Source organism: Capra hircus, chromosome 6 (assembly GCF_001704415.2).
Source record: "Capra hircus breed San Clemente chromosome 6, ASM170441v1, whole genome shotgun sequence".
Taxonomy (NCBI): domain Eukaryota; kingdom Metazoa; phylum Chordata; class Mammalia; order Artiodactyla; family Bovidae; genus Capra; species Capra hircus.
In genome coordinates this window covers 10,505,062-10,577,150 of record NC_030813.1, presented here as the reverse complement: position 1 = coordinate 10,577,150, position 72,089 = coordinate 10,505,062, and positions in this window count along the sequence as shown.

Genomic DNA, 72,089 nt, shown 5'->3' with positions numbered 1-72,089 from the left:
TTTTGATAATATATGTTCTTCTCTGTTAATATAAGAAAATAAGGAAATAAAGATTTTTCACATTTTCATTTTAAACCAACCAATGGTATGCAAGTATTTATTGATTTCAATTTGGAGCTGCGTGTGGGTGAACGAGAACAAGGGCTCTGCATTTCATTTTATGAGAAAATGGGAAAAGTTTACATAAAATCTATTTATACTTGAATTCAAATACTGGAGTTAAGAATCAAATAATCAAGAATCAAGTTCAGAATCTACAAACTTATGTGAAGACATCACTTCAACACAAAAAATTCTCAGCTACGCTATTCAGAATGGAAAAAAAAAATAGCTGTCTCACTTTTCTTTGAAGTTTGAGCATCAAATAAGATAATACTATATACAATTCTAGTTTTACAATATAAATGTGATATATACACCAAAAATTGTGTTGTTTTTATAATTTCCATATAAAGCAAAGATTTATTATTATTCTGGTGGGTGGGAGTCACAAGGATTGTGAGAGGAGGAAATTGTTAATAGATTGATTAGTATAAATTATAATTATCCTTCCACATGCTTTGTCAAGTGCAACAATAGAAAGAAGATTGCAGAACTGAATTTTAAAATATGCTTCCCATGTATGTAAAATTCTAGCTTGTAATTAATTTCACAAATTTATACTTTATAAAATTGGAATGAAAATAAAAGACCTAACAGTGACTTCCACTTACCTTACAGTCATTCACCTTTCTATTTGCTTTTACACTTGATTCATACACACATTCTTAAATATTTCAAGAGACATTTTCTTAACTAAAGTCAAGATAGCAATGAAAAGAAATAGTTTCTGCCATTGCATCATTTGCCCACTTCTATGCAGCCACTTTGTTTGCACAATTATTTCATTCCAAGGATCTTTCATTTACTGACATTTAGTACTCCTATGATCCTTGCATACTAGCATGCTATATATATGCAACAGCTAAACACGCATTGTATTTCATTCACTTGTTGTTCAGCTGCCCAGTCATGTCAGACTCTTTGTGACCCCATGGACTGCAGCACCCAGGCCTCCCTGTCCCTCACCATCTCCCGGAGTTGGAGTTTGCCAAGTTCATATTTATTGCATCAGTGATGCCATCCAGTCTTCTCATCCTTTGATGCCTTCTTCTCCTTCTGCTCTCAATCCTTACCAGCATCAGGGACTTTTCCAATGAGTGGTGTATCCACATCAGATGACCAAAATACTGGAGCTTCAGCTTCATCATCAATCCTTCCAGCGAATATTCAGGCTTGACTCCGTTAAGACTGACTGGTTTAATCTCCTTGCTGTCCAAGGGAAAATGAAAATGAAAGCAAAAGTCGCGACCAACTCTTTGTGACCCCATGGACTATATACATAGTCCGTGAAATTCTCTAGGCTAGAATGCTGGAGTGGGTAGCCTTTCCGTTCTCCAGGGGATCGAACCCAGGTCTCCCACACTGCAGGTGGATTGTTTACCAACTGAGCCACTAGGGAAGCCCAAGAATACTGGAGTGGGTAGCCTATCCCGTCTCCAGCAGATCTTCCTGACCCAGGAATTGGACCGGGGTCTCCTGCAGTGCAGGGGATTCTTTACCAACTGAGCTATCAGTGAAGCCTGGGAAGAGGTTAATTATTAAATAATTGATTTTTCATTATTATTTAAATCCTGAGCACACATTGAGGACAGAGTAAGTGGGTCAATTTTAGAATATTTACCTGTTACCCTATATGTGAGACAGAAAAAGAGACACAGATGTATAGAGCAGTCTTTTGGACTCTGTGGGAGAGGGCGAGCATGGGATGATTTGGGAGAATGGCATTGAAACATGTATATTACCATATGTGAAACAGATCGCCAGTCCAGGTTCGATGCATGAGACAGGGTGCTCAGGGCTGGTGCACTGGGATGACCCTGAGGGATGGGATGGGGAGGGAGGTGGGAGGGGGCTTCAGGATGGGGAACACATGTACACCCGTGGCTGATTCATGTCAATGTATGGCAAAAACAAACAAAAAAAAACAGAGTATTTACCTGTTAATTTGCTTGAAATTGTGATCTTAATTTTTCCCTCATTACCCTTTAAATTTACAGGTCTGGAAATCAGAAACGTATAGCTTTTTATGAATGAGGATTGATAGTGATCAACAGTTACACTTTGGCCTGGTTTACACGTCTATACAATGTGTTGGCTAATATCTGCTTTGGTCTTCCCTTGTCCTCAGGCTCAGCTAATTAATGTTTATCCACACTAATAATTTTGAGTTACGGGTTAGAAATGCTATTTAGATATATTTTAAAATAATATCAGAAGATTGGCATCCTGTATTCTTAACTAAAAAATAAAAACAAAAAACAAAATCAAAACAACATAAAAGCACAGACGTGTTCATCAGAAAAATGTCAATCCATATGACCTAGAATTCTGGTCAGTAAAGTACTTTGATTTCAAAATATAGCATATGTACTTGATATAACATATACATAAATAAATAATATCCATGTAATGTAGACTGTTTAAGGTACATTGAGTGGATGGAGAACCAACACTTGGGAATGCTGTTCACTCTGCTTTTCCTTTACCTCTATATGCACTGGTGGTCCTCAGGGGAAGGTCTTTTGCATCTGTCTACAACTTCCCTCCCTCTTTCTCTGGAGAATGGATTCTGAATTGCTTTTCAGAGGATATATATTTTCAGATTACCCCTCCTCATTCTAACTCCCTAATACAAGGAGATTCCAACCATCAGTATAATAATAAATATCTGATTTTAAAAAAAAGAATTAGAGATGTTATTCACATTTAACCACTAAAAATTTTATCCCAAGTTTCGAAAAGTGAATATATATATATATAAATATATATAGAGAGAGTTCATTGTGAATATAAAAGAATATTAACACTATTTCCATTATGTGATTGTTTTTCCATTCAGTTCAGTTCAGTCGCTCAGTCGTGTCCAACTCTTTGCGACCCCATGAATCGCAGCATGCCAGGCCTCGCTGTCCATCACCAACTCCCGGAGTTCACTCAGGCTCACATCCATCAAGTCAGTATGCCATCCAGCCATCTCATCCTCTGTCGTCCCCTTCTCCTCCTGCCCTCAATCCCTCCCAGCATCAGTCTTTTCCAATTATGATTGTTAATGAATAACAGAGTGGGAGAAAAAAAAAAGCTTGTTAAGCTGTTAAGAAGAGCTTGTGTTACATATATTTCAGCTATGTATATCTGTTAAGAAGCTAAGAATTTTGATTCTCAAAATAAAATTGATATCTATTTTAATTTTGTAATCCACGCAGACCACTACTCTGACTACTCTAACCATTCTGAGTAGAATACTACTTAGAATATTGCTACTAGTTTTTGGACTGAGTAACAAGATTTATAGAGAATTGGTGATATTTGAAGGTGAACAATAATGATGTCTATATTTTGAAATCTGATTTCTTCATAGGATGGCATCATTATTACAGAAAATGAACCCCCTCAAAAAAAGATAATAGTGTGAATTAAATGCATTTAAGTGTTTCCTTAAGTGCATGAATATTCAAGGCCTATTGACTCTAAAACATGTATATCCAAGAGGAGTTTCAACACTAGTGTGAAGCATATATTAAAGCTTTCATCACATTTATTTTGTCTCATCTGGCTATTCTTTTAATTTTTATCTGCATGTAATATGTATATCATGCATGCTCAGTTGCATTAGTCATGTCTGACTCTTTGTGACCCCATGGACTATATCCCATCAGGCTCCTCTATCCATGGGATTCTTCAGGCAAGCATACTGGAGTAGATTGCCATGCCCTTCTCTAGGGGATCTCCCAACCCAGGGATCAAATATGCATCTCTTGTGTCATCTGCATTGGCAGGTGGGTTCTTTGCCACTAGTACCACCTGGGAAGCCCCAATATATATCATATGTCTATATAATAATAGATAATTGTATAAATAATTAACTTAACATTTACATGCTGCTGCTGCTGCTAAGTCGTTTCAGTCGTGTCCGATTCTGTGTGACCCCAGAGACAGCAGCCCAAATCCCAGGCTCCCCCGTCCCTGGGATTTTCCAGGCAAGAACACTGGAGTGGGTTACCATTTCCTTCTCCATAAATGTAAGCTAATTTTAAACAATTATAAAGTTAGGAGATCAATGGTAGAGAAAATTCCCTTTACACATTACCCAGGTCATAGAAAATTTAATAGAACACTAGAAAATGTTTATTGTGCAAGAATCAACCTCAATTTAATCACTGAAAATGATGAATAAATTGTTTACTTCTATAGGGAAAAAGGAGAGATGCACATTTCTTTAATCTTTCAATGATGTAAGTATGATTTTTTTATACAGGATTGTGTAAATCATACACCATGAATATGATTTCATTATATATGAAAGCATATTATCATGCAAGCAAAACCCAAATGCCATGAAAACACATTTATGAATTTTTTCTGGTAAATTTTCTTCTTTTTTAAATCTCTTTTAATTAGAAATTAGGCTATTTTTATCTTTTTAAAATCACATATTTGTGAAAATGCCAGGCCTACTCTTTGGAAAAAGATAGGATAATTTATGGGTTTCCTTCTTGCTTTCAAAAACCTGTTATTCTATTTAAAAATATGAATAGAGGGCTATTACTCAATCTTAATTTATTTTTCTTAGTCTTTGAATAATTCTTTTTAAAAATCAATATTTCTATGTCTATGTCTTCCTAGATAAAACTGAATAGTTCTTCCTATCAAGTGCTAGAATCTTGGCAGAATTAATTCACAATTATTATCTCTAAGATCTGAAAAGAGTCATGAATGGGCTTGCTGAGGTGGAATTAGATTATTCTTCACTTGTCAACTGATCATACTCATTATATTTAGCATAGTATTTCTTCTATGGAGATTCTTGGTTGCCAGTTTTTGCATATACTGTAAGAAGTTGTACTGACTAGATATTATAGGTAGTCAAACAAGTGTATTCTGTTCTATATTAGGGGTAGCAGTTCTCATTTACCCTTGGGAAGTGGCTTCTACAATCACAAAGAAACTACGAACAGTCATATGTATGGTAGCCTGCTTAAAGAAAGATTTAAATTTTTGAATATATTTTATTTTAAAAAGTATGTTTTCATTTAGGGTAAATAGAAGATTGCCCAAATTAAATTTACTTTCTCTAAAGTAGGGAGAAAAGGAAGAAAGTACTATGTAGTGTAAAGTGCGACTTTACATTTTACGGTATGCTTTCTGTGACAAGATGGGCATATATACTCATGAGCCCAACCATGACTTCAAGGCAGGAGCCAATTTTTCAGTGGACACTGAAAAATGAAGTTTTAGAAATGTCACTTGTATATGCATTTCTTCTTCTTTCCCTTCCTTTTCTTTTTCTATAGAAAAACTGATTTTTTTAGCTTTTATTTATTATTATTATTATTATTTTTTTAGTTTTTTATTTTTTTAATTTTAAAATTTTTAATTCTTACATGCGTTCCCAAACATGAACCCCCCTCCCACCTCCCTCCCCATAACATCTCTGTGGGTCATCCCCATGCACCAGCCCCAAGCATGCTGTATCCTGCGTCAGACATAGACTGGCGATTCAATTCTTACATGATAGTATACATGTTAGAATGCCATTCTCCCAAATCATCCCACCCTCTCCCTCTCCCTCTGAGTCCAAAAGTCCGTTATACACATCTGTGTCTTTTTTCCTGTCTTGCATACAGGGTCGTCATTGCCATCTTTCTAAATTCCATATATATGTGTTAGTATACTGTATTGGTGTTTTTCTTTCTGGCTTACTTCACTCTGTATAATAGGCTCCAGTTTCATCCATCTCGTCAGAACTGATTCAAATGCATTCTTTTTAATGGCTGAGTAATACTCCATTGTGTATATGTACCACAGCTTTCTTATCCATTCATCTGCTGATGGACATCTAGGTTGTTTCCATGTCCTGGCTATTATAAACAGTGCTGCAATGAACATTGGGGTACATGCGTCTCTTTCAATTCTGGTTTCCTCGGTGTGTATGCCCAGAAGTGGGATTGCTGGGTCATACGGTAGTTCTATTGTAACACCCTAACAAATTCGTTTAAGGATAGTTTCTTTTACAAAAAATAATAAAAACTGATTATGGTATCAAAAGAGATTATGGCCATACTAAGCACATTTTGTGCGTTATTCTATTTTCTTTTCTTGAGCCGTAAGTATCAGAATACAAATTCACTAGATTTTTGAGAAGTTATAAAACTGAATAGCATTAATTGGAGAGTTTAATGTCAAGGATAAGATTACCATTTGTGATTCACAGTTTAGACTAATTTTGAAGAGATAGCTAGATCGCCCTACACAGTATTTCTATCAAGTGACAGCAGTTTCTTTACATTTGTAAGATGTCTCCAAGATAATGCATCGAAAATCATTCAGCAATATAGCAAAGGATGAGTTTAATCTCGACTTCTTGAGTTAGCATTTCTCATTATCACTATCAGAGGGAAAGAGTCAATCATTTACCGCTTAATTCAAGTTTTTCAAAGTTTCTCAGCCAAATTAATAGTGTCACTTTGCAACAACAGCAATCTTATTTGTAGGCCTCACCTGAGTTCCTTGAAAATCTTATTAATAGTCAACTATTTAATACATCCAAATCTTATTCTCCTTTTCTGAGTCTGGAAAAATTACTAGGTTATATTTTCTTAAGGTTTTTTTATTGTGCAAGTAATGTTTCATACTTGGAAGCAAAAATCAGAAATATACTACTCTATCTACTAATAAATTTAATTAAGAATTATTTTAGTATCTACTTTTTATATATTATACTGCACAAGGAAACATAAACATATAAGACTCTAAACATATAATATCTGACCTCACTCACTGGCAGGTATTTTTAAAATCCAGTCATAGAGAAAGATGGATATCAATAAATAATTGTATCTAATTCAGTTATGTTAAGCATCTGACCATAAATATAGTCAATATATGTGAAAAATTCAAATCTTTACATATAGAGCTGAAGTAGCTTGAAGCTCATTTAAAAAAAAATTGACAAAATTTAGCACATTTATTTGACAATTTTAGATATTCAATAGATGTTTTTTTAATTGGAATTGAATCCTCACCCCTATTGCCTTAATTGCCCAGATTTAGCAGAGTACCTTATTTTCTCCCATTATGTTTCAGGAACATAGGGCAAATTATACATGCCTAGCAATTGAATATGCTGAAAACAGCTTTGCTAATCAGATATGGGCTCCGTTCCAAGCACATTCATTTGACATTTACCCTGAAGGCCTTTAACTTTCAGCTTTCCCAGGTGAGTGACATTCAGGATGTAATCGGTCGTTGAATTTTTCTTAGCTTATATTATTTTTAAATGTGGCTATATGAAAAGAATAACACAGAAATAAACGTATTTTTGCAAGTTGCATTTTCAGTGTTATTAGATGCATCTGTAAATAAAAGTGTTGTCTTTTCAGGCAAGTTAGCCTTTGCATTTCTATACTTAAATCTGCAAATTAAGACTGTTTTGAAACCCTATAGTATCCTTTCTATTAGAAATATGCCTGAAGGCTGCCAAGTGATTGGAACATCCAATATGCCTAATAAATAATAGATGCGTGTATTGACTATGGTTAATGTGGACCTTGTCTTCCTTCAGGATATGGAAAAACATTCAATTATTAATTTTAAAATTACATTCAAGAAATAAACAGTCTTTAAGGTTTAATCGGAGGATCTTAGAAGATCTATTGCTAAAAAATTGGAGTTTTTTCTAAGGTGTTTTTCTATATTTGTCTCAAATAACCCCTTGTAATATCTTCTTGTGTTTATATTTGGAATCTCCTAAATGCTAGGTCTTTCATGTCCTTTGAAATGATATGTTTTAAATATAGGATGTTACACATTATATGCATGTGTTTCTTATTTATTTATTTATATTGGCATTTTGTATTTTGTTTTGTGAGAAAGTGTGATTACTTCTTTCTCAGCTAGATATTTTAATACTAATAAAATTAGTTTACAGTGTACTCCTATTTAGATTTGCAAAATACCCTATATTTTAGACAATTTTGTATATGCAAATAATAATCAGCTTTTATTATGTTTAAATTCTGTGACTGGAAAAACATTTATTTTGTTATTACTATATATGCTAAAATTTTCTATAAATGCCTACACTCGCAAGTAAACACTTGGCAATTTCCACGCCTGAAGGCCTTTGCTGGCTTCCCATTGTACCTATGAAACATTCTCATGATTGTTAACATCCTCCCTGTATTCCCTATATTTCCCAGTTCATTTACAATTAACTGGCTGCATATCTTCACAGCAAAACATCAATGATTTCATGATTCTTACTGTCTGAATTGGCCTGTTTATCCTGGACTATGATATGGCATCCCTTCCTCGTTGTTTTCATGGCAAAATATTAATACAAGTTCCTCTTCCACTTCATCATCATAACTATTTTCCCCTACTATGTTCCAGGCAGTGCTGTAAGAGCTTTATGTTTGTTAAGTCATTAATCCTCAAAGAACCTGATAAAATAGTTATCACCACCACCTTCATTTTATAGATGGGAAAACCGAGGCACAGTGAAGTTAAATGACAGCTGGTTAGTGTCTGTGTTAATCCACTTGGGTTGCTACAAAAAAAAAAAAAAAATTGCCTGAGTGGTTTTAAACATTTATTTCACACAATTTTGGAGGCTGGTAAGCTCAAGATCTCACTAGACAGATTCTGTCTCCTTGTGTCCTCACATGGAAAAGCAAGCTCTTTGGGATTTCTTTTAAAGAGACACTGCTGCTGCTGCTAAGTCGCTTCAGTCTTGTCTGACTCTGTGCGATCCCATAGACGGCAGCCCACCAGCACCCCCCCATCCCTGGGATTCTCCAGGCAAGAACACTGGAGTGGGTTGCCATTTCCTTCTCCAATGCATGAAAGTGAAGTCGTTCAGTCGTGTCCGACCCTTAGCGACCCGATGGACTGCAGCTCACCAGGCTCCTCCCTCCATGGGATTTTCCAGGCAAGAGTACTGGAGTGGGTTGCCATTGCCTTCTCTAAAGAGACGCTAATCACTGATAAAGAATCCTCCTGCCGACCTAGGAGACATGGGTTCAGTCCCTGGGTCAGGCAGATCCCCTGGAGAAGGAAACAACAACCCACTCTAGTATTCTTGCCTAGAGAATCCCATGGACAGAGGAACCTGGCCGGCTACAGTCCATGGGGTCACAAAGAGTCAGACATAATTTAGCGACTAAACAACAACAACAAATCACCTTCCAAAGGCCACACCGCTAATACTATAATACCTGGAGTGAGAATCTCAACATATAAATTTGAGGTGAACACAAACTTTCAGTTCACAATGGTGGCAGAACAAATATTTATGTCCAAAGAATAAGCTTCCATAATCAATATCCTTAACTACAGTCTTCTCTAACTATAAGCTCCAGCCTAAGAATACTTTTGTTTGTGAAGTACCCTAATATCTTAAGACCAAAAATACTTTGCCTTTCACTGTAGAGTTTACACCCTTTACATTTCTACTTTTCCTCTTATAGTAATTGAGGTTTTACTGTAATCATTCATGAATGTGAAATATACCAAACACGTGTAAGACTTGTTATAATAACAAGTAATTTAGAATCAAGTATCAGCAATATTTAAAATTTGAAAGGCCTTCTTGGGACCCTTCCCTCTCACCTCTTGGCACAAATACTCTTTCACCTCATTAAATTTTCTTAAATAAAAAAAGCTTTATAGAAATTGCCTATACAAAATGAAATATTAAATGATGAAAATATAAAAAGATTAAACTGCTTGAAAAGCATTACAAAGCAAAATGTCCCAAAACTGTATATATTTGTCCTTTTATCATGAAGTAGTCAGCAGTAGAGAAATCTGTACTAAATTACCTCCTTGACTTTAATCAAAATTGCAATTTTGACCAAATTCACATGTAGCTATCTTTTAAAATATTAGTTCACTTCTCCAGTACCTTTATCTGTATTCTGTACATCTTTAGATATTTAGTACATATTTTCCAAAATTCTTCCCAAGTCTAGAAAATAAGGTAGCCTACTTCTCCAGATTTGCCTCACATTCATTGAATTTCTTTTTCCTGCTTCAAATCAGAATTAGCTTGTCTTCCTTGACATTACCAAAGCAGATATAGAGATTCAGGTACCAGAAATACTTGTTGGTTGCAGACAGACATTTTTTTTTTAATATGGTAATATGATACTAATTATCTGGCCCCAGTTGGAGCTGAGAGCAATTAAAAATCCAACAGGTATTGCATAATCAGAATTTGGCAGTGCATAGCATACAGTTGCAAAACAAATAAATAGTAATATGTGATCATCTGGAATTGAAGGGCACATTAAGAAAAGACAAAAAATTAAGTAGAAACTGATTAAAACAGATAGTAAAACAACACACCACAGCTGTTTTAGAGGAGGAGAGTATTGGAGATAGATTGAATTCCTCTAATCCTTATAAATAACCAGAATAATGAGAAAGATAAGCTCAAAACCTATACTTTAATCTCAAAGTATACTGAATCCAAGGACTTCCTATAACTCTTTTAATTCGCAGCCATAAGGCCAGAGCTGCCAAAATTCATATGCAAGGTCTGAATTAGTTGCTTGCCAATTTGTAATCGTTAGTAGGATTTACTATCTCACAGGTTTTAGAAATGAGATTGAGGTTATTTAATAAAATAGAGGGGGTTACTAAGAACTGGAAGGGAGCTCTTGGTAATTCATCTTCACAAACCCATGGGGGATTGTCACCCAAAGAGCTGGTTCCTTATTACTCAGGGATAGTGCTTGTGTTCTTGAAGCATGTGCAATAGCTCAATGTAAGCAAATTACATATGAGGGAATGCCAATTTTTCGTCTTCCAAACATCTCCCTTCTATACACAGCTATGGTCAGGATCTCAGAGCACTAATGGGTGAATTATAAAGTTAAGAGTAAAAGTAGAAGACTTGCCTCACAAAAGCATTTTAAGTACAATGAAGGTAACATCCAAGCCTTTAATCACTTACTGCTAAAGTTTAGTCGCTCAGTCGTGTCCAACTCTTTAAAACTCCATGGATTGTAGACTACCCGGCTCCTCCATCCATGCGATTTTCCAGGCAAGGGTACTGGAGTGGGTTGCCATTTCCTTCTCCAGAGAATCTTCCCAACCCAGGGATCAAACCCGGGTCTCCCACATTGTAGGTAGACACTTTACCATCTGAGCCACCAGGGAAGTTCCTGCTAAAGAGTCAGCAAAGAGGCCAAACTGGTTCTCCTAGTGTCATATTTTCCCACACAGAACTGCACTGGGTGAGGGGCAGATGGACCATCTCAGACACAAGGATTCTTCTCCCTGCTGAGGGGGTCCCAGACAAAGTCTCATGCTCTTTTATAGACCTGAGAAAAGGAAGAGGAGAAAGGCCAGGAGTGGAAAAGTATTTAGCCAAAGCGGAAGGTATTTTCAAAGCTTCTACTTTCTCCTTCAGATCAGAAGGCCTTGGCAGAGGCACAGGGGGTAGGCCTTTGCTGAGGACTCCTTTACCTTCAATACACGCTTAAGGAGGTCTCAATACGGGAGCACGCGGGTTCTGAATGCAGCTATGTGCAAGGCCATGCATGGGCTGTTAGCTCCTGAGTCTTTGATTGCAATTCCTTTCAGAGACTTGAGTGCACTCACTACGCACAAAGTCTGGTGTAGGGAGGACAGTTTTCTCCAGTGAGGCCTTCCAGATAAAGGCTTTGTAACTGACTAGGGTTGGACTTGAAAATCCACACATAGGATTTGACCTCTTCAATTTTCCTTTACATGCTGCAGTTTTGTTTTATTTTTTAAAAATGTCTTAAAACTTTTTTTGTTTTATTTTATAGTTGATTAACAATGTTATGTTAGTTTCAGGTGTACAGCAAAGTGGTTCAGTTATACATACACATGTATTTATTCTTTTTCAAATTCTTTTCCCATTTAGTTTGCTACAGAATATTGAGCAGAGTTCTCTGTTTTTTAACGTTGAGTAATTATTATTTTTGTCTGGGCCATATTGAGTATTATACTATAAGTCTCTGATACTATTTGATTCTCTAGATGCCACTAATATTTTATTTTTCTTTTATTTTGCAGGTTTCCCAGATAATAACATTTTTCTTTCATTGCACAAAGTTTTAGTAGACCGAGCTGCTTTAGAAGCTGTTTTCTTTAATGATTGACTGAAACTGTGATTCAATAGTGACAAAATCATGATGGACTTAAAGTCCTAGATATTACTTGATATAATATAGAGGAAAGCAGTTATAAGATGTAAGGAAATGTTGGTGTGGAAGAAATAGTTGAAGATAAAGTAAAAGAAAAAAAGAATAAATAACAGAAGAATGACATCATCTGTGACAGCCTTACCCTACTGACGTTTAGAGAAGTGAAGTGATAACTGAGAGCTGTGTGCTGTACCAACATTTCTTCCTGTTGCATAACATGTATATGTATGTATCATATATAACCTATTGTATTGACATATATATCACATGGATGGATTATATATGTACTGAAAGTGAAAGGGTTAGTCATTCAGTTGTGTCTTTGTGACCCCGTGGACTGTAGCCTACCAGACTCCTCTGTGGGCTTCTGGGATTCTCCAGGCCAGAATATTGGAGCGATTTGCCATTTCCTTCTCCAGAGGATCTTCCAGACCCAGGAATCATACCCGGGTCTTGCACAGTACGGGCTTTTTTTTTTTTTTTTAACCATCTAAGCCACCAGGGAAGCCTAGATCTAATACAGAAATAGGAATAATACACATATATTATTCTGATGTATATTTTATCTTATATAATAGATATAGGTCATATCTATTTATCTATGGAGTGAATTTTTTTTTCTTTTCCTTTTTTTGGCTCAATTTCTGAGTCTAGAGAACTAAAGAAAGAATAGTCATCACCCAGATGTATTTAGCTAGGAGATAAATGTGGAATTAATGAGCCTTGAGATGTACTTTGTATTGCTTGAAGATAATTGGATTACATTAGTGGGAACACAGTGGGGGAGAGAGAAATGATAGGGAAAAAGTTTATATTGACAGTGTGAAGCCTGAGTTGGAATTACTTAGGACATTTTTTCCTTTTCGACTTCCCAAAATATGATCTCTTTTCTTTGGGAAATTCTCTATACAAACAAATATAGAATTTAACTCTAATAATATGAAACTAAAGAAGACTAGATATTCAGTTCCTTAGATGCCCTTTCAACTAGAACACACAGAAATTGCTTAGCCTCAGAGGTTCTTACTTGTATTTAATTATGCAAAGAAGCAGAACCATGAAAAAACTCCTGGAGTCTACCCAAATCCATGTCCATTGAGTCATTGATGCCATCCAACCATCTCATCCTCTGTCGTCCCCTTCTCCTCCTGCCCTTAATCTTTCCCAGCATCAGGGTCTTTTCAAATGAGTCAGCTCTTCACTTCAGGTGGCCAAAGTATTGGAGTTTCAGCTTCAACATCAGTCCTACCAATGAACACCCAGGACTGATCTCCTTTAGGATGGACTGGGTGGATCTCTTTGCAGTCCAAGGGACTCTCAAGAGTCTCCTCCAATACCACAGTTCAAAAGCATCAATTCTTCTCCACTCAGCTTTCTTTATAGCCCAACTCTCACATCCATACATGACCACTGGAAAAACCATAGCCTTGACTAGATGGACCTTTGTTGACAGAGTAATGTCTCTTGGTGAATGACAGTTGGCCAATAGCTCTGGCTGGTCAGCTTTCCTTAACCTCTTGCTAACTTTCTGAGCCTGTTTCTGCCTCTTTCTAGAGATTCAGTAAACTGTAAACATATCAATAAATTATTTTCTGTTTAATTCAATATTATTCACAAATAAACAATAAACATGACTAGTGTGCACTTGAACTTTTGTTATGCCAGGGGAATTTGTAATTTCCTTGGTTCTGTCTCATCACAACAAAAATTTGAAATGATGGACAGACCAGAATTACAGCCCCATGTAATTTCCTCGGATGAGTCAGTGTTACAGCTCTGTGTTACAGCTCAGTTTTATTTAGAAAGTAAAGGAAAATACATCCTTGAGGCTGAGGGTGGGCTGACCCAAAAGATGTGAAGAGAAGTCCTGGCTCAATTTTGGCTCCTCTTTTAATATGTTTTTTCTCCTCCGACTGAGCTTGCCCTATGTAAATCGGGCTAGCCAGGAGGGCTATTTGTTTTACTTGAGGTTCTCACTCCGGTCCTTGGACCTGCCTTTGTTCTATTTTCACAGGCTTTTCCCTTCTTTGTCTATTAACACCACCATTCTGGACTCCTTTTCCCTATTCTAACTACCTAATGGTTACAATTTTGATTATTGTATATGCTCAATTTATTTGGGTCATGAGCACATATTACCCATATCATAACACTGTACTTTTTTCTTTTAATTTTGATTATTGTTGAATATATATATATATATATATATATATATATATATTTAATGGCTGTTTCTTTCATCTATCTGTGAAATCTTCTCTGGTCTTCTGTATTACTCATTCTAGTTTTCATGGTATCTTTTTTTTTTTTCTTAGTGTTGTCAAGATGATATTACAATGGTGCTAAGGAGATTTTTTAAATTTAAACAGTTTACATTATCTAATAAGGAATGCTTTTTATTTTTTATTGTTACTTTTTAAAACCAAGCAAAGGGAACTGAATTCCTCTAGAGCCATTAAACTTTTACACTTTTATACTTTTATTTGCAGTGTAATGTTTTCCCCTGCTGTCTCTAGTTGTGTTTTTCTGATATTCTGAATGCAACATATATACAATTCTCAATGCAAAAGGCCCAGCACTTAAAACTTATTGTTGCCATTCTATCATGCTCTAAAATTTACTTTTGGAGGTTATGAGTCCCAGAATTTTCAAAAAGCATTCCATTGTTGCTAACTCCTTTCATTTTTACTTTTTGAATTTTAAAATCACTTGTGTTATAGCAAATAAAACCAAATGAAGAGGTGGAGGAGTTAGAAATTGGGAGAAATACTTAATTAACCTCACAAGAATGTGTTCTTCTCAAGCCCTACATCTTGAAACCATAGGAAAAACTGAGAAGATTCTAGGTTCCTCATCTGATCTTTGTTTCACAAAATAAATCAATGTTATGATGGGAGCTGGTAGATTTTTCTTATCCTAGTTCTGTTTGTCTTAGAATTGCTACCACATTTTAAATTTAGTTATCTGTCACTTTTAGATTTCAGTGTTATGAAGGAGTTTTCATCATTTTCTGTTTTTGTGAATATGTAGAAACCAGTAAAATATCTAAAGAAATTCTAGCAAAATGCCCCTTTTCAACTGATAATTGCTTTTAAACAAATTATAATTGAAAGGTTAAAAAAAGTAAATGGGGGCTATTGTTTAGATGAACCCAGTATCTATTTTTTCAGATTAGGAGCATCCACATTTTAAGAGAAGAATTTGTATTTAAGCAAAACTAACACTTCATGGGAAATAGATGGGGAAACAGTGGAAACAGTGTCAGACTTTATTTTTGGGGGCTCCAAAGTCACTGCAGATGGCGACTGCAGCCATGAAATTAAAAGACGGTTACTCCTTGGAAGGAAAGTTATGACCAACCTAGATAGCATATTGAAAAGCAGAGACATTACTTTGCCGACTAAGGTCCGTCTAGTCAAGGCTACGGTTTTTCCTGTCGTCATGTACGGATGTGAGAGTTGGACTGTGAAGAAGGCTGAGCACTGAAGAATTGATGCTTTTGAACTGTGGTGTTGGAGAAGACTCTTGAGAGTCCCTTGGACTGCAAGGAGATCCAACCAGTCCATTCTGAAGGAGATCAGCCTGGGATTTCTTTGGAAGGAATGATGCTAAAGCTGAAGCTCCGGTACTTTGTCCACCTCATGCAAAGAGTTGACTCATTGGAAAAGACTCTGATGCTCGGAGGGATTGGGGGCAGGAGGAGGAGAAGGGGGCGACAGAGGATGAGATGGCTGGATGGCACCACTGACTCAATGGACGTGGGTCTGAGTGAGCGCTGGGAGTTGGTGATGGACAGGGCGGCCTGGCGTGCTGCGACTTACGGGGTCGCAAAGAGTCGGACACAACTGAGCGACTGAATTGAACTGAACTGAACTGAGCATGATCTCTTAGTTCATTATCGTCCAATGCGGGGTGCGTGTGTGTGTGTGTGTGTGTGTGTGCGCGCGTGTATGAGGAGGATATTTTTTATAATTCATAGTCTTTAGATTGTTCTGAGGTCAATTTGATAAGCTACTTCTAAAGTTCCTCAAGTTATTCAGAAACTATTTAGAAAGGACTTTTTAACAAGGTACAACTGTCTTGGGTTACAGCATTGTTTTTAAATTTGGTAAATGAAGAATAGTCCTATATTGATTGCAAATTATTGACTATTCAATTGAATTATATTCACTCTTAAATAAACTTTTGTATTATTTTTAAATGTAAAATGCTCATATTTAGTCTTTAGCTCATTGTTTTAGCTCAAGAAATTCTCTTTATTTTAGATTCCTTTGGAAAAGGCAATCTTGACTGCCAGGAACCATTGTATTTCTCCTGCCAAAGTTACCAACACTATACATTCTTGTTGAAATTTTATTTCAAGATAGTAAAATTTGACAAACTGATGGCAAGACCTGGCAAATACACAAATAAAATTCCAATTCATACTTTCATTTTAGAAACTGCTATAGCTAGAAAAGATAAACAGATATTTCAATAACTGGTATTTATGTTCTTGCATTGTTTTCAGGACACAGGATGCCATTGATTCAGTGTATTCTGTTGTTAAATCATTCTTAAAGCTAGAAAAATGTCAGTGACCTTTCTCTAGATATATAGTTCTCAAGTTATGAGAACATTTAATAGACTAACTTTGACAATAGTAACTTGGTTTATATATCAGATAAGTCATATATTATCTTTGGACGAATAAATGATGTTGATTATAGAACTTAAGACTAATTATGTTAATATTGCACATATAATATTTTGGATATTAAATTTAAAAGACTTATTAATTAGTATAGAGTATGTAGGACAAACATTTGTTAGCAAAATGGATACCCCCCATAAAAAATTAGCTATATTACTGGCATATGAATTATAGTAAAATAGTGTACTTGTCTCTATGATGCTTATTATTAAAGAGACAGAATTTCTAGAATGAAGTAAGTCATCTTCTACTCTTAGGACAGTTAGATAGGATACTTAGCTTTTATTTTGGGAACTTATTTTATTATTGCTGTTCATTTTCATATTCTTTGCAGAGTGACTTGATTTAGCAAAATACCAAGCTGCTGGTAATTAAAAGACCCAATAATCAGTTCAGTTCAGTTCATTTCAGTTCAGTCGCTCAGTTGTGTACGACTCTTTGTGACCCCCATGAATTGCAGCATATCAGGGTTCCCTGTCCATCACCAACTCCTGGAGTTCACTCAAACTCATGCCCATCAAGTTGGTGATGCCATCCAGCCATCTCATCCTCGGTCGTCCCCTTCTCCTCCTGTCCCCAATCCCTCCCAGCATCAGGGTCTTTTCTGATGAGTCAACTCTTTGCATGAGGTGGCCCAAAATATTTGTGTTTCAGCTTTAGCATAAGCCCTTCCAATGAACACCCAGTATCTTTAGGATGGACTGGTTGGATCTCCTTGCAGTCCAAGGGACTCTCAAGAGTCTTCTCCAACACCACAGTTCAAAAGCATTGATTCTTTGGCATTCAGCTTTCTTCACAGTTCAACTCTCACATCCATACACGACCACAGGAAAAACCATAGGCTTGACTAGACGGACCATAGTTGGCAAAGTAATGTCTCTGCTTTTCAATATGCTATCTAGGTTGGTCATAACTTTTCTTCCAAGGAGTAAGTGTCTTTTAATCTCATGGCTGCAGTCACCATCTGCAGTGATTTTGGAGCCCCCAAAAATAAAGTCTGACACTGTTTCCACAATAATAAGTGACTTAAAAAAATAATAATGTTTCTCTTCCCATAACACTCCTGCAGTGGTGACCCAAAATAGTGGTGCAGGCCTGATCAAACAATGTGCTCATCCAGGGATACAGACTGTTTCCATTATGTTCTAGGGAAGGGATCTGTGAACATTTTCTGTAAAGGCTCAGAGTGTAAGCATTTTAGGCTTCACAGGCTATATGGTGTATGGTGCAGCCACTCAATCCAGTCATTGTAGTCATAGACTCTATGCTATGAATGCTCATGGTTATGATACAATAATTTTTTTTTTAAGAGGCAGAAGGGAGAATTTGACTTGTAAGCAGCAGTTTGCTAACTACTGTACTAGGGCAATGCTATTATTGCATGGTTGAAATTTGGTCACCGCCATGTCTGAGTTTCACTGTGAAGGAGAGGAAAGGAAGTATGGAATCAGTATAGTGGTTTTATAACATCCAAACATGGAAGTGACAGATATCACTTTGGTTTACATTCATTTAGCAAACATTTATTCACCATTTCTAACTATAAGGAAGGCTGGAAAGGATAGTTTAGCTGAGCAGTAATATATCCAGCTACAGTTCTTTTTTTCTTTTCAAGGGAAAGTGTAGAGAAAGGATTTTAGTGAAAAACAGGCAATCTCTTCACAACAGTATATAATTTGGTGAGAAAAATACAGAAAATTGATATCATAATATTCTATCATGATTTAGCCAGACAACAAATAGTATGAAGAATGATGTGTTATTGATCTCCAAAATTTATAAAATTGGCTTTACTAAGATTTTATATATTATAAAAACTATCCCTCATAAATTGGTATCTTTGACACACTGAATAAATTAGCTCTAAGCTTAAATGCTTAACAACTGTTCTAGATATTACAAAATCAGTAGTTTTTAACTGTCAGCTCAGCTCATTTTTTTTTCTGAGTTTGTGTGCCTAACAAAGTCTTAAACAGAATTTATAATTCACAGTCTGCAGAAATTGATAAATGTATCTATGAAGTTTGGTGGAGAATTTATGCTATTTGAAACAGCTGAATGTAAACTGGGTTGTGAAGCTCTCCAGCTGTCAGTAGTGTGCTGAGGAGTGTCATGCTGCCTACAAATGTGTCAATGTTTTATTCAATATTTTACCAAAATGCACACTTTAAATCAATTTTCAGAATTTTTAAAATCTAAATGACAATTAAGCACTAAAAAAGCACTCCTTGAAATTAGTAGACTATATGAAGTTAGCTGCCTATACCTGCTCCATGAATAAGATTAAAATGCCGAGGCTATATAATCATGTAGGAAAGAAATGTGCCACTCAGTGTTTTATTTTTATGCTTAGACCTAAAGTGTAAAAACCTGTGGGAATCATTTATACCGTCTATAATTGTTCCAATCACTTCACAATTTTTCATAATATAAAATGATAACCATATGTACTCACTGCTCTCAAATGGCACCTTGCAAAGATACAGTGTTTCTACTGTCATACTGAATGTATATTGGGATCCACAGACTTCCATTTTACTTTTGTTTCATGTCAGATTCCCTCTCTTTCCGTTAATTCATGCAGTGACTCACACACTGAATTTCCTCATATTTTTACTGTACTGTTAATAGATAAACCCCCCACTCCTTGTTGAGATATTTGTTAAATTACTGCTGAATTTTGATGCCATGGTATACAATATTTAAACTTACATCTCTTTTTGTCTCCTAAAAGTTTCCCTGTGTTGGTATGATTTGTCTGTACATGATAGGTTTTAAATTAATTTTTGCTTATCTGCCTGACTCCAGTACAATGATGACATTTTCTAGAGCAATAAACATATCTAACATAATGAGCTATTAAATAAAATCTGTCTTTTTGGAGCAGAGTAAAATCTGGTTCCTATTTTATTTGAAAAGAATAACTTAATCTAATCATACATCTGAGTATGTGTAACATACTTTTCCAAAAACTTCTAAGATATTTCTTATATATCTTTTGGAATGTGCATTATGTTCTGAATTAAAACAACATCAGAATGGTAGATCCTGGTCTATTTACTCCTGTTTCCACATCACAGTGTCCTTGAGCACAACAAAACAATAAAAAATACTACCACACTACCATGGAAATATAGTGAGATTATGCATTAAACTTTAACAGTTAAAGTGATGAAGGTTTTGAATGTTAACGCATTGGATATACATAAGCATTATTAAATTGGAAGTAGAAATAACAAGATTTTGGCCTTAACTACTTTCCCTCCTCCATTAAGATAAATATTTTGATGAAGAAATTGAAAATGATTCTATCAGTCCTTATTAAATGATCAATACAGTATCCTTTTTAAAGCTTCTTTCTCACTTCCTCTTTTTTCTTAATGTGCCAACCATACTTTTATCATCCATCCAGATACTGCAGTATTTAGGCTCTCACCATGTTATAGCTGGAGAAAATGAGGATAGTACTTGCCACGTAGAAAGGTGTCATCAAAGAGCGTAAGATGTTGCTCATCTGGGTAGGTTGAATGACTCTTTCTTAATCAGGGCTCTGTCTCAACTGACCCAGACCAACAACACCTTATGCTCTTGGATGACACATTTCTACAGGCAGAGCCCTGATTAAGAAAGAGTCTTTTTCATTCTCTGCATGTTTGGAAAATAACTAAGATTTTTAAGATATTTTGAAAGATACGTTCTTCTTTTTAACTTGAAGGAAAGAGCAAAAGTGTTGGTGACAACCTTTTATTTGAATGAACTACATCAATGAATCACTGCTAGAGACACCTGAATCTAAGGAACAAAGGGGAGGATAATAAAACCAGGCAATGGATAAGACTAAACAGTGCACTATGGCTGGTGACACAGAGAAAACTTTTAGTCACTTAGAAAAATATATAAACTTGGACTTATAAGTAATGTTGACATTTGAAAGGAAATATATTGAAAATAATTAGAATAGCAAGGAGAGATAAGAAAGCCTTCCTCCATGATCAATGCAAAGAAATACAGGAAAACAATAGAATGGGAAAGACTAGAGATCTCTTCAAGAAAATTAGAGCTACAAAAGGAATATTTCATGCAAAAGTGGGCACAATAAAGGGCGGAAATGGTATGGACAGAACAGAAGCAGAAGATATTAAGAAGAGGTGGTAAGAATACACAGAACTATACAAAAAAGATCTTTGTGACCCAGATAATCATGATGGTAGAGCCAGACATCCTGGAATGTGAAGTGGGCCTTAGGAAACATCACTATAAACAAAGCTAGTGGAGGTGATGGAATACCAGTTGAGTATTTCAAATCCTAAAAGATGATACTGTGAAAGTGCTTCACTCAATATGCCAGCAAATTTGGACAACTCAGCAGTGGCCACAGGACTAGAAAACATCAGTTTTCATTATAATCCCTAAGGAGGGCAATGTCAAAAAATGTTCAAGCTACCATAAAATTACACTCATCTCACATGCTAGCAAATGATGTTCAAAATCCTCCAAGCCAGGTTTCAACAGTATATGAACTATAAACTTCCAGATGTTTAAGCTGGATTTAGAAAAGGCAGGGGAACCAGAGATCTAATGGACAACTTCCGTTGAATCATGGAAAATGCAAGAGATTTCCAAAAAAACATCTACTTCTGCTTTATTGACTACACCAAAGCCTGTGACAACAACTGTGGAAAAGTCCTAAAGAGATGGGAATAGAAGACCACCTGACCCGCCTCCTGAGAAATCTGTATACAGGTCAAGAAGCAACAGTTAGAACTGGACACGAAATAACAGACTGGTTCCAAATTGGGAAAGGAGTATATCATGCTGTATACTGTCACTCTGTTTGTTTAACTTATACGTAGAGTACATCATGTGAAATACCTGGCTGGATGAAGCACAAACTGGAATCAAGTTTGCCAGAAGAAATATCAATAACCTCAGATATGCAGATGACACCACCTTTATGGCAGAACTAAGGAGCCTCTTAATGAAAGGGAAAGAGGAGAGTGAAAAAGTGGGCTTAAAACTCAGCATTCAGAAAACTAACATCATGGCATTGGGTCTCATCACTTCATGGGAAATAAATGGGGAAACAGTGGAAACAGTGTCTGACTTTTTTTTTTTTTTTTGGCTCCTATTTAGTTGACTCATTGGAAAAGACTTTAATGCTGGGAGGGATTGGGGGCAGCAGGAGAAGGGGACGACCGAGGATGAGATGGCTGGATGGCATCACTGACTTGATGGACGTGAGTCTGAGTGAACTCCGGGAGTTGGTGATGAACAGGGAGGCCTGGCGTGCTGTGATTCATGGGGTTGCAAAGAGTTGGACACGACTGAGTGACTGAACTGAACTGAACTGAACTGAAATCTCTGCAGATGGTGACTGCAGCCATGAAAGTGAAAGATGCTTACTCCTTGGAAGGAAAGTTATGACCAACCTAGACAGCAAGTTAAAAAGTAGAGACATTACTTTGCCAAAAAAGGTCCATCTAGTCAAAGCTATGGTTTTTCCATTAGTCATTATGGATATGAAAGTTGGACTATAAAGAAAGCTGAGTGCAGAAGAATTGATGCTTTTGAACTGTGGTGTTGGAGAAGATTCTTGAGAGTTCCTTGGCCTGCAAGGAGATCCACCCAGTCCATCCTAAAGGAAACCAGTCCTGAATATTCATTGGAAGAACTGATGCTGAATCTGAATCTACAGTACTTTGGCCACCTGATGCGAACAACTGACTCATTTGAAAAGGTCCTGATGCCGGGGCAGATTGAAAGTGGGAGAAGGGGATGACAGAGGATGAGATGGTTGGATGGTATAACTGACTCAATGGACATGAGTTTGAGTAAGCTCCGGAAGTTTATGATGAACAGGGAGGCCTGGTGTGCTGCATTCCATGGGGTCACAAAGAGTCGGACATGACTGAGTGACTAAACTGAACTGAACTCAGCCTTCTCAGTCTGGGTGTGAAAGCCTTATCCATCCTGTGAATGTATCTACCATGACTAATAGGTATTTATACCTTTGAGAAACTGGCATCTGGGGAAGTCCATCTGCCAGTCCTCTTCTGGGTAGCTCCCATATCCTTGGATGAGCTAGGCCAGCTGGGTTCTCGGAGCTCCCTGGGGGTTGTTTAATTGGTAAGTGGGACAAGAGGAGACCACTTGCCTTATAGTGGTCCCTCCTTTTGGAACCACCCCATGTGATCTTCTTGAAGCCCCTCCTCACTCTTAGTTTTAAGAGTCTCACCTTCAGTATATGAAGGAGTTTCTGGCAACTTAATCTATGGAACTAAGGTGGCAACCCCTATTAGGTCATTGTTCTGTGATGCTGCTCTCTTAGCTGCCTGATCGGCTGCTTGGTTCCCTCATGCCACTTCCATGCTCCCTTTTTGGTGTCCTTTACAAAGGGAGACTGAAACCTCAGCAGGCAGATGGACTGCCTCCATGAGTCCAAGGATCTGATCACCATATTTGGTTGGGGACCCTCAGATGGTCACGTGGCCTCTTTCTTTCCAAATAGCAGCATGTGCATGTAGCACTAGAAAGGCATACTTGGAGTCAGTGTCAGTGGCTACTCTTTTTTCTTTCCCCAGCTCTAAAGCTTGAGTCAGGGCTATGAGCTCAGCTAATTGGGCTGAAGCACATGGTGGCAAAGGTTTAGCCTCTACTGCCTCAAAATTGGAGACCACCTCATATTCGACTCTTCTTTTCCCATCAAGACAAAGCTGCTTCCATCAGTGTACTAGATTTCCTCAGGACTGGTCAGAGGATCTTCTGACAATCCCTTTTGGGGCTTTGTCCAGTGGTTCAAGGTTTCTAGGCAATAGTGAAAGGGGAGAGAGCCCTTGGGGGTAGCCAGAAGGGTGGCTGGGTTGAGAACCTCACAAGGGGATGTAGTCAGGCCTGGATTTTCCATCAGCCCTACTTGATATCTGAGGATCCTTTGATCAGACATACATAAATGGCCTCTCCTATTTAGGAGTTGTCTCACTTGGTGGCTGGAAAAAATAATTTGCCTCCAGGAGAGAGTTTTAAAGCATCTTCTATCAGAACTGCAATAGCTGCAAGATTTCAAAGGCAGGGAAAGATTTCTTCACAATAAGGGAGTAGGATACTCAGGGACTGCCAGCAAGTGGTAGGAAAATGTTTGTCTATCCCAGCAACAAAGAAGTGCTCGGGTGACTCTTTTTGTAACTGTTTTTCCTGTACCACTCCAAATTGTTTGGGTTTGGGAGGAGAAGGCTCCCGAATAGGAGGTCAGGACAGAGTAGGTAGTCCCTGTGTTAACCAAGAAATTCTCGGAGCTACCTGCCACATCCAGTTGCACCCCTGGCTCCAGCGCCATGATGGTTGTCTGTGACAGGCAGGCTGGCTGGAGCCAGCAGCTTCCTTCATTCCTTTTGAACCATCATGAGGGAAGGCTTGACTCTTGACCTTGAGGCACTTGGGTATTGAGAACAGAGTGCCGCCCAATGTTCCAGTTGATGGCATTTGTACCAAGCCATTTTAGGAGACTTGTCATGGTTTGGACATTCTTTGGCCCAATGTCCCATTTATCTACAGATCAGGCATTTGCGTTGTCTTCAAGGACTCGGTACTTGCCATAGGGCTTCTTTGGAGGGCAGCTAGCACATAGGCATGCTTTTTCTCCCGTTCCTGGGCATTGGCCTCCCTCTCCTGTTCTCTGTTATGAAAGGTATTGGTGGCTGTCTGGACTATCTCTTCTAAAGAGGCAGCAGGGCCCTGCTGCTGTAGCTGTCGTAACTTTATCCTGATGTCTGATGCACATTGGTACAGGAATTTGTCCTTTAAAGTCACCTGTCCCTCGTAAGAGTCTAAGTCCAGATTGGTAAACTTTTTGAGGGCCTCTTTTAGCCTTTCCAGAAAGGCAATTAGGTTCTCATTGGGCTCCTGAGTTATCGCTGAGACCAGGCACAGTCCCACAACTAATAGGCTTCCTTCTATTTCCATGGGTGGACTTCCTTAGGGGTGAGTCTTTCTGAAGCTTATCCTACCCAGTACTGTTGCAACCTAAGAGCCAGGCATCTCCAGGTCAGGGTGCATGTCTCCAGACAGGCTGAGGCATGATAGCCTCCTGGAGATCAAATCCCCAGAAAGGTTGAGGCAGGTCGGCCTCCTGAGAAGTGAGTCCCTGTGCAGGTTGAGGCATATCGACCTCCTGGACCCCCAGACTGGTGGATCCCCGAGCAGGTTGAGGTGTGACGACCTCCTGAGGACTAGATCCCTAAGGAGGTCGACCTCCTGTATTCGAGGCTGGAGTTGGGCGTCCCCAAGGCCCCCAGCATGACTAGTACTGGGTAGGATTAAGTTATTGTAATCTTAACTCACTGCTGTTTCGTCCACCGCTGATGGGAATAGATATGAGGCAAAGCAATCCAAGCCTGTGCCCTGAGACTGGGAACCTGGTGAAATAGCCATAATCCTTATCCTCTTACTGTTCTGAGGGAATGTAAGCCATTGATATCCTTCCCTAGTCCTTCATAAAAGCACTTTAGGGTGTTTCCAAAAGTAAACATTTCATTGTCATAGACCCACTTTAGGTAATAACAGAAGTAATGACAAAGGAGTGGGTTAGCTGGTCCTGTTAGGGGCATTAAGTGAAATGCAAATCAAAACCACAATGAGGTACCATTTCACACCAGTCAGGATGGCAGTGATCCAAAAGTCTATAAGCAATAAATGGTGTGGAGAAAAGGGAACCCTCTTACACTGTTGGTGGGAATACAAACTAGTACAGCCACTATGGAGAACAGTGTGGAGATTCTTTAAAAAATTGCAAATAGAACTGCCTTATGACCCAGCAATCCCACTGCTGGGCATACACACTGAGGAAACAAGAATTGAAAGAGACACATATACCCCAATGTTCATCACAGCACTGTTTATAATAGCCAGGACATGGAAACAACCTAGATGTCCATCAGTAGATGAATGGATAAGAAAGCTATGGTACATATACACAATGGAGTATTACTCAGCCATTAAAAAGAATACATTTGAATCAGTTCTAATGAGGTGGATGAAACTGGAGCCTATTATACAGAGTGAAGTAAGGCAGAAAGAAAAACACCAATACAGTATACTAACACATATATATGGAATTTAGAAAGATGGTAATGATAATCCTGTATGTGAGACAGCAAAAGGGACATGGATGTTTAGAATGGACTTAAGGACTCTGTGGGAGTGGGAGAGGGAGAGGGAGAGGGTGGGATGCTTTGGGAGAATGGCATTGAAACATGTATACTATCATGTAAGAAACGAATCGCCAGTCTATGTTCGATACAGGATACAGGTTGCTTGGGGCTGGTGCATGGGGATGACCCAGAGAGATGATATGGGGTGGGAGGTGGGAGGGGGATTCAGGATTGGGAACTTATGTACACCCATGGCTAATTCATGTCAATGTATGGTAAAACCAATACAGTATTGTAAAGCAAAATAAAGTAAAATTTTTTTTAAAAAGTATTTTGATAATAAGCTGGGTGAAGTGATGTTGCTACAAGGGGGCAGGGTCCTGGTTGTAGGAGTTAGTAAGTGGCTTAAGAACAGAGTGATAAGAGGCAACAGACCAGATGTTCCATAAAAATGGAGTGGAGATTTGGTCTGGGGGTATGTTTGTAACTTTAGGAAAAGGGTGGCAAGGGTTTTGGCCCAAATGGCCTACAGGGCTAACTCCCAAAGTGGCAAACATTATCCCTGGAAGCTGAATTGCCCTTGAAGGGATGCCACCAATATATGGAGTTCTAGCAGGCATTGAGTGCCTGTCATCTGCCCTGTGGATTCACTGAGAGATGCTGTTGTTGCACATGTTGTAGGGAAAATGGAAGATGAAGACCCGAATATCTACAGAGATTGGATATTATCCAGAATTTCTCTCCCAAAGACCAGATATTTTCTGTCTATCTCTCCTGAAGATCGTAGAGGCAACATCGTGGGCCCGAACAGGGCTCAGGAAAAGAGCAGGAAACAGAAGGGAAGGGGGCAGGGCACCACTTTTGCAAAAATTACATAGTCCAAGGGCATAACATAAGCCAACTAAAATCAAATGGGCCCAAGATGACAAGTCAAATTCAACGAAATTTTGGTCCTTAGTCTGCAAGCTAAATGACATCTCAGAGGTGCCAGGTCAGTTCCATGTCCCTGTTAAAACACAGAGGAGTGGGTGGTTCCCCAGTTACTGGGATGATCCTTCCACTTATTAGCATATAAATTCACCCAGCTCAAAAACCTAACCACACCACATTCCATGGCCACTGCACTCTCCTCTATGATGGCCCACACCCTGTGGGGTGTGCTTCTCTCTGAATTCTAACAAATCCACCTCTTACCTATCGCTGTGTCTCTCACTGAATTTCTGCAATGAGACATCAGAGCCTGAGCTTCATTAGGTCCTGACGCTAGGTGCCATGGGTTTTGACTGGGCTCAGGTCTTGGGAGAGAGGAGTTGAAGGATGAGAGGAAAAAGCAGTGGGATAAAATGTGCCAAGGAATCCCCTTCATAACCTGCTGGAATATCTGCTAAATGTCTGACCTAGGCTCACCGTTTTCATTGGCCTGATCCTTTTCACAAAGATTAAGGCTAGAAGAACTCCCACCTGCTTGGCCAACAGCTACTAAGGCACAACAGATAGTAGAGCCTTCAGGACACGGGGACCCACTGCCACTCACATGTTGGGAGGGGATTCGAGGGAACAAGAAATGAGAACTTGTAAAGGAGTTAAGATTTTGTTAGTCATATGTACTTTTGGACATAGCAGTGAGTACTTCCTACCCCAACTGGAGGTCTTCTGGAACCTGAGACTGAGCTGTGTGAGCTTTCTGTCGAGTTTGTTTTTGCTGCTCCAGGTTCCAGTATGCTGGCTTCTTGTCACTTCCACTGTGCTGGGATTTCTTCACATTCAGTTTCCACAATAGGAGCTTTTGCCATGTTGGGCTTCTGCTGTGTTTGGCCTCCGCCTTGCGGGGGCCGAGCTGAGGTTGTTTCAACCAGGTTAAATCCAAGAAACGGCACTGTAGATGTCGGGGGAGTTTGTAATTTCCTTGGTTCTGTCTTCCTGAAGCAAAAATTTGAAGCAACAGACGGACCAGTGTTATAGCTCAGTTTTATTGGCAAGCAAAGGAAACTACATCGACAAGGTGTGAGGGTGCACCAACCCAAAGACTCATAGAGGTGAAGCCCCCAGCTCAAGACTGGCTCCTCTTTTTATGTGTTTTTTCTCCTCCCCTTGATCTTGCCCTATGTAAATTGGGCTAGCTAGGAGGCCTGTTTGTTTTACCTGAGGTCCTCACTCCAGTCCTCAGACCTTCCTTTGTTCTATTTTTGTGGGTTTTCCCCTTCTTTGTCTTTTAGCCACCACCACTTCGTTGTTGTTGTTTTTTTTTTTTTTTTTTTTAGCCACCACCACTTTGGACTTCCTTATCCCATTCTAACTATCTAACAAAATTAAAAGATGCTGGCTCCTTGGAAGAAAATCTATGACTAATCTAGACAGCATACTAAAAAGCAGAGACTCAGCAGAAAGTGAAGAGGAGCTAAAAAGCCTCTTGATGAAAGTGAAAGAGGAGAGTGAAAAAGCTGGCTTAAAGCTCAACATTCAGAAAACGAAGATCATGGCATCTGGTCCCATCACTTCATGGGAAATAGATTGGGAAACAGTAGAAACAGTGTCAGACTTTATTTTTTGGGGCTCCAAAATCACTGCAGATGGTGACTGCAGCCATGAAATTAAAAGATGCTTACTCCTTGGAAGGAAAGTTATGACCAACCTAGATAGTATATTCAAAAGCAGAGACATTACCGACTAAGGTCCACCTAGTCAAGGCTATGGTTTTTCCTGTAGTCATGTATGGATGTGAGAGTTGGACTGTGAAGAAGGCTGAGCACTGAAGAATTGATGCTTTTGAACTGTGGGGTTGGAGAAAACTGTCCCTTGGACTGCAAGGAGATCCAGCCAGTCCATCCTAAAAGAAATCTGTCCTGAATATTCATTGGAAGGACTGATACTGAAGCTGAAACTCCAATTCTTTGGGCACCTGATGAGAATAACTGACTCATTGGAACAGACCCTGATGCTGGGAAAGATTAAAGGCAGGAGGACAAGGGGACCACGGAGGATGAGATGGTTGAATGGCATCACCAACTCGATCCACATGAGTTTGAGCAAGCTTTGGGTGCTGGTGATGGACAGGGAACCCTGGGATGCTGCAGTTCATGGGGAGTCAGTCAGACAGAACTGAGCAACCAAACTAACTATAATGAAAACTAAAAAGAAGAGCACACTTTTAAAAATGAAGAAAAAATTATTTGTATATAATCTGTTCTATGTTCTCCAGTAGGATTAAAGATATGACCTCTATTACACAATGTAAGGGATAATGAATAAATGACATAATATGCTGAATCAAGAAAACAGAGAAATAAATTAACTGATAAGAACAGAAACCCTCCCAAAATATTGGAGGAATGAAAAAGGAAACAAAATTATCTATATAGAAGCCAGGTAAACAGATTTAACATTGCAGAAAGTCCAGCCAAATACATAAAGGATAAAGTTGAGACACATTGCTAAAATAAAAAATTAAAAGGCAAAGTAATATGGATGACTGGGATAAGAATGAACAATATTGTTGATGAATTTCTTGGGATTTTTTATTGCCTTCCATATAGACCAGACAGAAAACTGCAGAGGTCCTCAATCAGGAGCTGCCAACAGACACAGACAAAAATCTCCAAGAAAACTCTAGGGCTGAGATAACAATGGTCTAAGGCCAAGGATACCTTTTTTGCCAATATCTATCCTTCCTCAAACTAATACCAATGGAAATCAATCCCCACACATTTCCCTAAGGGGTTGTTCACCCCTCATCTGGCAGAAACAGGCAGTATTCCAACTCCCCTGCCTAGCAGTGTCTGTGGCTCAAGGAGGGTGCATATATTCCCTCTCCTATCAACCTGAATAAAGCAACCCTTCTCTGGTAGAGAAGGCTGTGCTCCGATCTCTACCAGTACCCTGGTACTGGTAGGGTGCTGGTAGAGGGGTCCAGTGGGAAGAAAAAGAAATGATTCATGTTAGAGCAATTGTGTTGAGGCAAGGAATATGATATTCAGAAAGCCTGCTGACCAAGAAGATGGCAGACAAATGTCTCAAATTGATCATGTTTTCAGGGCCTGGATGTCAGATTCTTTTATGGATCAGAGATGGGTGGAAGTGAGGAAACAAAGTAAAAAGACCATTTAACTTTTGCAAATATCTCCTAGAATGACAAGCCTCAGTCAGAGGAATGTGTTAGTTTCTTCTTCTTGCAGTAGTTCACAGGCGGGCAGAGTCAGATTACCTCCCTGTTAGCTAACAAAAAGGTCAGGCAGAGGAGGTGGGATTCTCTGAGGCAGGTCCTTAGGTATGATTACAATAACAAAAGAGCAAAAACAAGGGTTAAAGTCAAAGAAGCAGACCCAGCAGGGAGTCAAAATGAACCCTTCCTGGTTACAATTGGACTTCTCTAGGCAAAAAAGAAGAAAAAGAACCTTGACATAAACCTCACACTTTATAAAAAATTAACTCAAAATGGACCATGGACTTAAAAGGTAAAACTATTGAACTTTCTGTAACAACAATAGAAAAAATGTTTGGATATTCACTGAAGAAAATACACAGATGCGATAATACATAAAATTATGTCCTCTATCACCAATCACTTCAGTTCAGTTCAGTTCAGTTCAATTCAGTCGCTCAGTCCTGTCCAACTCTTTGCGACCCCATGAATCACAGCACGCCAGGCCTCCCTGTCCATCATCAACTCCCGGAGTTCACTCAGACTTGCATCCATCGAGTCAGTGATGCCATCCAGCCATCTCATCCTTGGTTGTCCCCTTCTTCTCCTGCCCCCAATCCCTCCCAGCATCAAAGTCTTTTCCAATGAGTCAACTCTTCGCATGAGGTGGCCAAAGTACTAGACTTTCAGCTTTAGCATCATTCCTTCCAAAGAAATCCCAGGGTTGATCACTAGTGAAATGCAAATACTATTGTAATGAGATGTTACAATCAACCTATCAGAACAACTAAAATTAAAAAAAAAAATGTTAACAAATGCTCTAAAGGAGGTGGAAAAAAAATCAGTCATGTCTTGATAATGGGACTATGTTCCTCTGAAAAATGGTTTGACAGTTTATCATAAGGCTAAACATACAGTTAATATATGACATAAAAGTTGCATTTCTGGACATTTATCCCAGAGCAATGAAAAATTATGTTCACCTAAAAACCTGTACATAAATATTTATAGAAGCTTTATTTGCAATACCTCAAAACTGCAACAACCCAGATGTTATTCAACGGTTGAATAAACAACTTGTGCTACATTCATACCATGGAATGACTTAAAAAAGGAACAGACTTAACATGAATCTTTTGGAAAATGATGTTGAGTTAAATAAACCAATTGGCTTGAATACTGGTTACATACTCTACTGTCCCATTTATATTAAAATTACAAAAGAATGAAATGCTGTGTTTTGTTGCACCCAACTCTCTGTGACTTCATGGACTGTAACCAGCCAGGCTCTTATGTCCATGGGGATTTTCCAGGTAAGAATACTGGAGTGGGTAGCCTATCCTTTCTCCAGGGGATCTTCCCAACCCAGGAATTGAACTGTGGTCTCCTGCATTGCAGGCAGATTCCTTACCAGTTGGGCTACCAGGAAAGCCCCCAGAATGAAATAAAGAACACATTAATGGTTAGACATGTGAGGAATAATTTGCGAGTAGCCAAAAAGGATCACAGGAGTGATCTTGTGATGGAAGTGTTCTGTTTCTTAACTGAATCTGTGTTAATATACTTTTTGTGATATTGTACTATAATTTGAAAAAAAAAATAACCATTAAAGGAAACTCTGTAGACTTACTCAGGATCTCTCTGCATTATTTCCTACAACTGCATGTACATAAAAATTATCCTATTGGGTAGTTCCTTGTTAACATTTGTAGTTGAAGAATGTGTCTATCACACAAGTTAATTATTGCATTGGGTTTCATGCTTAGAATTATATAACTTTAATGATACAATCATTTGCTCTCTTCTGTGGAATTATTACAATAGCTAAAGAGAAAAAGAAACAGAAGGATATTAACCAAATGTTGAAAATTATGGAAATCATGAAGTTTGTTCCTATATAAGATAGATTATTATCAGTCAACAGAATGTGTTTAAACTTTTATTTTTAAAAACTATACTCATTAGTGAAAAGACCACTTTATCCATTGAGATATAATTATGTAAAATACAACATATTTATTATTTAGTGAATAAAGAAAATTTTTTAAATGTAGGTTACCAAACAGAAGGAAAATCATACATACCACACATATTTTCACTTTAAAATAACCAGTTGTGACGTTAATGGAGAATGAAATGGCAACCCACTCCATTATTCTTTCCTGGAGAATTCCATGGACAAAGGAGCCTCCTGGCTAAAGTCCATGGGGTCACAAAGAGTTGGACACGACTGAATAACTGACACTTGTGATGTTAAACAATTGCCACTTGTTTTCAACAAATGCTTTTGGAATAAGATTTCTGCACAGAGTAAACTCTGTGTGTGCTAAGTCACTTCAGTCATGTCTGACTCTTTGCGATCCTATGAACTGTAGTCTGCAAGCCTGCTCTGTCCATGGGATTCTCCAGGCAAGAACAGCAGAGTGGGTTGCCATGCCATCCTCTAGGGGATCTTCCCAACTCAGGGATTGAACCCATGTCTCTAAGTCTCCTGCACTGGCAAGTGGGTTCTTTACCACTAGCACCACCTGCACCAGGTCAAGTAAAGACATGCCCTGAGAAGGAAGCTTTTCACCAAGCTTCTAGACAAGTAAAAAAAAAAAAAAGCAGTGAAAATGTCTGAGGATAGGAATTTTGAGGAGTTCCAAACTTCCTCTGCCCTGTTCAGGGACCACTTGACAACTTGTTCTCAAAGTTACTGTAATTGCGAGGTCCTGGTTTTTAAGACTGCCACAGAACTGGGAATGAAATATAGAATTAGGACACTTTAAAATGCCATGAAGATTACTGTTTTGAGATTTGGCCATTTTTTTTTATTAAATAAACACTGCTGAAAACGTTGATTTTTATATTCTTTGCCATTTTCTCATGACTTCTATTTAGGAAAGGACTTTTTCTTCTATCAAGATTAATGCTAAAAATTCATAGGAATTTCAGAATGGATTGGTGAGTAATTTCAAATATTTATTTATAGTTTGCTATATAGTCAAAATTTCCTACATTAAATTTATTTAAAAAAGTATTTTTGCTTTTATTTATGTGTTGTGTGCTTATGCTCTATAACAAGGGAATAAAATTGCTCTTATATAATTATTCTGTGTACTGTTCTCTGTACTAGGAGCACTGCAATAAAATCTCTTTTTAGAAAGAGACTTTTTCTATCAAGTTTAAATTTCTAGTAATATTTTTATTAAAATTTCTATTAAATTACACACACTCTTACACTATTGGTGGGAATGCAAACTAGTACAGCCACTATGGAGAACAGTGTGGAGATTCTTTAAAAAACTGGAAATAGAACTAACTGTATATGATCCAGCAATCCCACTGCTGGGCATACACACCGAGGAAACCAGAATTGAAAGAGACACGTATACCCCAATGTTCATCACAGCACTGTTTACAATAGCCAGGACATGGAAGCAACTTAGATGTCTATCAGCAGATGAATGGATAAGAAAGCTGTGGTACATATACACAATGTAATATTACTCAGCTATTAAAAAGAATGCATTTGAATCAGTTCTAACGAGGTGGATGAAACTGGAGCCTATTATACAGAGCGAAGTAAGTCAGAAAGAAAAACACCAATACAGTATATTAATGCATATATATGGAATTTAGAAAGATGGTAACGATGACCCTATATGTGAGACAGCAAAAGAGACACAGATGTAAAGAACAGACTTTTGGACTCTGTGGGAGAAGGCGAGGGTGGGATGATTTGAGAGAATAGCATTGAAGCATGTATATTATCATATGTGAAATAGATCACCAGTTCAGGTTCGATGCATGAAACAGGATGCTCAGGGATGGTGCGCTGGGATGACCCTGAGGGATGGGATGCGGAAGGAGGTGGAAGGGGAGTTCAGGATGGGAAACACATGTACACCCATGGCTGATTCATGTCAGTGTATGGCAAAAACCACCACAATATTGTAATTAGCCTCCAATTAAATAAATAAATAAAAATAAAAGGACAAGAAAAAAATTTACACACTTATGCTTGATCTTATTAATCTGATAAAGCAAATAGGTCAATACAGTTAATATCATTTTCCAAATACATATTCTAGTTCTAAAAATGACACAATCATATTTGGAAATATAAGGAAGGCCAAATGTCAATGACCAATTAAGGACTTTTTATTAGGAAATGATAAAAGATGGAAGACAGAGAAATTAAAACCTTAAGTATATTATGAAAGATTACATCTTCCACATTAGGGCAGTAGAGATGACTTTCAGGTTCTAATTGAAGGTTTAATTGTCTGAAACACTGTCTGTAACACACTCTGCCTGACAGACTTGATGATTTAGAAATGCCTGACAGCTATTTATCAAAGACTGTCCTCCATGGTGCTTGCTTCATGTTGCAAAAAAATATTAGACATGATATACCGCTAACAGATGCACAGCGTGCCACTAATGAAAAGAACACTAATTTCATGAGGTTTTCAGCCATATGCTAACTTTAACACCTCTTATTCTTAGGTTTTCTTTCTATTGGGTTGCTTTGAGAATGATTCCCATCTTAGTTCCACATAATGTTGTATTTAAAGTGCTTAGCTCAGTGTCTTATTGCCAGCTCAATAAATGCTTAACAATATGTATTCTTGGTAGTAGTATCATTATTTAATATTTTTATGAGTTTAAAATTCAAAGATACTACTAATAATTTTATTTTTTAAAATTCACATTTATTTATTTAATTAGTTATTTTTGGCCACACCACACAGCATGTGGGGATCTTAGTCCCTGACCAGGGATCAAACCTGTGTTCTCTGCAGTAGAAGCGTGGAGTCTTAAACACTGGCCGGCAGGGAAGTCCTTTTTAGTTACTGCCAATAATTTTAAAGAAATTTCAAAGTGCATCTGTTGTATATATCTATAAACCCTATCAATGATACTACTTTATAATTTGTAAAGGCCCAAATGATTATTTGATTGATATAGCTTTATGTTATACATTGATTTTATTAAAATTATTTAAGATAATAATCAATAGTTATTATTTTATTTTTGATAAACAAGGATTTATTATCTTTTTTCAAAGAGTCAAAATCAGGACTGAAATTTTCTAAACCAGATAAGAATCATCTCACAAAGATGCTTATATAATTAAAAGTGGTTTTGCTTACCAAAACATACTAAATAGATAAAATTATATTTTGTAATATTATGTGAGAATAAATATTTATCTTAACATAGCTAGGTTATGAATGCTTATACATATTATTTTTAAACGATGTGTACATTAAAAATACTAGCCTACAATTCCATGAGAATATTGTTGTAATATTGTTAAAAATTCACATGTAGATGTGATTAAAAAGGTAACCAGAAAATCACACTATAATCCTTAACAATAAAATTAACTTGCTTTAACTGATTTCTGCATCTATCTCTAGAAAAATAAACCACGTTGTCACACTTTTTATTTTTTGTCTTTTCATAACTTTTGTTTTTACAATGGGATCATACATATACTTTATCTTGTCTACACATCACTTTTTAATTATAACAATACATTTTTTAAATATTCCGTATCAGTACATGAGTACAAGCAGATATGCCTCATGAGCATGTTCTGTGTGTGTGTGTGTGTATGCTCAGTTGCTTTGGTTGTGTCCAATTCTGCAATCCCGTGGACCGTAGCCAGGCTCCTCTGTCCATGGGATTTTCCTGACAAGAATATTAAAGTACTATAGTTTATTTAATAATCACTTATTTAATTTATTAGCTCTATTATTTATTTCAACTGCATCCTAATTTTGCTATTTTGTGCTAATCTACATTATAATGGAAAACTTGGAAAACTTTTATAAGGGCATGCTCAGTCACTCCTGTCCTATGTTCGACTCTTGTGATGCCACAGACTGTAGCCAGCCCCAGGCTCCTTTTTGAGTATATTCACAGGAAGTCATTGTAACAGAATTGCTAAGTCAACAATTTGTGAATTTTACATGGTAGTAAATGGTATTGGATAGCTCTCCAGAAAGTTTACACCAATTTTCACTCCCAACTAATTGTTTGACTCTGCCCATTGCCCCATATTTCACTACAATGTGAATATCTAAATCTAAATTATACTGTGCTAAATGAGAGTGCTGATACTATACTTAGAGACTGAAAGCTCCCGTGTCATTTTTTCTGCACACCTTTGGACTGGGACGTCTATAATAAAGCATATTCTCACAAGAAGTCTCTATTTTTCTTTTCTATGCATTCACTACCATTCTTGTATATCCTGTTAATCATTTAGATATGGAAGGAAGTATAAGAAGCAGGGCTTATGAGTTTTACAAAGCCTTGGTTAAAGCTTGGATTGTGGCAAAGCTCATTCAATCTACGGTTGCTTAAAAATACTCTAGCTTCATCTGAGTGGGTTGCCTACATAAATTTCACTTGAATTCCTTTTGTCATCCATTCTGCTTACCCAGAATTGTGTCTATCAAGAATATTGGGAAATATCTAGAAGCCTGAAGCTTTCCCAAGGCTGCTTTATACTTGAATGCAAGGCAGTGATTGATACGGGATGCTATATCCACACAAGCTCTGCAAAATAAAGATTAGTTTCTCCACCAAAATAAGTTTAACTTTCACCAGGGGAGTGCTCAGGCAAGTTACAATAACTTCACATTTTTCCTCAGATTATTTTCATGGGCAGTTGAATTATGCAGCTATTGGGAGGTTGGTGCACTGACCCACCCACGCTCAAGTTCATTTTATAGCACCTAAAAATGTCATAAATCACAAGACATAAGACAAAAGTTTTGAACTGAATATTACAGCTATAAGATGGACTATTCATTATAGAAATAAAAAAATGTTAAATCCTCCATGTTTAGGGATGAAACAACATAAACTTTGATTTCAGAGATAAGTTTTTAATTTCAGGCATATTCCAATTAATTACATTAAAAATTTGTATAATGAGTCCTAAATTAGGTATTGGTATCCTTCAGGCTATAGTTTTTCTAAGCATAAAATTCTATTGATCCTGTGTCTGGCTTATTGTACTTGAGGATAGAGTACAATCCATTATCAAGGAAAGCAAAACCATTAGACTTCTCATGCATTCAAGTAGGCTATTACTTTATCTGTCTTAATTGGTACTGCTAATAGTATCATATAATTGCTCTATATATAGGCAGAAAAAGGGTTGTTAATAAGTCTTATCTAATTCTCAGAATGGCATTTAACTACTATCAGTAGAACTAAGCACATATACAAGATCAATATGTAACTTAAGCTGGGTAAATATAATTTGCAGTGTGTTATACTGTATTTTATTTTATTTTCAGAGAAACAGTTTTCTTTCTGCTGTTTTTCTTTTTTTGGTGAATGATTATATAAGATATAAACTTGAGGCATGGATTGATGACCAAATGGTTCTGAAATTGGAATCACTGTTATTCATAAACTTTTATGTTCAATTATGTCACAAGAAATATTCATTAAAAGAAAACCTCCACTTAACAAATTATAACAAATGAAACAAAAAGATTAGAACTCTTCAGCCTTCTTGAACTTATAACACTACATTGCAGTACATGAACCATGTAGAAAGATACTAAGACTAGTGTTAAAATATATGATTTTTTACAATGTTGATTTTTGTTTAATGCAAGTTTTCTTGTGAGTATAAATTGATTTTCCTGGATGTTTTAATTTTATGAATGAGCTACTATTTAACTCAGCTTTGTATAATGAAATGGTTTCTTTCAGAAAAATAACTTTTGCAGTGCCTAAGTAGATCAGTACCAAGTAAAGCAGAGTCCTGATACCCAGAGCAGAGAATGTTCTGGACCTGGTGAGGTGAACTCCTAATCATCTGCAGTGGAGGCTGTACTTCTGAGGAGATGGGGAGGGGACAAAGAGTCCCCCTATTCAAACAAAGGATGCTTTGCTTGAGAAGAACACTTTACCACTCCCTAGAATTGTTTATTAAATTCTGTTTAAATCACAACACTACTGTAGCTGAAAAGAAATTGCGCTGTAAAGAAATGTAGATCCTAGAAAGATTATCTGACTTGTCCAAGGCCTTATCCAGCAGTTATCTGCTGATATTTAATTAGATTCAGAATTCCTCAGAATGTCATTTAATTTTTTGGTGGGGTGTTTAGATCACTGAACCATGAACTTAATTTAGAAAAATTTGCATAATATTGGGTTTTTTCAATCCATTTATACAACACATCTGACATGTTTTCAATCTGGAGAGAGCATATTTACAGTTATTTTGCAAAAGCAGCTCTAAAAATACTTTATTTCTAACACCAAGATGCCCTTGCCTCAGAATTCATAATTTTTTTCAAGTATTTCTATGAGTTCTTACCAACGGAAACCATGAACAGCCTGCAGCATTTTTACTAACTTTCACTTTTTGAGCAGTATTTTGCTACTAGACTGGAAAATGAGTGAAGAACAAATTGGAAAAAAAGAGCATCACTCTATTTTCCAGCTCAGTAAGATCCCTTAATGTTACATAAATTCTAAATGATATAGCATGTAATATTTGAAGAGTGCTTTGGACTTGAACTCTAGATAAGTCTGTTTCTTTTTACAGAGAAAATGATTTGAGAACCTAGACGACATTTCAAACAGTATTACAAAACCACAAGTATGTAATTATCTCATAGCTATTCTTTGTTTTGTTCAAAACAGTTTGGTAATTGAATAATACATATTCATTATGAGGAAAAGTCAGTTTCTCCTTAGTAATCACCTCTATCAGTAATCACCTCTTTTAAAGTTTCTTTGAAAACAGTTTTCACAGGAATTTAGTCACTTATCTTTTAGGGAAAATAATGCAGTATCTATGCCATATATATGATATAACAGGGGCTGATGTTTTAATTAGTTTTTCTTTGTACTATAGGAAGAGAACATCCAAAAACTTCAATGTATTTGCTTGGATCAACTCTCCAAGTGTTTGTCAGAAATGTACTTACAGACAGCTTAGGCTACTACAAGCCAGGAAAGTTTGGGAAAGTGACATTCATCTAATACATGCTCCACATGGAAATACAGCGGAAAAACATCAATTCATATCGAATGGTAAACACAGCTTTAGAGAAAGAAAACCATAATGTCTTAAGATATTGTTTTGAGTCCTCTCTATTTTTATGTGTTTTCTCAGTCCTTTAATATAAACCACATTCCAATATTTTGGGAGGAACATTTCTAAAATTTTAGTTGAAATATTTTCACATCATCTATAGCATATTTTATACACACTCAAATTTCTCAATTCAGCCTAAAATATATAATACAAACTTCAAAGAAAAAACGACACATAAAAACTAAATTTAAAATAATCCTAGATGGATAGAAATAAGTTATTTATGTATTTAAGTTATAGATTCATTAGCAAAATTATATTAGGGAAATCTATGTGACCAAGTGTTGGGTGATGACATTTTAGATAAGCCAAAAACACAACTGTGAAAGAAAAAATGGATAACTTGAATATATATCAAGATTTAAAATCTCTACTGTGCAAAAGACAGTTAAGAATAGGAAAGTCAAAATCTGACAAAAAATATTTTCGAAATATATATCTGATAAAGGACTAGTATCTAAATTATACAGAAAACTCCTAAAATTGAACAGTAAGAAACAAACATCCAGTAAAGAAACAGGCAAAAGATCTGAATAGGGAGTTTACACCCCCTCCACAAATATATATATATATTTACAGATGGCACATAAGCATGTGAAAAAATCAACATCATATGCCATTGTGTGTGTGTGCACTTCAGTTGTGTCTGACTCTTTGCAACCCCATGAACTGTAGCCCTCCAGACTCCTCTGTCCATGGGATTCTCCATGGAAGAATACTCCTCCAGGTCATATGTCATTAAGGAGTGGCAAAGTAAGACAATGAGATATATACATTTTTCAGTTCAGTTCAGTTCAGTTGCTCAGTTGTGTCCGACTCTTTGCGACCCCATGAATCGCAGCACACCAGGCCTCCCTGTCCATCACCAACTCCGGAGTTCACTCAGACTCACGTCCATCGAGTCAATGATGCCATCCAGCCATCTCATCCTTTGTCGTCCCCTTATTCTCCTGCCCCCAATCCCTCCCAGCATCAAAGTCTTTTCCAATGAGTCAACTCTTATCATGAGGTGGCCAAAATACTGGAGTTTCAGCTTTAGCATCATTCCTTCCAAAGAACACCAAGGGCTGATCTCCTTCAGAATGGACTGGTTGGATCTCCTTGCAGTCCAAGGGACTCTCAAGAGGCTTCTCCAACACCACAGTTCAAACGCGTCAATTCTTTGGCACTCAGCCTTCCTCACAGTCCAACTCTCACATCCACACATGACTACTGGAAAAACCATAGCCTTGACTGGATGGAACTTAGTCGGCAAAGTAATTTCTCTGCTTCTGAATACGCTATCTATGTTGCTCATAACTTATCTTCCAAGGAGTAAGCGTCATTTTATTTCATGGCTGCAGTCACCATCTGCAGTGATTTTGGAGCCCAAAAAAATAAAGTCTGACACTGTTTCCACTGTTTCCCCATCTATTTCCCATGAAGTGATGGGACCAGATGCCCTGATCTTCGTTTTCTGAATGTTGAGCTTTAGGCCAACTTTTTCAATCACTTTTACTTTCATCAAGAGGCTTTTTAGTTCCTCTTCACTTTCTGCCATAAGGGTGGTGTCATCTGCATATCTGAGGTTATTGAGATTTCTCCCATAAATCTTGATTCCAGCTTGTGTTTCTTCCAGTCCAGCATTTCTCATGATGTACTCTGCATATAAGTTAAATAAGCAGGATGACAATATACAGCCTTGATGTACTCCTTTTCCTATTTGGAACCAGTCTGTTGTTCCATGTCCAGTTCTAACTATTGCTTCCTGACCTGCATACAGATTTCTCAAGAGGCAGGTTAGGTGGTCTGGTATTCCCATCTCTTTCAGAATTTTCCACAGTTTATTGTGATCTACACAGTCAAAGGCTTTGCCATAGTCAATAAAGCGAAATAGATGTTTTTCTGGAACTCTCTTGCTTTTTTGATGATCCAGCGGATGTTGGCAATTTGATCTCTGGTTCCTCTGCCTTTTCTAAAACCAGCTTGAACATCAGGAAGTTCACTGTTCATGTATTGCTGAAGCCTGGCTTGGAGAATTTTGAGCATTACTTTACTAGCATGTGAGGTGAGTGCAATTGTGTGGTAGTTTGAGCATTCTTTGGCATTGCCTTTATTGGGATTGGAATGAAAACTGACCATTTCCAGTCCTGTGGCCACTGCTGAGTTTTCCAAATTTGCTGGCATATTGAGTGCCGCACTTTCACAGCATCATCCTTTCCGGATTTGAAATAGCTCTACTGGAATTCCATCACCTCCATTAGCTTTGTTCATAGTGATGCTTTCTAAGGCCCACTTGACTTCACATTCCAGGATATCTGGCTCTAGATGAGTGATCACACCATTGTGATTATCCAGGTCATGAAGATCTTTTTTGTACAGTTCTTCTGTGTATTCTTGCCATCTCTTCTTAATATCTTCTGCCTAAATCTAAAACAGTCTTCCCTGGTGGCTCAGAGGGTAAAGCATCTCCCTGCAATGCAGGAGACCTGGGTTTGATTCCTGGGTCAGGAAGATCCCCTGGAGAAGGAAATGGCAACTCACTCCAGTACTCTTGCTTGGAAAATCCCATGGATGGAGAAGCCTGGTAGGCAATAGTCCATGGGATCACAAAGAGTCTAAAACACTGAACTCTAAAACACTGAAAACATCAAATGCTGGTGAGCATGTGCAGCAATAGGAACTCCTATGGTAGGTGTGCCTAATGGAATAGCCATTTTGGAAGACAGTTTGGTAGTTTTCACTTTTTCTCCATCTATTTGCCATGAAGTGATGGGACTGGATGCCATGATCTTCCCTTACTGAATATTGAGTTTTAAGCCATCTTTTTCACTCTCCTCTTTCAATTTCATCCAGAGACTCTTTAGTTCCTCTTCATTTTCTACATATTTGGATGGTGTCATCTGTGTGCCTGAGGTTATTGATGTTTCTTCCTGCAGTCTTGGTTCCCACTTGCGCTTCATCCAGCCCAACATTTCTCATGATGTACTCTGCATAGAAGTTAAATAAGCAGGGTGACAATATATAGCCTTGACATACTGCTTTCCCAATTTGGAACTAGTCCATTGTTCCATGTCCAGTTCTAACGGTTGGCTCTTGACCTGCATACAGGTTTCTTGGCAGGCAGGTGAGATGGTCTGGCATTCCCATCTCTTTATAAGAATTTTCCACAGTTTGTTGTGATCCACATGGTCAATGGATTTAGCATAGACAGTGAAGCAGAAGTAGATGTTTTTTGGGAATTCCCTTGCTGTTTCTATGATCCAATGGATGTTGGAAATTTGATCTCTGGTTCCTCTGCCTTTTCTTATGGAAGTTTCAGTTCATGTACTGTTGAAGCCTGTTCTATGCTTAGTCACTCAGTCATATCCAACTCTCTGCAACCCCATGGACTCTAGCCCGCCAGGCTCCTCTGTCCATGGGATTCTCCAGGCAAGAATACTGGAGTGGGTTGCCATGCTCTCCTCAAGGGGATCTTTCCAACCAAGGGATCAAACACAGGTCTCTCGCACTGCAGGTAGAGTCTTCACCATATGCAACACTGAATCCTAGTTTAGACAATTTTGAGCATTATTTTGCTAGCATGTGAAACAAGTGCAATTGTGCGGTAGTTTGAATATTCTTTTATATTGCCTTTCTTTGGGATTGGATTGAAAACTGACCTTTTCCAGTCCTGCGGCCACTGTTGAGTGTTCCAAATTTGCTGGTATATTGAGTGCAGCACTTTCACAGCATCATCTTTTGGGATTGGAAATAGCTCAGCTGGAATTCCATCACCTCCTCTAGCTTTGTTCATATTGGTGCTTTCTAAGGCCCACTTGACTTCACATTCCAGGATGTCTGGCTCTAGGTGAACAATCACATCATCATGGTTATCTGAGTCATTAAGATCTTTTGTGTATTCTTGCTACCTCTTCTTAATATCTTCTGCTTCTGAGAGGTACACACCGTTTCTTACCTTTATTATACACATCTTTGTATGAAATGTTCCCTTGGTATCTCTAATTTTCTTGAAGAGATCTCTAGTCTTTCCCATTCTATTGTTTTCCTCTATTTCTTTGCATTGATCACTTAGGAAGGCTTTCTTATCTTTCCTTGCTATTCTTTGGAACTCTGCATTCAAATGGGTATATCTTTCTTTTCTCCTTTGCCTTTCAATTCTCTTTTCTCAGCTATTTGTAAATATGGATTTTGGTTAACAATGATAGTGACAGTGTTAGTCTCTAATTGAGTTGGACTCTTTGATATCCCATGGACTGCAGTCCACCAAGTTCCTCTGTCCATAGGAATTTGCAGGCAAGAATACTCAGGAGTGGGTTTCCATTTCCTTCTCCAGGAGATCTTCCCAACCCAGGGATTGAACCAGCATATTCTGCAGCACAGGTGGATTGTTTACAGCCTGACACCAGGGATACCTAGTTTATCATTAATAATATATTAGTATCATCTCAGCAATTATTAAAAATATGTCATCCTCATGCAAAAAACTAATAGGAGAAACTAGGAGGGAACTTTCTGCTTATTTTTCTATAAATTTAAAATGTCCCCAAGTAATGTCTATTTTTCAATAAAAATGTATTTAAATTTCAATTGTATTATTAGCTCTGTAATCCTGGGCATTTTAATTAACACTCCTAAATCTTGACTTGTTTGGTTCATAACCTTCAAAATGAGAATAATAATATTTACACATTGAATTTTATAAATATTAAATGCAGATGCATTTAAAACATGTGACTTTGTGTCTGGCACATATCAATTGCCCAGTGAGTTCTATTATTATAATAATGTACTTATCTAATTGATTTTTTTACAATGTCACCAAAATAAGTGCTCTCTTAGGGAATAACCATACTTCAAGAGCACATAAATTTTAAAAATTGTGAAAACATTTCCTGAACGAACTGAACCCTTTACCCTGCTCTTTTTCCATTATAAACATAGGATTCTTTAAACCAAAGAAAAATCTTGCCATAGAGAAAAATTAGAATTAATCCTGCTGGTGATATCTAGGCAGGTGAAAATGAATCCATTCTTGGCTTCCAATATGCTAACAAGTTACTTTCATTTGCCTTTTCAGTGTCTTGTTCTTTGTCTTATTTTCCTGATCTAAGATTATGGGAATGTGCTTTCTATTTTTTTAGAAAAAAAAAAATAGAGTCACCTTCTGCAATAGGAAACTATTTGGCCCTTCTTTGCTACTTCCTGGACTACAAGGTACGTGAACATCATATCTGAAATTTGAAGTTAAAAGAAATCCAAAATCTAATACATCCATGCAAGTGACATCATTTTAGCCAAATATTGCTCTCATTTCAGAGTCATTCACTGGTAAAAAAAATTCCTATGCTATAAATAGTGTTTATGATAAATATTACCAAACTGTTTAAATAGGCAACACCCATTGCAATTTGATTTTAGTATTTTATCACTGATTTCTGTGTAACTCTTTGTGTTACACACATGCAGATCTTAGATGTCATGACAGTTTCACAATAATTACAAGCATGATGAAGTAAAAGATATACATTCATACTAAGTTTAACTGAACTCTTTCCTTCCTCATTTTAAAATGAAAGCATAAAGAAAAATGAAAGTGTATATATTTATACATATCAATGTATTATATATCTATATTTTTATACATATATTTTTATGATGAAACATTTATGGAAGATGCAATCTCACCCTCAGATATGCAGATGACACCAACTTTATGGCTGAAAGTAAAGAGCCACTTGATGAAAGCAGAAGAGAAGAGTGAGAAAACTGGCTTAAAGCTCAGCATTCAAAAAACACAGATCATGGCATCCAGTTCTATCATTTCATGGCAAATAAATGAAGAAACAAAGGAAATAACAGATGATTTTATTTTCCTGGGCTCCAAAATTCCTGAAGATGGTGACTAAAGTCTTGAAATTAAGACTCTTACTCCTTTTGAGAAAAATCCATGACCAACCTTGGAGAAGGAAATGGCACCCCACTCCAATACTCTTGCCTGGAAAATCCCATGGAAGGAGAATCCTGGTCAACTGCAGTCCATGGGGTTGCAATGAGTCGGACACGACTGAGCGACTTCACTCCCTCATAGACAGTTTATGAAAAAGCAGAGATGTCACTTTCCTGACTAAGGTCCATATAGTCAAAGCGATGGTTTTTCCAGTAGTCATGTACAGATGTAAGAATTTGGCCATAAAGAAAGTTAAGCACTGAAATATTGATGCTTTTGAACTGTGGTTCTGGGGAAGAGTCTTGAGAATCCCTTAGACAACAAGGAGAGCAAACCAGTCAATCCTAAAGGACATTAACCCTGAATATTTATTGAAAGGACTGATGCTGAAGCTGAAGCTCTAATACTTTGGCCACCAGGTGTGAAGAGCCAACTTATTGGAAAAGACCCTGATGCTAGTAAAGACTGAGGGCAAGGAGAAGAGAGCAATAGAGGATGAGATGGTTGGATGGAATCACTGACTCAATGGACATGAGTTTGAGCAAACTCTGGGAGATAGTGAAAGACAGGGAGGCCTGGTGTGCTGCAGTCCTTTGGGTCACAAAGAGTCAGATAAAACTTAGCAACTGAACCAAAACATCAATTTATGGATGATACTATCATCAGGCCTACTAAGATCAGCCTACTAAGGATTCTAAATATAATAGATAAATAAATAAATAAACATTTATTCTTAAGATGTTAAAATAATTTTTTTTCCCCTATGGTGGAATTTAGTTGAGAAATCATATCTATAATATATTATTTGACATCAGATTGAATTCTGAAAGAGCCAGAGAACTCATTTTTCCTAAAGTAACACTGTTGATGTCCCTCTCTATTATGGAGGGAATATTTGTATCTTCTCTGAACTTATATGTTGAGATGCTAAACCCCTGCTCGCGATGTGATGATACTTAAAGATAAGGTCTTTGTGAGATAATTAGGTTTAGATGGGGTCATGATGGTGGGACTTCTATGGCGAAATGGTGAGTTTGTCAGGAGAGACACCAGAGAGCTTTCCCCACCCCATCCCTTAGCGTGTGCTCAAAAAAGATGCCACGTGAGCACACAGCAGTGATAACTGCCTATAAGCAATATGAAAAGGCCTCAGAGTGAAAGCTACTTTCCTGACCCCTTCATAGTGGTCTTTCAACCTAATTCTTAACTGTGGGAAATGGATTTCTGTTATTTAAGCTCTCAGTATTTGGTATTATGTTATGGCACCCTGAACAGACTATATCCTCCTCATACCCAATTCATTTTGTAATTATTTATTCTCCATAACACACTCTTTTATAGCTTATTATGCATGCAGTCATCATTTACATTTTCTCTTTTTTAACCTAGAACGTATTCTTCGAGGGACTTGTCTCTTTTGCTTTTGTCTACCTAGTAATTAGAACACTGGCTACTGTTGGTATTCAGTAAATTCTCGAGAAATAAATCAATGCAAAAATCAAGAAACTTAAGCCACCTTCTGCAGCATTAAATTTTTGGCTTACTTTTAATATTTTATAGTAATTTCCCCTCCTTTGTCTTATACATATGTTCTAAGAATACATTTAACAATGAAACATCTGAAGACTCCTTAAAAAAGCATCTCTTTGCTGTCTTGCTTTGTTATAATTATTAGAGAGCAAACAAGAGAGAGAGAGGGAATATGGTACTGTTACTGATTTAATATTGTGTGATAATACTAATATCATGAACATTTGTGAGTCCTTAAGTATAAAAGCTGAACATCAGTGATGACTTTGAAGCTCACCATGTGCTCCTTCAAATTCAAGGTCCCATCTCCCTGCTTATCCTCCAAACTGCTAGGCTCTCATCATTTTCCATCACACTGTCTTTCTGCCCTCTATTCTGCTTTATTTCTTCACTTTTGTCTTCCAATTGATATTCTCCTTTTGCTTGCTCATTTTAATTCTATATTTAAATGATTGGATTTAGCTTTCCTTCATTCTTTACATAATTTCAAAATATAAAGTCTTTAAAGATCTATATCTATAGTTTTGCTGAAACTCACTTATAAAGCATATTCTTAAATGGTATATATATATATATTTACAGTGGTACAACATATTTGATTGTACCCAGTTGGTGGCAATGCTAAGAAACTAAAGTTATTCTAAAAGCATTTTGGGTTTATTTTTGACTGGAAGTGGATGTGCACGGGTGGGAAGCATTTTAGTATGCTACATGGGTGCCAGTTAATGTAAGCATCTGAGGACTGGCTTCTACACATTGCCTCTGGCCCCAGACTTGGTTTTCTATCCTATAAAGCTGTAACTCTAGTTTTATGTCTGCTTATTGCTCATGATTCAGGTCTTGGCTTTTTAGCTAGTTTTGTTTTTTGCAAATTTAGCAATGCTTTCAACAATAGAAGCAGAATATTGCCCATTTACTTTTAATTCTAATAAAGTTAACTTTTTTTTTTTTTTTTTTGTATCACAGTGCCCTAACTTCTTTTTCCATATTTCCCCAGTTAGGCTAAGATCCCTGAAAAAGTGTGTCACAGGTCCAGGAAGAAATGCAGGCACATGCACACTCACACGTGCATCTTGCAAAGCTCCATTTGCTTCTCCCAAGAGTTTCCTGAGGCTCTCCACAGGGGAACCCCTGAATACATTTTTGGGATACTCAGAAGACTTTCTTTCACTCTTTTCCATGAATGTTTTCCCTCAGAGAGCACTCCCTTAAGACTACAGATCACAGTGGCTCTTTCTCAGTCTTCTCGCTTTCAGTAATCATGATCTGTGATGGTAACAGTGGCACAGACCTCCTTCCTGGGTCCCTGGAGCTGGGAGAATTTATAGTCTATATTTATATTATATTATATATTTATATTATTATATTGCTTTATATTGCTTCCCCTTCACTTGTCTAGCTTTCCCCCCTTGGCCTCCTCAGGATTAAGTGTGCAAGACTCTCTTTTAAGGAAAAGAAACTAATTCTCAAACAGAAATGACCATTTAATACTAGGTATCCTGAAATTTCACTTACATCTAAACAGGAACTAGTCCATTTTTAAACGCCTAGATTTTCACACTGAAGAAGTCTCTGGTGGGCATTTCTTCCTTCTGTTCCTGGCCTCACTTTCCCGCCTCACCAGTAACATTTCCTTCAGCTCTTAAACTATTACTCTGACTGCTCTCCTTTAGGAAAATTGAACCTCTTCCACAAGAAAACCCCTTATTCTTTAGCACTGTTGTTTCTCCTTTTCCCTTAACAAAGTTTCTTTTTTTGTTTTTAATATGGTCTCAATTAAAAACTAATTACTATCACCTTGTTTCACTTCTAATTAGAGGTCAGGTTTTGGGATGATGAGAAGAATGGATAGGGGCCGCTATGCCCTGGTTCTATGGGCTATATTAATGAGTCTCTGACATTTCCCTGTATTTCTACCACTGAATTCGAAGTTGCTAGGGGCACAAAAGAGCTTTACAAGTGGTAGTGGTGACATTCTTCATTAAAAGGAATGACAATCTCTATTAATTTCATCCAATTCCTTCTTTGGTAGAAGAATGGATGAGTCTGTTAATTTCTCAAGTGATACTTGTTACTAGATAATACTGTTTCCTACCTAATGCCACCCAGTCACAAGTTATCATTTATTTTTCAGTTTCTCTTCCTTCAGTTTTTGTTTTATCCTTCTTCCTCATAACAAAAAGCTTTGCTTTCAGAACCCAAGGATTCTTCCCTTTTCTGGTCACTGGATAATCAACTACCCAGTTCCCAACTAGTATAGACAAAAATCAGCCCTTGAGCATAGCTATGAATTGACCTGATTTGTTCCACAATAGGTATTAAAGCTTTTCTCTCAGCAGTCATAACTGATGATGGATATTTTTAACATAAAAAAAAATCCAAAATGATTAAAAAAAAAAAAAACTTCTACTTCTATTTATAAAACAATTAAAAGCAGACCACTTTGAATTAATGTTCACTCTTCTCATGGTTGCATTCTGCAACCATGCATGTTTGCATTCTGCATGTACATCCTAAATCTTTCCTCCTTTACAGACTCTCAGAAGTAGCAAATGCATAGATCTTATATATAATGATTGCAAGCACAGAAAAAAAAAACAGCAAAAAATGATTGTACATAAATAAAATAATTACCTTTTACTTTTCTATTCAGTATATTGTATATATTTAAATTGTGTTATTTTCACTTTTTCAGTCTACTCACTGATCATTACACCTCCACCAGAGGCTTTCTAAAGGGTGAAATCTTAAAAGGTCATGAGGGAATGATGCTGAGATGATAGATTTAAAGAGTTAGAGGATAGGCACATAGGTATATACTTAGATGAGGAAATATTAAACTAATTAGATGATATCTAACACTTTCCAAAGTCTTTTTGTATATAGTTTTAATTATGTGTTCTATTATTGAGTAATGTTTATCTTTCTACATGATACATATGTATGTTATATTCTGCAAGATTATTTCACAGCTGTCGTCTTCCACGTGGAGTCCTCAGACAGCAGCATCAGTATTATCGGGGAATTTTTCAGAAATGCGATTTCAGTGACACCCCAGACCTCAGAATGAAATGGGAAACCAGGCATAGATGCCCCAAAATGTGTGTATGAACAGGCCCTCCAAGTTATTCTGATTCAAAATAATTGGGAACAACTGGATTAATGTTGCAGGTCAAGAAGCAACAGTTCACACTGGACATGAGACAACAGACTGGTTCCAAATTGGGAAAGGAGTACCTCAAGGCTGTATATTGTTGACCCTGTTTATTTAACTTTGTGCAGAATACATCATGAGAAATACCAGGTTAGATGAGGCACAAGCTGGAATAAAGATTGCCAGGAGAAATATCAATAACCTCAGATATACTGATGATACCACCCTCATGCAAGAAAGCAAAGAAGAACCAAAGAGCCTCTTGATGAAAGTGAAAGAGGAGAGTGAAAAAGTTGGCTTAAAACTCAACATTCAGAAAACTAAGACCATGGCATCTGGTGTCAACAGTTCATTACAAATAGATGGGGAAACAATGCAAACAGTGACAAACTTTATTTTGGGGGGTTCCAAAATCACTGCAGATGGTGATTGTAGCCATGAAATTAAAAGACATTTGCTCCTTGGAAGAAAAGCTATGACAATCTACACAGCATGTTAAAAAGCAGACACATTGCTTTGCCAACAAAGGTACATCTAATCAAAGGTATGGTTTTTCCAGTAGTCATGTACGGATGTGAGAGTTGGAATATTAAAAAACGCCGAGTGCTGAAGAATTGATGCTTTTGAACTGTGGTGTTGGAGAGACAATTGAGAGTCCCTTGGACTGCAGGGAGATCCAACCAGTCCATCCTAAAGGAGATTAGTCCTGAATATTCATTGGAAGAACTGATGTTGAAGGTGAAACTCCAATACTTTGGCCACTTGATGCAAGAACTGACTTCTTGAAAAAGGCAGTGATGCTAGGAAAGATCGAAGGTGGGAAGAGAAGGTGATGACAGAGGATGAGATGGTTGAATGGCATCTTTGACTCAATGGATGTGAGTTTAAGTAAGCTCTGGGTGTTGGTGATGGACAGGGAAGCCCTGTATGTGGCAGTCCATGGGCTCGGACACAATTGAGCAACTGAACTGAACTGGTTTAATGTTATCCTAAGCCTAAACTATCATGGCTTTTCTTCAGTGAAGAAAATCATTATTCTTTTTTGGTGCTTTTTCTGTCCTCTGCCATCATGTATACAATATAAAATAATTTCTTTTATGATTTGTACTTTTGGGAATCTATTGCCTAAAAATCAGCCCAAAGCATTGGAAGCTCTAGGCAGCTATAAATATACCTGAAAACATGTTTATTTTCTTCTAGGATGTTTGCTTTTGTTTAATTTATAACCTCTCAATTTAAACTTTTATTCCTATCAAGAACCTTGCCTACCCAACATAATCTAAAATATACCATAATTCAAATAGCATTGTGTTCTCCTATCCTTGCACTCTTATTGTTAAAGTTTATTCACATAGCTGTTGATGTGGAAAATACTTGGTAGCTATAATTTATGGCTTCAAGTTAGGGAAAAGAGTAAATGTATCAAGATGCTGATCTGAATCAAAATGTCTACTTCCCCTGTCTACTAAAACCCATTAATATTTTAATATGTGTATGAGTGCATGCATAAACATATTGAAAAGACAAGAATGGATGATTTCAAGGGAACTGCATATTTCAATAAATAAGAGACAAGGGATTCGATATTTGTATGTCTGAAGTCCGAGTACAAGAGATCAAAGATAAAATTTCTTCCAAAGTGTACTCCCAATATTTCTAACCCAGAAGTCATTGATTAAACAAGGCACAAGAAACTCAGCAATTTAAATAGAACATCAGCCTAACCATTCTTCCTTTTTTAACACTGAGCCTAAGGCAGAGCTGACATTTGTCTTCATCACTAAGAACAAGCCTGACTTCCAAACAAAGTCCTATGACTTACTGGGAAGTGTTGTAATATAAGTTTTGGGGTTCAAGAAAATAAAGAAGCACAATTTGATACAGGTTTTCACATCCTATTCATAAAGGAGGAATAAAAGGAGGTAGAAAAATGGCATTCTGTTCTCCAGAGAGGTTGTACTGACAAGATATTAGGAGAGACACTGAAGTAGCTTACATTCACCCTGAGAGATGGGGAAGCAAGCTTGTTCAACCCAATAACCCCAAACATTATCTCTTCCCAAGGCAATGGCACCCCACTCCAGTGCTCTTGCCTGGAAAATTCCATGGCTGGAGAAGCCTGGTAGCCTGCAGTCCATGGGGTCGCGAAGAGTCGGACATGACTGAGCAACTTCACTTTCACTTTTCACTTTCATGCATTGGAGAAGGAAATGGCAACCCACCCCCATGTTCTCGCCTGGAGAATCCCAGGGACTGGGGAGCCTGGTGGGCTGCCATCTATGAGGTCGCATAGAGTTGGACACGACTGAAGTGACTTAGCAGCAGCAGCAGTAGCAACAATGATGAGAAGCAGACCACTGACATCCATACTGGATATTAAATACTCCTGTCTCAAATTGAAACCCACTCTACTATGTTGTACTTGATGATACTGGGACTACGGCTTACAAATAATAAAGCTCTCTTGTTAGTTAGCTCCATTATAGGATTTTCCAATATGAGGTTCTGAAAACAACTTGCAATTCCCTTTGAGTTTTTTTTTTTTAATTATTATTCCAGTCTGTCACCCATTTTTTTGCCCACTCTGACAAAAGCATGATATGCATTCATAGATAACAAAGCCAGCAAGGCAGCACTTCCTCCTCTGATCAGCATCCCCCAACATGGTGATCCTCCTCCAATTCTACCACTAGGAGAATGGATTAAAAATTGCAGTGGGTACACAGTATTTATCTTTCTCTTTCTGACTTACTTCGTTTTATATAATAGGCTCTAGGTTCATCCACCTCATTAGGACTGACCCAAAAATTGCAGCAGGCCCATCCAACAGAATACTATACAACAACTATGAAGGTGAAAAACTCCATGCAAAAGGCTGAACTTTCCAAGGTGTTTTAGTTCAGATACCTGACAAGCAACCAAATAAAGATCCACAAGTGATAACAAACATTTTAAATGAAAACATTTGTGGAATAATTAAAATGTATGAGTTATACAGCTAGCTTGAAAGGACCAGATAAGGATAGAGGCACATAAATACCATTATTTTAATTAAAAGATTTGAAGAATTGTGGAGCTTGGGACCAATATAGATGGCAAGGTGTTGGTACAAATATCCCTATTTTAATCACACATGTGCTTTCTTGGAAAACAATGAAATATTTTTCTATTTTCAGGATGGAGATAGGATTGTAAAAACTCTATTTTGAATTGTTTCTTCAGTTTTCTTTATTACCAAGTAATGACCCAAATTATTTGAAATTTAAAGATGCTTACTTTTTGGAAGAAAAGCTATGACAAGCCTAGATACCATATTAAAAAGCAGAGACATTGCTTTGCCAACAAAGGTCTGTATAGTCAAAGCTTTTTTTTTGCCAGTAATCATGTATGGATGTGAGAGTTGGAACATAAGGCTGAGCACTGAAGAATTGAACTGTGGTGTTGGAAGAGACTCTTGAGAGTCCCTTGGACTGCAAGGAGATCAAATCAGTCAATGCTAAAGGGAATCAACCCTGAATATTTATTGGAATGACTGATGCTGAAGCTGAAGCTTCAGTACTTTGGCCACATGATGCAAAGAGCCAACTCAAGAGAAAAGACCCTGGTCCTGGGAAAGATTGAAGGCAGGAGGAGAAGGGGATGACAGAGGATAAGATGGTTGGATGGCATCACTGATTCAATGGACATGAGTTTGGACAGGAGATGGTGAAGGACAGGGAAGCCTAGAGTCCATGAGGTTGCAAAGAGTCGGACAAGACTGAGTGACTGAACAACAAATACCCCAAAGACATCTGCATGGCCTTTAAAAATGCATGGTAGGTGTGAGTAACAACCCACAGATTTCTCAAACAAAGACAGCAACAATCGATCCCAATAAACTTTTGTTTTTTAGGAGATACCCAAATATAAAAATTTTGGCATATTTTAGTGGATACAATTTCAATCACAAGGGACTTTCAGCAGTTTATTAACTGTTATGAGCATGTACAGTCATTTCCAAGATAAGCAAGTAGAATTACACAGAGCATATTTGGAGACAGACATTAAATATAAAAGATTAAGTGAAAGAAAACATTTTTCATGAGGCTATTTACAAATTGGCTTTTTATCTTAATGAAGGGCAAACATAATTTTGACTAAATTAACAAAGCCTCTCAAAAATAGTAAATCAGGAAAGGTCACCTGTTGCCCTTTTGAGTATAAGGAATTTTTACCAAAGAATTCCAGTAAAAATAGATACAATTCTGTGATTTCATGTATCATAATAACACATTGATGCATTCTATAAATTGCCAAATTTCAATTCAAACAAGTATTTAACTATCTAGATAAAGCAAGCCCCCATTGACTAAATGTGGAATTATATCTGTGACTAAAATATATATTTTTGAATTTTAACATACTGGAAAGATATTGATAACATTACGGCAATGTTTAAAATATTTAAAACTTTGAGATATCTGGCTTAAATTTTTTAAAGAAACATAAAAAAATTAAAACAATAGTGTTCTGAAGGAAATATCACAGACAAATACACCCATCCATATTTGTCCTATGTCCTTTAAAACTTTAGTTGCAGGGCAGCAATGGAGAAACAGACATAGAGAATAGACTTATGGACATGGGGAGAGGGGAGGAGAGGGTGAGATGTGTGGAGAGAGTAACATGGAACCTTCCATTACTGTATGTAAAATAGATAGCCAACCGGAATTGGCAGTATGGCTCAGGAAACCCAAACAGCAGCTCTGTATCAAACTAGAGGGGTGGGATGGGGAGGGAGACGGGAGGCAGGTTCAAAAGGGAAGGGATATATGTATACCTATGGTTGATTCATGTTGAGGTGTGATAGAAAACAACAAAATTCTATAAAGCAATTATCCTTCAATTAAAAAGTAAATAAATTAAAAAAGAGTAATCACTATTTTTTAGTATCATAAGCTGTAACATACTAGAAATGCCTCAGTGTGATTGTACCCAATTCCTCTTCAATTGCTCACTGTCCTTGCTAACTCGGTGTTAATACTTTCTTTCATTTTAGAAATTCTGCTGGTGGGTTATGATATTTCACTGTGGCCTTTACCTGAATTTCATTGATAATGGTCTGAACATCTTTTTAAATGTTTAACATCCATCCCTCAGTCATGTCCGACTCTTTGCGACCCCATAAACTGTAGCCTACCAGGCTCCTCCATCCATGGGATTTTCCAGGAAAGAGTACTGGAGTGGGTTGCCATTTCCTTATCCATTATGATATCTTTATTTATGACATGTCAACTCATGTGATATGACCTTTTTCACCCCTTTTTTTTAAATTAACTTTTTGTTTTGTTTTTGGTGGAAAAGTATCTTTGTCAGTTTTATGTATTTAAAATATTTTCATCCAGGCACAGTTTGCATTTTTACCCTATTAATGGTATCTTTGAATAAACCAAAAATAGGATTCTTTACATTTGTAATGATTATTTCCTGTGTTTTGATAAAGACATGTCTATTTAACTAAAGGTCTACATTATGACATAAACACAGAAGGATCTCTGCTCATTTTCAAGGCAAACCATTCAATATCATGGTAATACAAGTCTATGCCCCAACCAGTAACTTTGAAGAAACTGAAGTTAAACAGCTCTATGAAGACCCAAAAAATATGTCCTTTTCATTATAAGGGACTGGAATGCAAAAGTAGGAAGTAAAGAAACACCTGGAGTAACAGGCAAATTTGGCCTTGGAGTACAGAATGAAGTAGGGCAAAGGCTAATAGAGTTTTGCCAAGAGAACGCACTGGTCATAGCAAACACCCTCTTCCAAAAACACAAGAGAAGATAACACATGGACATCATCAGATGGTCAACACCAAAATCAGATTGATTATATTCTTTAAAGCCAAAGATGGAGAAGCTGTATACAGTCAGCAAAAAGAAGACTGAGAGCTGACTGTGGCTCAGATCATGAACTCCTTATTCTCAAATTCAGACTTAAATTGAAGAAACTGGGGGAAACCACTAGACCATTCAGGTATGACCTAAATCAAATCCCTTATGACTATACAGTGGAAGTAGGAAATGGATTTAAAGGAATAGATTTCATAGACACAGTGCATGATGAACTATGGATGGAGGTTCATGACACTGTACAGGAGACAGGGATCAAGACCATCCCCATGGAAAAGAAATGCAAAAAAGCAAAATGGCTGTCTGAGGAGGCCTTACAAATAGCTGTGAAAAGAAGAGAAGCGAAAGCAAAGGACAAAAGGAAAGATATACCCATTTGAATGCAGAGTTCCAAAGAAGAGCAAGGAGAGATAAGAAAGCCTTCCTCAGGGATCAATGCAAAGAAATAGAGGAAAACAACAGAATGGGAAAGACTAGAGATCTCTTCAAGAAATTTAAGAGATACTAAGGGGACGTTTCATGCAAAGATGGGCTCAACAAAGCACAGAAATGGTAGGGATCTAACAGAGGCAGAAGATATTAAGAAGAGATGGCAAGAATACACAGAAGAAATGTACAAAAAAGATCTTCAGAGAGATGTTGTGGGGAGGGAGGTGGGAGGGGGGTTCATGTTTGGGAACGCATGTAAGAATTAAAGATTTTAAAATTTAAAAAATAAAAAAAAGAAAAAAGAAAAAAAAAAAAAAAGATCTTCACAACCCAGATAATCACAATGGTGTGATCACTCACCTAGAGCCAGACATCCTGGAATGTGAAGTCAAGTGGGCCTTAGGAAGCATCAGTACCAACAAAGCTAGTGGAGGTGATGGAATTCCAGGTAAGCTATTTGAAATCCTGAAAGATGATGCTGTGAAAGTGCTGCACTCAATATGCAAGCAATTTTGGAAAACTCAGCAGTGATCACAGGGCTGGAAAAGGTCAGTTTTCATTCCAGTCCCAAAGAAAGGAAATGTGAAAGAATCCTCAAACTACCACACAATTGCACTCATCTCACACGCTAGTAAAGTAATGCTTATAATTCTCCAAGCCAGGCTTCAGCAATATGTGAACCATGAACTTCCAGATGTTCAAGCTGGTTTTAGAAAAGGCAGAGGAACCAGAGTTCAAATTGCCAACATCCACTGGATCATCGAAAAAGCAAGAGAGTTTCAGAAAAACATCTATTTCTGCTTTATTGACTATGCCAAAGCCTTTGACTGTGTGGATCACAATAAACTATGGAAAATTCTGAAAGAGATGGAAATACCATACCACCTGACCTGCCTCTTGAGAAACCTGTATGCAGATCAGGAAGCAACAGTTAGAACTGAGCGTGGAACAGCAGACTGGTTTCAAATAGGAAAAGGAGTACTTCAAGTCTGTATATTGTCACCCTGCTTATTTAACGTATATGCAGAGTACATCATGAGAACTCCTGGCTGCAGGAAGCACAAGCTGGAATCAAAATTGCCAGGAGATATATCAATGACCTCAGATATGCAGATGACACCACCCTTATGCAGAAAGTGAAGAAGAACTAAAAAGCCTCTTGATGAAATTGAAAGAGGAGAGTGAAAAAGTTGGCTTACAGCTCAACATTCAGAAAACGAAGATCATGGCATCCATTCCCATCACTTCATGGCAAATAGATGTGGAAACATTGAAAATGGTGGCTGACTTTATTTTTGGGGCTCCAAAATCACTGCAGATTGTGATTGCAGCCATGAAATTAAAAGATAATTACCCCTTGGAAGGAAAGCTATGACCAACCCAGATAGCATATTAAAAAGCAGAGACATTGTTTTGCCAACAAAGGTCCATCTAGTCAAGGCTATGGTTTCTCCAGTGGTCATGTATGAATGTGAGAGTTGGACTATAAAGAAAGCTGAGCAGAAGAATTGATTCTTTTGAACTGTGGTGTTGGAGAAGACTCTTGAGAGTCCCTTGGACTGCAAGGAGATCCATCCAGTCCATCCTAAAGATCAGTCCTCAATATTCATTGGAAGGACTGATGCTGAAGCTGAAACTCCAATATTGGCCACCTGATCTGAAGAGCTTACTCATTTGAAAAGACCCTGCTGCTTGGAAAGATTGAGTGCAGGAGGAGAAGGGGACAACAGAGGATAAGGTGGTTGGATGGCATCACCGACTCAATGGACATGGGTTTGGGTGGATTCTGGAAGTTGGTGATGGACAGGGAGGCCTGGCGTGCTGCAGTTCTTGGGGTCAAAAAGAGTCGGACAAGACTGAGTGACTGAACTGAACTGAATTACATTATTATCTTTAAGAAACTTTACAGTTTTCCCTTTACATTTATATCTGAGTCCCATAAGAGATGATTTTTTGAATGATGGAAGATTGGGACCAGATTGTTTTTTCATGTAACTATATAGTTGACGAGGTCTTCATTTCCTTATCCCTAGCAGATGTCTATAGAAGTGTGGGTCAATTCCTGAACTTCTTGTAAACACCTCCTACAGGCAAGAGGCCCCATTTGGCCCACTTCTCCAGAATTTTCTTCTTTTTCTTCTCTTGCCTTACAAGTTATTGGCCTCTTGCTCATTCTCTGAGGTCTTCAACAAAGATTTTTTTGCTTGTTTGTTTATTTTTCTACCTTTCTAGTTACTATTAGTAAGTATATAATAAGTACATAGGTCAGAAATAAACTAATATGCCATAACCTGAAGAATGACATTTTTAATTAAGAATGAAAGTTTTACATTAATTGTTGTCTCTAAATATAATGAATTACTCATTTATTTCCTTCTTTTGTACATTGTATAGACTAAATAGACAATACCAAACATTCCATGTTGCACAAGACTATTACAATTTTAGCACTGAAAATCCAGTATCTCAAGAAACCTTGTAAACTAAAGAAGCAGGGCAACTCTTTAACCTATTAGTAAGGGAGTATATATTGATAGATATTCTTACATAATACTTTCCATCTAATTTTTGGTAAAGTCCTACTTGGCCATAGAGCACTAATTCTTCAACAATCACTTGCACTCTGTTAAAAGCTAGATTTAAAAACCTTTTTAAAAAGGGCTTTATATTAGCCAAGATTAGATTTGACTGCATGTAACAGATTAAACCAAAATAACCATGTATAACGAATCTTTTCTCAAGTTTTGAAATTCTAAAAGTAGTAAGTTCAGAGCTTGTGTGATCAGTTCTCCATGAAGTCAGACTCCTGATATCCTTTAATTTTATTACTTTGCCATAAATAGCCATTCCACAGCTCAACTCCTGATCTATGTGGCTGCTAGAGTACTGTCTACCAAGCAGAAAGAGAGGAGAGGGCTTTAATCTTTCCCTTAAAGGTATTTTCTAGAAGCTGTGCAAAACCACTTCTGTTTGTATCTCCTTAGCCAGAATATAATCACATAGTCATACATGGATAAAATAGACATTTAAATTATTTGTACTTTATTTTGATTCATCATTCACCTAAACCCAGAATACATTATTAATGAAAAAGGCAAGTGTTTGTCAACAGGTGAATGGATTGAGAAAATGTGATTCACATATCACTTCACACCATTGCTTCATTGTAATAAATATAGTACACAGCTATAAAAAAAAGAAGTCCTATCATTTTTGATAAACCTGGAGGTTATTATAATAAGTGAAATTATTATCAACAGATTCAATATGCAATTAGAAAAATGTTTATATGTCATTGCAACAGAAGCAATATATTTTAGTTTGTTTACAGCCAATTTTACAGTTTGCTCAGCTGCCATTTTATGTGTTTTATAAACATAGTTGCTTACTATAAATGATATGTTAAAAATGTTCTGTTTATTTTAGCCTCTAATCCACTATTTTGTGTGGGTAGCAAACGCATTGTTGTTTTGTGTGTGGTAAGTACTAAGTAAAAACAAGGCTATTTTTAAACTTCTGAATAAAAAATTCATTTGATAATGGTAGGTGTTTGTGTGTATTTTTAACATATTAGAAAATATATATTTATTGTAAGTTGTATTTTTCCTCTTCCTAAAAGCAGCAGAAGATCCCCTGGAGAAGGAAATGGCAATCCACTTCAGCAGTCTTGCCTGGAATATCTTACGGACAGAGGAACTTGACAGGCTACAGTCCATAAAGTCATAAAGAGTGGGGCAGGACTTAGTGGCTAAATATCAACAGCAACAAAGCACAAAATAAATGTCACTTCCTTCCCTGTTGATGATATGTTTTTACACACAGTCTAAAATCATACTGGAGTAGGAAATGGCAACCCACTTCAGTATTCTTTCCTTGGAAATCCCATGGACAGAGGAGCCTGGCAGACTACAGTCGATGAGGTTGCAAAAGGGTCAGACACGACTGAGCGACTAAATGACAAACAACAACTAAAATCAAATATATTCTTAACAACTGCATCATGTTGCATCTTCTTTTAGTTTGCTTTTTACTAAAGTCTGTGTTAGTCCAGGCTTCTCCTGAAGCATTTAATTCCATTATGTATCTTGACTTTAGTATTTTGCATTTTTTAAGGGGCTTGAGAAACTATAGTGAAGCGTTCATTGCTCAGTTGTGTCTGACTTTCTGAGTGGGTAGCCATTCCCTTCTCCGGGACATCTTTCCAACCCAGGGATTAAACCAGGTCTTCTACATTGCAGGCAGATTCTTTACTGTGTGAGCCACCAGGGAAGCTCAAAATAGTGAGAGGACCTACTTACGTTGTTAAAGATGTAGAAAAAATATTTATACCAAGCAATTTTTAGAGTTTATCTGAATAAACCTTATGGCATCCAAAAATTAAGTATCAGAAATTACAGGAAAATACATATATAGAACTTCAGAGGAGTGTGTATACCTCTGAGATGGAGAGAGGACATCATTTAGACGCATATGAGAGATCCTCATGCTATTGGTAATGTTCTTATTCTTAAACTGTGTAGGTGTTCATTATTTCTCTCAAAAGTAACATAACTATTATATACATTCTGTAATATATTCTAATTTTATTATAGGGCAATTTTCAAAAAAAAAAGTAAAATTATGACCTTAAGGCTAATATAAAATTTGAAAACCTGTCAAAAATTTTATTCCATTCACTAACAAAGAAGACATTCAGAAAGATATTCAGATCAATTTGAAGTATTTGAAAAGCTATGTATTTAATAAGGGCATGTTATAAGATTTTCTGGGTAAGATTCATATTTAAATTTAAATATCATAAATCACAGTGCTTAGATGGTTTTTTCTTTCATGCACGCATGTGTTAAGCCACTTCAATTCTGTCCGACTCTTTTGCAACCCTATGGACTGTAGCCCACCAGGCTGCTCTGTCCATGGGATTCTCCAGGTAAGAAGACTGGAGTGGGCTGCCCTACCATTCTCCAGGGGTTCTTCCCCACCCAAGGATTGAAACTGGGTCTCTTAAGTCTCCTGCATTTTCCCCCATATGATATCATAAAGATATACCAATCAGATTTTTTTGCTTGTTTTGAAATTTAGAGGTAGTTTTTCTTAACAGTTAAAAATTTGTAAAAATAAGTTAAAACTAGAGTTGGAGAGCAAAGTTTTATATTTATACAAAAAGATTTCACTTAAAATTTTCATTAAAATAATCTGAATAATTCACATTTGAATAGATATAAAGAAAGAACTTTTCTTACAAGACTGCCTTGTAAGTAATCTTTTTTATCTGTTTAAACTTGAAACAAAAATAAGAATGTTAATAGAAAAATTAGTTAAAATGATCCTTGTTTTTTCTTTTGCACGACTCTCATCTATTAAACAGTTATTTATTGTGCTTTATAGTAATATGTTTTCTTTCGTACCACATGCCACTGTGAGATCTAAGGATACCGACAGAAATGTGACACACTAATTATTTTCTCTCATTGCATTTACAATTCAGTGGCAGACAGTAACTGACAAGTAAAATACAAAATGGTATTTCAAATAATAAGTGCTACATAAAATTTAAAAATAAATTAAAAATAAAATTAGGATAATGGGAACTAAAATATCTATGGATGGATAGTCAGTTCAGTGACTCAGTCCGACTCTTTGTGACCCCATGGACTTCCCTGTCCATCACCAACTCCTAGAGCTTGCTCAGACTCATGTCCATCAAGCTGGTGATGCCATCTGACCATCTCATCCTCTGTCATCCCCTTCTCCTCCTGCCTTTAATCTTTCCCAGCATCACGGTCTTTTTTAATGAGTCACTTCTTCACATCAGGTGACCAAAGTATTGGAGTTTCAGCTTCAGCATCAGTCCTTCCAATGAATATTCAGGACTGATTTCCTTCAGGACTGACTGGTTTGATCTCCTTGGAGTTCAAGGCACTCTCAAGAGTATTCTCCAACACCATAGTTCAAAAGCATCAATTCTTCATGCTCAGCCTTCTTTACAGATAGAGGGAGACCATTTTGGATTAAGGAGACAGTTTAGGTCAGGAAAGTCTCTTTGATGATGAAAAAAGCCAGTTCTGCTAAAATCATTTGAAAACTGTAGTTGCCTTCAAACAGATGCTTTTGACTGGCATAAGTGATAAAAATACCATGTCGCAATTTAAAAATTATGTTACAAATATATATCATGTCTGACAGATAAATTGAACTTATCTAATAAACTGTTCAGTAAAATTTCCAGGTAGAAAAGGCTGATGCTTCAATCCTGGTGCCTCTATTTCAAAGTTATTTGTCAAAATTTAAAACAAAAAATAAATTATGGCCTTAAAATATGAGTTTTGGGTATGCCACAGGTTGTAATATAAGATTTAGTTTAACAAGATTTTCAGATCAAGCTGCAACGTAAATCACTTCAATGATTGAAAAAATGGTGCTAAAATATTAAGATTGTATTTATCTGCAGATTGTGTTTCATGATTACTATTAATCTTTAGTTGGTTAAAATGAACAATTTCTCACATTATCCTTTGTATGGTTACTGAAGGGATATATACGTACATTTTAAGTGTTTAAATTGTACACCATCTAAGTGGACACAGTGTGGAAAGTAGTCTCCTTTTTGGCCATTGCCGTAACTTCAGCTTACTTTTGTCCTTTTCTGCTTCTAGTTTGTCTGACAGTTCAATCTGTAACTCTAAATAGTATATATGTGGCTGTTCCAAAATAACTTTTTAGGAATTGAATTGTATCCCCCTCTTCAGATTCATATGTTGAAGTCCTAATCTATAGTATGTTAAAAGAAAGAAATATAGTGTTAAGTCGTGTCTGACACTTGATCCCACTATCTGCAGCCCGCTGGGCTCCTCTGTCTATGGGATTGTCCAGGCAAGAATACTGGAGCGGTTTGCCATTTCCTTTTTCAGGGGATCTTCCCAACCCAGGAATTGAATCTAGATCTCCCGCATTGCAGGCAGATGCTTTACTGACTGAGCTATGCAGGAAGTCCCATAGGATGTTGCATGTGACCTTGTTTGGGAGTAGATCTGTCATTGATGTAATTAGTTAAAATGAGGTCATACTGAAGTAAAATGGGCCCCTGATCCAAGTACAACTGGTGTCCTTATACAAAACAAGAAATGTGGACACAGACACTTTGGAAGGAGAACATTCTGTCAAGACTGGAGTTGTTCTCTCATCAGCTAACCCCACCACAAGTGTGAAGAGGGCCTTCAGAGAAAGCATAGCCTTACCAGACCTTGATCCTGGACTTCTAGCTTGCACAACTGCAAGACAAGTCCTGATGCTGTCACGCAGTCTGTGATACTCTGTTACAACGGCCCTAGCAAACTAATTCATGGTTTGTCATATTTATTGGTTTCTCACAATATGCAGGCACATTTAAGTTTTTTACATATGAAATGGTCAGTCGGATAGCATCACTGACTCAATGGACATGACTTTGGGCAAACTCCAGAGATAGTGAAGGACAGGGAAGTCTGGCGTACAGGGGTGCATGGAGTCAAACAGGACTAAGCAACTGAGCAATCATTTAATACTCACCATAGCCCTATTACGTATCTACTACTATTATCCCTATTATGTAAAGAACAAAGCAGAAGAAGGAGAGAAGTACTCTTCCAAAGGTTACAATCAGTGTGATTTCAGAGCTGCTTATTTAACTGCGCCAACAGGACATTGAGTTCTTGATTCTTCAACTCAGTTAACTCTAACTTTTCACTAAAAAGCCTGTAGAATTTTGTTTGGTTAATATAATCTCTCTTACCATAACCTGAAATATTTATAAATTTTAATTAATATTTTCTATTGGTTACCTTTTTAAAATACTATATTTAGACCTCTACTTCCCATTCAGTTTTGGACATTATTTATCTACCACTCTGTACAATTAAGAAAATAGTACTTCTCCATTTCCTTCCAACTGTTTTTTCCCTTTTTATCTCCCGGTCTCTGTCTGTTCTCCTCTATTATGTTTACATCGTCAAAGGAATTACATGCAGTAAACTTATAACTTGATTGCTGCTAAGTCACTTCAGTCGTGTCCGACTCTGTACGACCCCATAGATGGCAGCCCACCAGGTTCCCCCATCCCTGGGATTCTCCAGGCAAGAACACTGTAGTGGGTTGCCATTTCCTTCTCCAATGCATGAAAGTGAAAAGTGAAAGTGAAGTTGCTCAGTCGTGTCAGACCCTCAGTGATCCCATGGACTGCAGCCTACCAGGCTCCTCCGTCCATGGGATTTTCCAGGCAAGAGTACTGGAGTGGGTTGCCATTGCCTTCTCCGATAACTTGATTAAGTCTACCCAGTTTCAGATATCATTTCTTATTATATAAAGATTCTCTAAATTTAGTGATATAAGTAAATCATGCTGCTGCTGCTGCTGCTAAGTCATTTCAGTCCTGTCCAACTCTGTGCGATCCCATAGATGGCAGCCTACCAGGCTCCCCCATCCCTGGGATTCTCTAGGCAAGAATATTGGAGTGGGTTGCCATTTCCTTCTCCAGTGCATGAAAGTGAAAAGTCAAAGTGAAATCATAGATATGTAAATATTATTCTATGTCACTAAGCATGCTGTTTCACATTTAAAAAATCAGGTGCAGTATATTTTCTGATACTTTTCTCACCAATTGAAATGATTAATTTACCTAATTTAAAATTATCACTTTCTTCTGCATATTCTTTTTCAAACACCACTTTCTCCAAAGTTTCCTATGAATCGCCCATTACTTTACTATTCAATTCAGTTCAGTTGCTCAGTCGTGTCCAACTCTTTGTGACCCCGTGGACGGCAGCACACCAGTCCTCCCTATTCATCACCGACTCCCAGAGCTTACTCAAACTCATGTCCATTGAGTTAGCGATGCGATTCAACCATCTCATCTTCTATTGTCCCCTTCTCCTCCTGCCTTCAATCTTTCCCAGCATCAAGGTCTTTTCTAATGAGTCACTTCTTCACATCAGGTGGCCAAAGTATTTGAGTTTCAACTTCAGAATCAGTCCTTCCAATGAATATTCAGGACTGATCTCCTTTAGGATGGACTGGTTGGATCTCATTGCAGTCCAAGGGACTCTCAAGAGGCTTCTCCAACACCACAGTTCAAAAGCATCAGTTCCTTGGTGCTCACTTTCTTTAAAGTTCAACTCTCACATCCATACATGACTACTGGAAAAACCATAGCCTTGACTAGATGAACTTTTGTTAGCAGAGTAATGTCTCTGCTTTCTAACATTCTGTCTAGGTTGGTCACAAATTTTCTTCCAAGGAGAAAGTGTCTTTTAATTTCATGGCTGTAGTCACCATCTGCAGCGATTTTGGAGCCCAAGAAAATAAAGTTTTTCATCATTTTCATTGTTTCCCTATAAATTTACCATGAAGTGATGGGACAGATGCCATGATCTTAGTTTTCTGAATGTTGAATTTAAAGCAACTCTTTCACTCTCCTCTTTCACTTTCATCAAAAGGCTCTTTAGTTCTTCTTCTCTTTCTGCCATAAGGGTGGTGTCCTCTGCATATCTGAGGTTATTGATATTTCTCCCGGTAACCTTGATTCCAGCTTGTGCTTTCAGCCCAGTGTTTTTCATGATGTACTCTGCATATAAGTTAAATAAGCTGGGTGACAATATACAGCCTTGACGTACTCCTTTTCCTGTTTGGAACCAGTCTGTTGTTCCATGTCCAGTTCTAACTGCTGCTTCTTGACCTGCATACAAATTTCTCAGGAGGCAGGTCAGGTGGTTTGGTATTCCCATTAACTTAAGAATATTCCACAGTTTGTTGTGATCCACACAGTCAAAGGCTTTGTAGTCAATAAAGCAGAAGTAGACATTTTTCTGGAATTCTCTTGCTTTTTCCATGATCCACGTGATGTTGGCAATTTGAACTCTGGTTCCTCTGCTTTTTCTATATCCAGCTTGAACATCTGGAAGTTCTCAGTTCACATACTGTTGAAGCCTGGTTTGGAGAATTTTGAGCATGCTTTCTAAGCACGTGAGATGAGCGCATTTGTCCGATAGTTTGAGCATTCTTTGGCATTGCGTCTCTTTGGGATTGGAATGAAAGCTGACATTTTCCAGTCATGTGACCACTGCTGAGTTTTCCAAATTTGCTTTTATATTGAGATCAGCACTTTCATAGCATCATCTCTAAGTATTTGAAGGAGCTCAACTGGAATTCCATCACCTTCATTAGCTTTGTTGGTAGTGATATTTCCTAAGGCCCATTTGACTTCACATTCCAGGATGTCTGGCTCTAGGTGAGTGATCACTCCATCGTGTTTATCTGGGTCATGAAAATCTTTTTTGTACAGTTCTTCTGTGTATTCTTGCCACCTTTTCTTAATATGTTCTGCTTCTGTTAGGCCCATACAATTTCTGTCCTTTATTGAGCCCATCTTTGCATGAAATATTCCCTTAGTATCTCTAATTTTCTTGCAGAGATCTGTAGGTTTTTCCATTCTGTTGTTTTCCTCTATTTGTTTGCGTTGATCTCTGAGGAAGGCTTTTTTATCTCTCCTTGCTATTCTTTGGAACTCTGCATTCAAATGGGTATACCTTTTCTTTTCTCCTTTGCCTTTCACAAGCATCTTTATTTGATAAAACAAATAAGTCTCTACTGACTTCCTTTCAACTGAGTTATATGACTCTTGTCCTGGTATTTCATTTCAATACATACATATCTGGGCTATTTTTAATTCCAATATTTTTACTCTTCTTAGCTCTTTTTTTTTAAGTCATATTTCAGCACCTAGGAAATGTATCTGGGTCCTAGCATATTGTCATTTATCTTATTTTTTCCATATGCCAATGATGAGGCATATTATTTCAGGTGGAAATTTGTTTTTGTTGAGAACTTTGCAGGTCTTGCTTTTTTCTATGACTATTAATGAAAATCCTGATAAAAGTTAATAAACCTTTTTTTTTTTTGTAGTTTACACTTCCTCAGGGTAGACTTTGAGGCATGCATTTGATTTTGAATAGTTGATATTATAAGTGAACCTAAAAAACATTTGAATCAGAGAGAGTAAGCTGTACAGAGATGGGAAAGTGGCCAGTAGAAGCTTTGTTATCAAGTGAGTTACCACCCTGGGTAACTGAAGCCTACTTAATCCCGCAGAGTATCCCTCAGGTTCAGCTAAGATGATGTTCCTCAAAGTGAATCCATCTGAAGAGTGAAGGTCTAGGGGGGTCTATTCCTCAATTTTTTCCAGGCATCAGATATGGAGTTCACTGGATATGGAACTGGATTTCCTGGCACGGGCACCAATTAGATGAGAAAGTTCTCAGGCAAAGACAGTCTGGTGCCAGCAGTTGGAAGTTGGGCCTGAGGCAATGCATGGCAGTGGGAGGGGCTGACCTATGGTCTCTAGTCCTGCGTGCTACATTTTATGTGCGTACATCACTGTCAGCTGGTACCTGTTTCCCCACTCCCTATGGAAGTGTTTATGATTCTATCTTTATTCTCTGAATCCCAAAATTTTAGGAGAATGTGTCTACATATTTATTTTTAAAGGCTCTAACATCTGACAGGGCCTTTTAAATAAAGTACTAAGCCTTTCTTTCACTTTGTGAAAATGTATTCCATTATTATTGTGATTATATCCTTTATTTCACTATCACTCTTTTCTTTTTCAGAAACTTCTATTAGACAGATGTGGGTGGATTTCGTAAGCTTTATTTTCTCATACAAATTGATTTTTTTCTAGACAATTTTGTTTTTATTTTCCATGACCTATTTCTTGCTTCCTGTTTCTTTTTTCATATCATGTTGTTAGGTTTTATGGATTCATTTTATATTTTTTATAGAAGGAATGTATTCTGATGATATTTTAGAAGTATATTCTGGTTTTCTTACTCCTGTCTTTGCCCTTGTTCTCAAATTAGTCAAGTTTCACTGAACAGACTTTTATTATTGTGACACCTCCTTCTGGAGAAATCTCTTTCGTATTCTAGGTCTAGGGAGCAGTTTTTTCATCTCTCAGTTTACCATCAGTCACTCTAGTATTTAGTATAGATTTCAAGTATTTGTCAGGTCTGCTTTTTTGCACTGACTTTACAATTGTAAGCTTTCCTTTTTTTTCATGTATTATAAATGCTCATCCTCCCTTTTTTATTATTTGACCATTTTGCTTGAACTCTAGGGAAGCAAGTGGAATAGTTCACAAATTTTGTGCTGGATTAATTCACATTAACATGAATACATATAAAATATAACATTTTAAACTATAAAACATAAAAATATAAACATTTTAAATATTTTCAAATTATTTAAAATTCCCCTTTATGTTTACAAGTTAAAAATAATGATAGTGAAAATGACACAGTAGGGCTGAACACTTTGCAAAAAAATCTTTCTAGCTTCTTTGATATTGGTGCTTCAAAAATGTCTAGTTCTACTTTTGTTCTCTTATTTTCCTTTAATTAGGTAACATTTTTTTTGTTTCCTTTATGTTTATTGATATCTTCTCTTTTTTCCAGGCAGTTCAAATTATTTGATAAATTTGTCTACATAGATGTCATTTTCAGTCATTTTTGGTTGAAATATTATATCTATTGTAAAATTAATTCTGCCACTGTGACAAAACATTTAAAGAACATGGTTCCCAGCCTTGGAAATGTCTGTAGAAATATTGCAGAGAGGGCAATTAACAGAGAACTTCTTATAAAAAGTTCAGGATTTAAGCTAAACATGCAGATCGTTTCTTTTGACTTTCAAAATCTGTATCCAAACTACTTATTTTCTGGAAAATAATCAATGACATTATAAGTAAGTCTGAAACTCTTACTTAAATTTTACAAAAGAATAATTAAATAGGGCTGGAGTAATGTAAAGGCCACTAGAATTCTGTAAAATATATATTAAAGATTATCTTTTAGCTTATTTTAAAATTTTAATGAGCTTTCCAGGTGGCGCTAGTGGTAAAGACCCCTCCCTGCCAATGCAGGAGACATAGAGATGTGGATTTGATCCCTGGGTCAGGAAGATCCCCTGGAGGAGGGCATGGCGATTCATTCCCGTATTCTTGCCTGGAAAATCCCATGGACAGAGGAGCCTTGAAGGCTACAGTCCATAGAATCTCAGAGAGTAGGACACATTTGAAGTGAGTTAGCATGCAGAATATTCTTTACCAATCATTTCCCTAGACCTTCGGTAACATATTTTCTAATTTCTACTTTATTTTACTTCAGAAAAAGTTCCATTTGATATTTGACACTAAAATAATTATTCCTAGTTTCTTAATAATTATTTCACAAATTATACTATTGTAGTGATGGTGATTATAAAAAAGAAAAGATCAAAGATATAATCAAAGATATTTGAAGTTTGAATATTAATGTTAAACAGAGATAAAATATTTTAAAATATTTGTAAGATAACAAATATGAAGAATGAAATTATATTTCTTCTAAAAGAAATAGCTTACTAGGAAAGAATTGCTATTGTTTTCACAGGCAATTCAAGGTAAAGAGAGGAAAAATGTTATTATATATAAATATGTTCAATTAGAGATATTTTTCTTGTATGTTTCTTTGTGGTGGTATGGAATTATAGTTTAAGAAGTTTGGATTGAATTTGTAGACATTGTGGCTTTTCTATATAAAGACTATTCAGTAGGGAATAATCAGAGGAGAGTTGACAGTTGAAACAACAACAAAAAATTGTTCACACATGGGAACTGAGTGGAGATATAAAAGAGCATATATCAGAATGTTATAATGAGTTTGGGAAATATAAATGATATTATTCAAATAATTATTTGAAGGAAGCTTATAAGGATTTTTCAGAGATGTAACAGAGTACAAAGAGATTGTTTTGGCATGAAAATCAAAGAAAGGAAAATTTTAAAACACATGCTAAATATCAAATGTGACTAAAAAGAGAAAATTGAATTTTAATAATGATTTGAATAACAAGTGTATTACAATTGCCTTAATTAAGTATTAATAAAATAATACAAGAGAGACTACACTGCACAGAGTCCAGAGAAAACTGTAGTAAGAAAACACAGAAGCAATGGACAGAATGCTCATTGGAAAATGTGGGAAAAGTAGAGCAATACATATATAAGAAGGAATCATAAAAATGTTGGTGATCCTAGTCTTAATTTGAGCCTGGAAAATGTATTAAGTTAACAGGAAAACTTAAATGATAAAATAATAACTCATGATAGTCAATTTTTACACAAAATATTTCACAAATAGTTTTACAGAAACTATGTCAATTTTATCATACTGCAAGATTTTTCAGATCACAATGTATGTAAGATATCACTAATATACCAATTGTATGCACACATGTAATGATTAATATGGTTTTACTATCATTGCAAAAGGATCCTGAAGAAGGAAATGATGAATAAAGTTACACCACAAGGGAAAAAACAAAAAAGTTTGAGTCATCTTAAATAGGATTAAAACAAAATCCACAAGATGCCACCTAGACAGCCAGCACAGTTTATATATATTGGAAAGCAATTTTCTCTCAACTTGTCTTAAATCTAACCTAAAGTTGTGAGGGCAAGAATACACAGAAGAACTGTACAAAAAAGATATTCACGACCCAGATAATCATGATGATGTGATCACTCATCTAGAGCCAGACATCTTGGAATGTGAAGTTAAGTGGGCCTTAGAAAACATCACTATGAACAAAGCTAGTGGAGGTGATGGAGTTCCAGTTGAGCTGTTTCAAATCCTGAAAGATGATGCTGTGAAAGGGCTGCATTCAATATGCAAGCAATTTTGGAAAACTCAGCAGTGGCCACAGGACTGGAAATGGTCAGTTTTCATTCCAATTCCAAACAAGGGCAATGCCAAAGAATGCTCAGACTACTGCACAATTGCACTCATCTCACGTGCTAGTAAAGTAATGCTCAAAATTCTCCAAGCCAGGCTTCAGCAATATGTGAACCGTGAACTCCCTGATGTTCGAGCTGGTTTTAGAAAAGGCAGAGGAACCAGAGATCAAATTGCCAACATCTGCTGGAACATGGAAAAAGCAAGAGAGTTCCAGAAAAACATCTATTTAGCTTTATTGACTATGCCAAAGCCTTTGTATGGATCACAATCAACTGTGGAAAATTCTTCAAGAGATGGAAATACCAGACCACCTGACATGCCTCTTGAGAAACCTGTATGCAGATCAGGAAGAAACAGTTAGAACTGGACATGGAACAAGAGACTGGTTCCAAATAGGAAAAGGAGTACATCAAGGCTGTATATTGTCACCCTGCTTATTTAACTCATATGCAGAGTGCATCATGAGAAACGCTGGGCTGGAAGAAACACAAGCTGGAATCAAGATTGCAGGGAGAAATATCAATAACCTCAGATATGCAGATGACACCACCCTTATGGCAGAGAGTGAAGAGGAACTCAAAAGCCTCTTGATGAAAGTGAAAGAGGAAAGCGAAAAAGTTGGCTTAAAGCTCAACATTCAGAAAATGAAGATCATGGCATTCGGTCCCATCACTTCATGGGAAATAGATGTGGAAACAGTGGAAACAGTACCAGACTTTATTTTTTTGGGCTCCAAAATCACTGCAGATGGTGACTGCAGCCATGAAATTAAAAGACGCTTACTCTTTGGAAGAAAAGTTATGACCAACCTAGATAGCATATTCAAAAGCAGAGACATTGCCGACTAAGGTCCGCCTAGTGAAGGCTATGGTTTTTCCTGTGGTCATGTATGGATGTGAGAGTTGGACTGTGAAGAAGGCTGAGTGCTGAAGAATTGATGCTTTTGAACTGTGGTGTTGGAGAAGACTCTTGG